At 36.3% G+C, this 72,089-nt stretch overlaps 1 long non-coding RNA gene across 1 annotated transcript; it reads left to right on the top strand.

Annotated features, from left to right (window-relative positions):
- Nucleotides 1-39,265: 39,265 nt before the first annotated feature.
- LOC125841449 (uncharacterized) lies at nt 39,266-42,009 on the top strand. Its single transcript, XR_007443806.1, has 3 exons — nt 39,266-39,398; nt 39,498-39,621; nt 41,585-42,009. It is a non-coding gene; the product is annotated as an uncharacterized LOC125841449 (long non-coding RNA).
- Nucleotides 42,010-72,089: the final 30,080 nt, after the last annotated feature.

Raw genomic sequence — 72,089 nt, 5'->3', positions numbered from 1 at the left:
TCGTGAAAGCATCAGGGTCTTTCTTCTTCTGCACAAGAGATCTTGTAGCAATAGCGCTACAATGCTACAATCTATCATCATCTTCAAAACTCACAGACCTTTTCTTTGTCACCATATCTTTTATGAACTTCGCATACCCAGGCATTTGCTCCAAGGCATCTATCAAAGGAACATTGATAGAGAGTTGTTTCAACATATTAATAAACCTGCGATATTTACCATCCTCAGTCTTCTTCACTAACCTCTGTGGAAAAGGTGGTGGAGGTCTAGGTATGGGGACCGTTTTCTGAGATATCTCCACCTCTTGCTCTGTTGCTTTCTCAGACTCCGGTCTAACCTCTATCATATCATCTTTTTTTCTAATCTCACTTTCCACCATAGACGGCCTTGGTGGATCTATGGTTTGCTTACCCCCTCGAGTAGTAACTTCCATACAATGACCATCATTCTTTGGATTCTGGATGGTGTTGCTAGGAAGAGTGCCAGGTTGACGTGGTTCACTACAGTAGACAACTGAGTCATCTGCTGCTCAAGATGCTTTATTGACACTGCATGGGCGTCAACCTCTTGTCCAATACCAGAAAATTCGTTTCTCATCTCCTTCACATTCTCATCAGTTGCATCAAACCTTCTCATCATCTTCTGCATCATATCTTCAATACGCGCCATATTGTCTCCAGTTTCCCTAGCACTTGATTCCCGATTTTGAGGGGGAACATAAGGTCCAACCCAATCGTTTCTGTTGCCATAGTTGTTCCTGTTGTAGTTTTTGTCGCGATTGAAGTTCCCATCCCGGACATAGTGACCCTCTCGATTGTAATTTGATAGTTTCGACCTTGGTTTCCTTGACCTTGGTGCCAATTTTTCGTGTTGGATCCTTGGGCATTTGGTCGGAAACCCCCCGTCTGATCATTCACATAATAAGCATCTTCTTCATAGTAACACTCTTCCTCGGGTGGTTGAGTTCTAGTTAAATAATTCACAGCATTTACCTTTTCTGGTCCTCCAATACCAACCCCAACTCGGTCCTCATCTAGGCCATCTCTTCATGAATATCATCTGCAGAGTTGTTATTTGTACTATGACCGGCAAATGTGTTTCTCCCAACCTCCGAGTGCTCCATGCTATATTGTTGCGAGAGATCCTCTCCAGTTTTTCAGAAATCACCATATGAACCTCCAGCAATAGTGTCAAGTACTGCTTTATTGTTATCATCCTGTCCTCGATAGAAATACTCCTTCAGTGACTCATCGTCAATACGGTGGTTTGGGACACTTTTTACGAAGGCAGTGAATCTGTCCCACGAGCTACTCACAGACTCTCCAAGTAATGCCACAAAATTGTTGACCCTATCATTGTGATTGAGCTTCTTAGACACTGGATAGTACGTTGCTCGAAAGACCTCTTCCAGTTGGTCCCAAGTGAATATTGAGTTATACGGAAGCTCAGTGAACCATACTGAGCATCGCCTGTCACTGACAGAGGAAACACTCGTAATCAAATGACATTCATATCCAAGTCTGGTCTACCTACACAACTTTTGCAAACCACCCTTAGCTTGGCCAAGTGAGCATGTGGATCCTCCGATGGTGATCCTGAAAATAAGCCTTTTGCTGTAAGGATCTGCATCAAACTACTAGTCACCACAAATGTGTGCCCTGGAGGTAGAGGAGGTAGGACAATGGGTCCATCAGAGTCTGCTACATCGATGTTGCCCCGATAGTTTTCATGTTGTTGTGGGCCTGGTGGACCATGCACTCTCACTGCATCTCCCAATTGATTTTCAGCTAGACCCCGATTTTCCCCACCAACTACTCTTGGTTGTTGTAAATCAACTGCTTCATCTAGATTTCCTCCGATAGGATTAACTGAAAGTCCTTGATTGTTCATTCTTCGCAAAGTTCTGTTCAACTCTGGATCGTACGGAGTAAGTGGTTCACCTTGGCTTCGTGTACTTGGCATACACTAGAGTCGGAACCTGAGAAAGACAAAAACAAAGGGAAAAAGTAAAATTAGGAAATATTTGACTAACGTTCAATAATGTAGTTAAAAATAAATCTAAAAGCCAGTATTCCCCGGCAGCGGCGCCAAAATTTGATACGCTCAAATTACACCTCCCTAAAGAAGTATAAGCGATCGTTATCAAGTAAAGAACCCAACTTGTAGGTTGGGGTCGATCCCACGAGGAAAATGGTTTAGACTTTACTTTAACCAACAATTATATTCAATTAGCCAAAATACTTCCAGAAACAAGAAATAAAACAGGGGGGGATTTGTGAAACAAATTGTAAGAATTCAGTAAGTAATCAAATAAACAAAAGTCAATTTCGGTTGTTATCAAGATGAGAAAATTAACTAGGGTAGACGTGTTCCCCACAAGCTCATAACGCAATAATCCTAGTAATCGCAATCCTTTCCTAGTGTGTTACATGCAAAGTGATAAGTTAGGTATCTCTAAATCCTTGATCCGACATCTAGAGAATTTCACCACGCACCTTGATTCGGCTGCGTGTGTATAATTTACTAACCCTTACCTTTACCTCATATTAGACATCATAATCGATGTTTGGCTTAGTTACTACTTTGCACCAATTGATACTAGCCTATTAGATAGTATCACACTAAATCTATGTTGATAATTCTTTTCTTGTTGATTACCTCCTTGATCCGACAAGTAGCAACAAGGTGAGTTCTAATGCGTGAACTCGTTAAAAAGACTTTTAAATGAAAGAATTATCAATACATGCAAAACACTATTCAAGAATTACCTATTTACTATTCATACTTTGTTAATCGCTCATGGTTCCCACAACCCTAGTTGTGGATTTAGTTACCCATATTAGCAAGAACACAATTCATAATATTAGATGAATAAATCATGAACTTACGTAACGAGAATAATAAACCCAGAATCTCAACTTGCATTGCAAAGCCAAAATCTTCAAAACGAATGTAGGAAATCAATAATTGCTAGGGTTGCAACTTAATCTCCAAAGTCATAAAGTAAAAATAGAATAATAATGTCTAACCCCCAAAAACGAGGTTTACATGCCCTATTTATAGAAAACAAATCCTAAATTAAAAGGGAAACAAATTAAGGAAATTTTGTTGAGGTACGCGTCTTCAATCCACGAGACTGACTTACGAACCATCGATGGATCTACGGTCCGTAAGTCCCTTCCATAAGCCAGGACTTAGAAAATATTTTCGCTTTCAAAAATCATCTTCTCTGAAGCAAACGATGGACTAGCAGTACGGACCGTAGATTGATCTACGGTCCGTCAATCCCCTCCGTAGCTCCAATCTTAGAATCTTCAAAACTCAGGTACTGGAACCCTCGCAGTATCACTCTACGGATCAACAGTACGGTCCGTAGATCAATCGACGGACCCTCAATGGACCCCGTGGTTCCACACTTGGTCAGATTTCGCTGATTTGTCCTCAATACCATACCTGCTAATCTACGGCCATCACTTACGGACCTTGGATGGACCTACGGTCCGTAGATCACCTCCGTGAATGCCCTGTTTCTGCATTTCTTTCAGCTGTCTCTATACTTCCGCGCCTAAACATCTTTCCTGCAAAACATGATAAAAACACATAAAAACCAATATAAAAAGGCCCTAGACACACATAACTTGTAAGTGAAATGTATTAGAAATACCGTAAACTCACGGTATATCAATGAGGATCCCCAAAACTTCATAGATAAGGTCAACAAGATCTTTGGAGTGAACCAGATGTGAGCTATATCCTTGAATGAAAATAAGGGTATAGATGCCGCTCTTGTAACTTGGGAGTGTTTTTCCGAAGCTTTTCTGAACAGGTTCTTGCCGAGAGAGTTGAGAGAGGCAAAAGCTCAGGAATTCATGAATTTGAGGCCTGGTCCGATTACAGTCCCAGAATACGGACTGAAGTTTACCCAGCTCTCCGGGTATGCTCCTCACATGGCTCTCTAGGTATGCTCCTCACATGGTTGCCGAATCCAGGGCGCAGATGAGTAAGTTTCTATTTGGGGTATCTGACTTGGCGAGAACGTAGTGTAGAAATAGTATGTTGCTGGAAGATATGAACATCTCTAGGCTCATGAATCATGCTCAGCTGGTTGAGGGAGATAAGCTTAGGGAACAGGCTAAGGAGAACAAAAAGTCTAGGGCAAGCAACTATGAGTATTCTTAACAGAAATTGGGTGGTGGAAATGGCTCACAGTTTCAACATAAATCTCTAGCTCCAGCACCTTCACTAGCTAGTGTTCCATCATACAGATTTCGATAGGATCAGAAAGGTAGGGCATCAGGCTCTAAGTTTCAGGAAAGTGTTTCAGGCACCAGAACCTACCCAACTTATCCAAAGTGTGCCTTGCAGGAAATGAAGGATGTTTTGGGTGTGGTCAGTCTGGTCACAGGTTGAGAGATTGTCCTTTTTCTAAACGGGGTCAAGGAGGCAATAATGGTAGCGCTCAGTCTACAACTTCAGCAGCACCAACATGTCGCCGAACTCAGCAGGGTAACTTATCTTATACAGGTGGCGGTCAGCGCCAAAACAAGTTGTATGCTATGAAGGTTCACCGGGATTAGGACGATTCTCCTGAAGTAGTCACTGGTACGTTACGTGTCTTTAACTTAGATGTTTATGCTTTGTTAGATTCAGGGGCTACTTGTTCCTTTGTAACTCCTAATATAGAAGTCAAATTCAATGTAAGTCTAGAAATTCTCTCAAAACCCTTCTCAGTCTATACTCTAGTTGGTGACCCAGTTATAGCTAGACGGGCATACAAAAATTTCCCTGTCACAGTCTCTCGGAAAGTCACCTCAGCTGATCTTGTAGAGTTAGAAATGGTAGACTTCAATATCATTCTAGACATGGATTGGTTACATTCGTGTTATGCCTCAATCGATTATAGAACTAGGATCGTTCATTTTCAGTTTCCAAGCGAACCAATCTTAGAATGGAAGGGTAGTAACTTAACGGCTATAGATCGATTCATTTTTTACCTTAAGGCCAGAAAGATGATCTCTAAGGGTTATCTCTATAATCTAATCCAGGTTAAGGATACAAGCTCTGAAACCCTAACTCTTAAGTCAGTTCCAGTAGTTAATGAGTTCCCAGAAGTGTTTCCAGAAGATCTTCCCGGAGTTTCTCTCGAAAGAGAAATTAACTTTCGAATTCATCTCCTTCCAGATACCCAGCCTTTTTCTATTCCTCCTTACAAAATGGCTCCATCTAAGGTTATGGAATTGAAAGAGCAGTTCAAAGACCTTCTAGATATGGGCTTCATCAGACCTAGTATTTCCCCATGATGTGCGCTAGTGTTGTTTATGAAAAAAGAAGATTGTTCACTCAGGATGTGCATTGACTATCGACAGTTGAACAAATTCACAATCAAGAATAAGTACCCTATCCCCAAGATTGATGACTTGTTTGACTAATTTCAGAGTGCTAGTCATTTCTCAAAGATAGACCTCAGATCTAGTTATCATAAGCTCAGAGTCAGAGATATTGACATCCTTAAAAAAACCTTCAGAACTCTGTATGGTCATTATGAATAGTAGTTATGTCATTTGGACTAACTAATGCTCCTGCAGCTTTCATGGATTTGATGAACAGAGTGTTCAAGCAATATTTGGACTTGTTCGTTATCGTCATTATTGATGATATCCTCATTTACCTTAGGAATGAGGAAGAGCATACGAATCATTTGATGGTTGTCCTACAAACTCTCAAATATCGCAAGTTATTCGCTAAGTTTAGAAAATGTGAGTTTTGGTTACAATCTATTGCTTCCTTGGTCATATAGTGTCTAGCGAAGGGATCCGAATGGATTCTCAGAAAATAGAAGCAGTGAAACAATGGCCCAGACCTACCTCTCCTACATATATAAGAAGTTTATTGGGTTTGGCTGGTTATTACAAAAGGTTCATAGAAGGATTTTCATCCATAGCTTCTCTATTCACTAAGTTGACTCAAAAAAAGGTTATTAGATGCATGTGAGAAGAGCTTCTTAGAGCTGAAAACTAGGTTGATGACAACGCATGTTTTGACTCTACCAAAGAGTTCAGATAGTTATTTGATCTATTGTGATGCCTACAAAGTCGGCCTAGGTCGTGTGTTCATGCAGCGAGGTAAGGTTATAGCTTATGCTTCTAGACATCTTAAGGTGCATGAGAAGAACTATCCGACTCATGACCTCGAGCTTGTGGTAGTAGTGTTTACACTTATAATTTGGAGACATTAATCGTATGGCATTCACGTAGATGTGTTCATGGACCATAAGAGCCTTCAGTACGTGTTCACCGAGAAAGAGTTGAATCTTCGCCAAAGGAGATGGCTTGAGTTCCTTAAGGACTACGATATGAATGTGCTTTACCATCCTGGAAAGGTCAATGTAGTAGCAGATGCTCTTAGAAGACTATCTATGGGTAGTGTACCATATGTTGAGGAAGAAAGAAAGGAATTAGCAAAGGATGTTCATAGGCTTGATCATTTGTGAGATCGCCTTATGAGCATGTCAGATGGTGGTGTAACAGTTTAGAATGGATCAGTATCTTCATTAGTAGTGGAGGTTAAGGAAAAGCAAGACTGTGATCCTATATTGCTTCAACTGAAGGGTGCAGTTCATCAGTAGAGAGTTGAGGTTTTCTCCTAGGAGGAGATGTTGTGCTTCGCTATCAGGGTCCTTTATGTGTTCCTAAGGTGGGTGAGTTCAGACAACAGATTCTTACAAAAGCCCATAACTCCAAGTATTATATTCATGTGGGTTCCATTAAGATGTACTGTGATCTATGAGAAGTCTTTTGGTGGAATGGTATGAAAAGGGATATAGCAGATTTTGTGGCTTAGTGCCCTAATTGTCAGCAAGTGAAAGTACAACATCAGAAACCCAGAGGTATGACTTAAGAGATTGACATTCCTATATGGAAGTAGGAAGTGATCAACATGGACTTCATTACAGGTTTAGCTCGTACTCGCAGACAACATGACTCCATTTGGGTGATAGTTGATAGAGTTACTAAGTTTGCGCACTTTTTGGATATTAAGACGATAAATTCGACAGAGGACTACGCCAAGCTACATTAATGAGATAGTCAGGTTGCATGGGGTTCCTTTATCTATCATCATAGATAGAGGTCCTCGATTTACCTCTCATTTCTGGAAGTCTTTTTAGAAAGGTCTTGGTACTCAAGTAAATCTTAGCACATCATTTCATCCACAGACGGATGGTCAGGCAAAGCGTACAATTCAGACCTTAGAAGACATGTTGAGAGCTTACGTGATAGATTTCAAGGGTAGTTGGGATAATCACCTTCCTCTTATAGAGTTTGCCAACTACAATAACTACCATTCCAGTATTCAGATAGCCCCTTATGAGGCACTATATAGGCGTAGATGTAGATCTCTAGCTGGTTGGTTTGAAGTAGGTGAAACAGCCTTGATCGGGCCATATTCGGTTCATGATGCCATGGAAAAAGTTGCTCATTACAGATAGACTTAAGACAGCCTAAAGTTTCCAGAAGTCATATGTAGATGTAAGGAGAAAGGACTTGGAGTTCCAAATTGATGATTGGGTTTTCGTGAAAGTGCCATCTATGAAGGGAGTGATGAGATTTGGCAAGAAAGGGAAGATCAGTCCTAGATATGTAGGCCCTTTAAGATCTTGAAAAGAGTTAGTAAAGGGCTAATGAGTTAGAATTCCCAGCAAAACTAGTGCATTCGGTCTTTAACATTTCGTTGTTTAAGAAGTGTGTGGGTGATCCAACATCTACAGTACCATTGGAAAGTGTGGTTATGAAGGATAGTTTCACTTATTAGGATGTGCCGGTTAGGATTCTTGATCGTCTGGTTCGAAGGTTGAGAAACAAAGAAGTCGCTTCAGTTAAGGTTTTGTAGAGGAGTCAATCCATAGATGGAGCTACTTGGGAAGCAGAAGCAGTCATGAAGGCCAAGTATCCTTATTTCTTTCCTTCTGACTCCATTCTAGCTTGAGTTAATAGTTCCTCTCCAATTTTTCAGTCATTCATGCATAGATTCAGTCTTAGTATCATGTTCCTTGAGGAGTACTTGCATTTTCAGTGTATTTTCATGTTCTTAGAACTTAGTTCAATCAGATTTCAGTTTCCAGTATTTAGTGGTAGGATAGCAGCTCTTCCCCTCCATATTCAGCTAGTTTAGTCTTCATTGGAGGACGAATGTTCCCAAGGGGGAGATAATGTAACACCCGTATCCTAGACAGACCAGATTGCAGAAATAAAAAGTTGCAGGGGCCAACGACGGGCACCACCAATGGACCATAGGGTGACCTACAGAAAAATGTTTAAGGGTCGACCCACGGCCGGACCCAAGGACTGTAGGTCAGACCACGGGCCGTGGTTCTGCTTCGTGGATCAGACCCCTTAACATCCCCCTACTGAAGCCAGTCGACGGTTGACAGGACAGTCAGTCCGTCGGTTAGCCCCGACAACTTTTAAGTCAGGGGTCGTTTGGTCATTTCCTTATGTGTTGAACACCTAAACTACGTCGTTTAACCCCTAAAAAACCATGTTTTAGTCAGTTTTAGCCTAGTAACTTAATTAGAACTTACCCTAGTCAACTCATTCTCCAAAAATTCATCAAGTTGAACTAAAAGAAGGAGAAAGAGTCAACCAACCCTCTCCAAGAATGCAACAAGTTTTTCTTCAGTTCCAGCCCCAAAATAAAAAAAAATCTCTGTGAATTTCGTCACCAGGTATGTGGGATTTCACTAGTGGGTTCCTTTCACCCATTGGGTCCCTAGAATGCAGTTAGATTCTTGATTCCCTCCATACTATCTAGCCTAGGGTTTCTAGAATATTAGCAGATTACTATGATTTAGTTATTGTAACGTTCTCAATCAAATTATCACGTCTTAATATTACTTTTGTGTAGATTCTTCAATAAACTCAAATCACTAGTTATGTCGTTCTTTTAGGTGATGAAATACACTAGGTAGGACAAATAAACAGAGATACATGCCTCAGTTTTTGAATATTTCATTATCAGAAATAAATATTACATTTTCAGATTTGCTTGTCAGATTATTGAGCTATCCATTTTACTTCAGTTATGCTATAATTTACACATATTCAGTTGGGAGTAGGCTATATACCGAGTTGGACTCGGGTCAATCACCCTAAAGTCCCAGAACTACATGCCCCCGTAGGTTTATAAGTCCCATTTGTGGGCATCAGTTTAGTGATCACGCCAGTCATGCCTCTATACCTCTGGCAGGATTACTGGGTCCTCTCTATAGGGAGTATACATCGGACTCCATGTTTAGCTCATGTGGTTTTATGTCAGTTATTAGTAGCTCCCACAGTCAGACTATAGTGCATTAGCCAAGTTACCAGTTATAGTTCAGCATTCAATTTTAGTATGTTATAAACTTGGTCATTGCATTTGGTTTAGTTCATATTCAGTATTTTTCAGTATAGTTATCATGCTTATCTTATATAATTTCTCAGTATGCTTTGTTCAGTTATGTATATTGTTCAGATTTATTTTATCCTACATGCTCAATACCTTTCAAGTATTGGTGCATACTCTGCGCTACATCTTCTCGTGATGTAGGCTCAGGTCCTAAACATTTAGATCACATATAGATCAATTCCTAATCATCTCCTTGACAGTATCAGTGGTGAGCCCTCCTTCTTCGAGGATGATAGACATGTTTCTTTTACGTTCAGTCTTTCAGCTTTAGTTTTGCTAAATTTAGCTGAGGCATGTTCGAGCATCTCTAGTTAGTTTGAAGCTTTATTTCAGACGTAGTTAGATTCAGTTGTAGCTTGCAGTTTGATCTTCTGGTTGTCATTTAACTCATAGTTTATTTATTCAGATAGTAATGGGTATTCCCCATCATTTTATATGATGTTTTAACCTTCCGCACAATATTTTCTTACTTCAGTTTATCTAGTATGCTTATGATATGCCAGCTCATGGTTAGATTGGGGTCACTCGTGATCCTAGGTCCCGTGTTAATGTCCAGGGGTGGCCTCGGGGCGTGACAATATGTACAAAAGGAGACATGCTAGTGCAGGACGTGAAGTGCTCACCCTCGTCTTTAATATCCAAAAGTTGCAAAAGATGACATGAAGGATCACCGTTGATAGCGGTACTAAGACTTGCATCACTAAAAGATGCAAAGTGTAGCATAAGTACCCAAAAGGTACTCATTTGTACAAACACTTATTCAACAAAAACTGCAATTATCAACTGATTTAATCAATCGAAAATAATTTATACAAATCAATTGATACTAACCAATTTATACAAATACAGACAAAAATTACTCAATTATACAAATACACGTGAATTATACAAATGTACCCACGAATTATACAAATTAGGTGTGAATTATAAAAATGAGGTCACGCATTGCAGCTTAAACTATAGCGACAACCCGTAAATATGCATACTATACTAAGGATCCTAATTAAGTTTATTATAATGGCTATTTGTAAAAAAAAATTAATTTACCTTTCATCTTTTATAAGTGAATCAACAGAGAGTATTAGGGACTAGTTTTTTTTAATCAATTTAAGGAACATATTCCCTTCCTTGAGTTATTCAAAAATCAAATAATTCACAACCACAATAAAAACTTGTATCTAAAAGGGTACATTTACGACAAGCTTCTCGACTCATCGCTAAATATTGGTCGTTATTAAACCTTTTTCTTGTAGTGTTGTAAATCATAAACAAGTAGCAAATATAACGTTATTTTTATCTAGGATTTTTTTCCTAGAAAATAGTTAATTTTTTGTCTACAAGTCGTCACTATTTTAATATTGCATATTTTGTGACAAAACAATGATCGTCACTAAATACCATGTTGATTAAAGACAATAAAATAATCTTCACTAATTGCTTATTTATTAGTGACAAAAACTAACGTCACAAATAAGTATAAAATTTTGTGGCTAAAGCTTACAACCTTTAACCACAAACTTTTATTTGTCGCTGTTGTAACAAGTTATTTTTTATGACGAAAATTTTTTCATATAAAAAATTATAACTATTTTAAGACAAACAATAGTTCGTCACAAATTGAATGCATTATTACCGACAATATCCTGTGTCACTAATAACTTAAAATTTGTTGTTGATGACACTTAATAAATGGCGCCAAATTATTTTTGGTGGAAAATTTTAGAGGACAAAAATTTTCTATGAAATTATATGTTTCGTCACTAAAAGTTTATTGCTCATGCATTTAAACACGAAATAAAATTTTGTCACAAAATATGAATAATTAGTAACGAATTTTGTGTCGTACCTAATAATTTTGTAGCTAAATATCACATTTGTTGTAATGCGACCGCGAGGCCAACCGCTCGTGAACGCGGCAGCAAGCAGGTGAACGTGCATGCCCAAGATGTCAATCGTTCGCGCTTAAAAGTTTTTGTTTCCAAAAGCATTTGTGGCAACGTACACGTTGTCTCCACTATATTATAATTGGTGGCAAACATGTCCCTACTATTTTTAATCTGTATAAGATTGATTAAAAATTACAAAAAAAAAACAAAAATAATATTACGGTACCGCTTAAATTTCAATGGAAAAGCTCTGCCGCATAAAAAAAACTCATACAATGTTCACTCTAACTACCATATGGAAACTCATACAATTTTTCATCCTACATACCCTAACTATTGAAGCTCATAGACATTTAACCTTAAATAACCCAACTTTTGAAGAATCCAGAATGGGAGAGGGAAAATTGAGATCTGCACCTACTGCTTTGTTATCAATCGAAGATTTGATAACTAGAGATTACCTAGAGAGAGACAAAGATAACCCAATTTTTTTCAAGTACTTGGCATGATTTGTGCAGATCATAGTGAATGAGTGATATTTGTATGAACTTCTTAGGTCTTTTCCTTTTTTAAATCAATTCATTTGAGCCTATAATTTAATAACTAGTGTAACATATAATTAGTATGTAGAAGGTCCTGCAATTCCTTTTCCATTTGAATCTGAGTGGCCATTGAAAGACTCATTTCATTGTTGCAACGAATGGAGGGATCAACAAATAAAATTATAAGAACGAGTTCAAATGATGGAGTCTATCCATCACCTTGTATGGAAAGCTGCATGAATTTATAGAGCTATCAAGAGTTCAGTTTATAGAGTCTAAAAAGATCAACATTTGATCTTTCGGTTGGTAAAAAGGTGGTGTTGTGAGACTAACATTTTTGTGTTTCTGTGGGGTGAAGCTACTGTTACTCTTGAAGATATGATGATTTTTAGAGGATTCTCTATTTTGGGTGACTCTGTTTTGTACCCCCTTCAATCCCCCTAGTGGGTAGAGATTGAAGAAAATCTTGAAAATACGCAAAGAGAGCTTATCGGACTGAAGACTAATAATCAAAGTAGATTGTTGGTTATCAAGTTTTTGCTTCCAGGTAAAATAGGTGCTCATGTTTTCCCAATAGTTATTAACCTGGCTAGAGGTATGAGACTAGCGCTAGTCACATACCTTTTGCCAGTGTAATAGCTATTGAGAAAACAAAAGAACTTATTTTACTTGGAAGCACAAATCTTAATAACCAAACAGAAAGAAAAGCGTCATGCTCAAAATCCCAACCACTGTTCATGACAAAATTCAACCATCTAGTTTGATTATTAGTCTTCAATCTGATAAGCTTGATTCGCACACTTTCAAGATTTTCTTCAATCTCTGCCAACTCAAGGGATTAAGGAGGGCACAAAACAGAGTTACTCAAAATAGAGAAGCCTCTAAGAATAGACATATCTTCAAGAGTAATAGTAGCTTCACCCCACGAAAACACAAAATTGTTAGTCTCACAACTTCACCTTTCTACCAACCCAAAAATCAAATCTTGATCCTTCTGGACTATATAAATTGAACTCTTGATAGCTCCATAAATACATGTAGCTTTTCATATATAGTGATTGATAGACTCCATCGTTTGAACCTATTCTTTCCATTTTATTTGTTGATCCCTCCATCTATTGCAACCATGAAAGGAGACTTTCAATGTCCACTCAGATTCGGATGAAAAATGAATTGAAGGATTTATACAAGCCTCACTCGTTTACTATGATCTGCACAAATCATGCCAAGTACTTGAAAAAGTTTGGGTTATTTGTGTCCTCTCTAGATGATCTCTAGTTATTAGATCTTTGATTGATAACGGAGCAGTGGGTGTAGATCTCAATTTGCCCTCTCCCATTCAGGATTCATCAATAAGTGGGTTATTTAAGGTGAAATGTCTATGGGCTTCAATAGTTAGGGTATTTAGGGTGAAAAATTGTATGAGGTTCCATATGGGTATTTAGAGTAAAAATTGTATGAGTTTTTTTTAGGCGGCAGAGCTTTTCCATGGAAATTTAAGAAGTACCATAATATTACTATTTTTTTAGTTTTATTTTTCAATTCCAATAATTTTCATTTTAAAAAAAAAACTGTAGCGACATATTTGTCACCAATTATCATATAGTTGTGGGACAATTATATACTTCATAGATCACTATAACTGATATATTGTTTGACTATCAAATCCAGAACTTAGCACCACACTATTTATGAAGGGAAAGAACAATATTTTCAGTTAATTGTGAAGGTTTTCCTTTAATCTAGCTCCTTAATGATATATCACTTGTACTGAATTCATGCCTCTTATAAAAGGAAAACATACTATGATTTGTTGTTGATCACGTATAAAATTGATAGGCCACACAGACATTTAAGAAGTTAGATGTTCATTCTACTCTTAATCCTGGAATTGAGCTTTAAGCAATAAGTTCCAATTCTTATTAAATTCCACATGTGAATGATGAGAAAGAATTATGAGGCTCGATTGATGACACCAGCCATTGGATAAGATTATAAAGTGTTTGTTAGTAAGGAATGAGACTCAATGATGAAATTGAAAGTGTAGTGAGGGGAATGTTGTTAGGAAGGAGATAACTTTAGAATTGCTTACAGAAAGACATACAAACTGTCTTATGCAGTCTTACCATACATTTCTATAGTAGGTTGTTTCCACCACTCAAACCCCCAACCTCCTTGTCACGTGGCAGAAACTTTACTAACCACACAAAGTATTCCATTACATTAATGAGGTAAGTAATTAGATAATTTACACAATAATTTTTTTTTCATTTATAGTTATGTAGAGCCTTCCTTGTACTTTGATCATATTTAATAATATCAGTATCTTCTACAGATTCAAAGAATCTATATTTAGAAAGAAAAAAGGAAATAGATATGAAGGATAGTAAATTTAAAACATATTAAAGTTAACACTTATATTATTTATCATGATCACTACTAGAAATATGGCCTACGACAACAATGATTATGTGACGGTTTAATAATTGTTTCCATAAATATTCTATAGCAACACTTTTAATCGTTCCCATAGACCCTTTGACCTAATACAACACTTACTAAAATAAATCATTGCATCAGCCTTTAACTGTTACCACAAAGATACTTTTTGCAACAATATTTTTAATTGTTGCAATACTAATACTATAGGGACGGTTTTGTGGTTTTTATTATTGATATGTATATTTTCCCCTAAAAAATTATATTCCCTCCTCTAATTTTAGAAGCCCATGAAATGTTTTTTTTGGTTGCAAAGTAACTCGTTAGTGGTCTCTTAGAAATCAAAATTGAGGAATTTGTTATATCAGTGGAGAAAAAATCAAGGGTTTCTCCAAGGTCATCTCTGAAAAGAACCAAGAAGTCGACCTTTGTGGGTTGCCTTCAAAATCATATCTTACAATAGCTCGTCTCAACAGCGTCATCTCCTGCAGCTCATCTTGGTCATCTCTGAAAAGAATCAAGAGTTTTTTTCTAATGAAAGTGTCATCTCCTACTGCTTCAACCAGTGACTTGTGGTGCTCCTCTAGAGCTTAATCTTCACCAAAAAGTGTGATATTCTATTTATTTCATTCTTTTTAAGTTTCCCTTGTCTCTACATTTTCATGGGTTGTTGAAAGAGCTTCTGCTCTTCAACTTTTTCAACACCATTGAAGGGTTTTTGAAATGCACAAATGGGTTTCTATGAAATAGATGTTGTTTGTTCTATTTTATGTCTTTGGTTTAATCTTTTTGTGTTTAAAGTTTGTACCTCAAATTTGTTAAAGGTTATTATGAAAATTATGGGTTAGGGCTTTTTTTGAGAAGTTAGATATTCACATTGGTTTCAATACTAAAATTTTCTATTTTTAGGACAATAGCTAATTTTGATTCTATAGTTGAAACAATTATTTTTTTTGTATTGAAAAGATCTGTTTTAGGTGTTGTATTGTGGATCCTTTTTTTATATCGAAAACATTTGTTGCTAGAGCGGCAGTAAAATTAGTCGAAAGCCAAAAAGGAGTGTTCTAATTTTATTTTATCATTTAATTCTAATATGTAATAGAATTTAGTGTTATGTTGTATAGCTTGGTCAGCTTCAATATTTTGTTACTATAAGTCGATATCAGTTTGGTCGTCTTTGATATTGAGTTACCGTAAATCGACGTTAGTTTGGTCAGCTTGACAGTATAAGTAATCGAACACGTCCATTATGTGTTTTGTTGGGTAAGCTAGAACCAAATCCAAAAGCCTCAAAATCTTTTGAGAAATACTTGAGTTTTCATCATAATAGGAGAAGTACTTTGTTATGTCCTTATGTGACAGAAAGATTGCAATGATTTCCTCTTGTTCATGAATACAATTACAGAATACCTGATTTGATATTTAATTTGTTGACTGACATATTTCCTCTATGTAACAAAGTGTTTCTTATTATTCTTATTACTCCCAAATCATAATCGTTCGTATTACGTGATAAATCTTCTTTCCATGATAATTTACTTGTTCCTCCCACAATGACGATAGTTGCTTGAGTTAATTGATGTTCTGAAATTCTCATTCCAGTAGGTCCATAGACATGTTTCTGGATTGTTTGTGCCATATTAGACTTTAAGAAAACATGTGCTAGTCTCTTATTGACAACAGTAGTATATAGATGCAAATTGAAATCTCCACTTTTTCAAAGTGTCATCAAATGATACTTGTTTTGCCAAAATCTGATATGTGTAATCTTCTTTTATTCTTCTTTTAGTTAAGAATGTGTATGCATACATGTATCTCTTATTTTTTTTTAGTTATATTGATACTTGCACTAGCAAAATTTATAAGTTGCGAAGATATTGAATACAATGCATATGCCGTGTTTGCTATTTATTTAAGATATCTTTGTTTATAGCTTTATTTTTAAGTATGCTTTGCTTTTATCTTGTAATTGACTTATTGATGTATGTTGATGTTTGTTACTATTATAGGTCAGTACTGTCAACTATTCTAAAACGTGTTGGATAGAATTAAATCTCTTACTTTCATCGTAGGTAAACTCTTATTTCAGAAGTTCTATTTTTTTCAATGATTGTTGTAGATGACCTCTTTTTGCTTTATACATCTTGTAAGATCGATCAGGTTAGCTTGCTGCTTGTCAAATTTTTTTCTGTTGGTTTATCTTGCCTATCTTTATTATTAGTCTTGTCATGCTATTGCTATCTATTAACATGCAACTTATTGTAGTATACTTAGGTTTTTTCGCCTTTAGCCAGACAAACATTGTCACATAGTTGGATCTGTATAAACAGGGAGGGTACATTTTATAGGATACTACTATAAGGTTCTTGTTACAAAGTAAGGTAGTATATTTCTAAGTCTTATTTGAAATTGGTTTGTTCTGATACTGTAAAATTTGAATTTTGGTTTTGGTATTGTACTTGTGTCCTATAGGGATATCCAATGGATATGAGTGATAAAAGTTGGATGAATCTCCCATGATCCACCAATGAATATGAACGTGGAGTGAATATTTCTCTTGATAAAGCATTTGAACGAGCTTCCCAAGGAAATGAAATATTATGCCCTTGTAGAAAATGCTTTAATCGTTATTGGCATTATCGAAGTGTGGTGGAGAATTACTTGATTTCTTTTGGATTTGCTCGTGGTGGATACATCAACTGGATTTTCCATGGAGAAGGATTTTCCTCAAATACTACACCACAACAAAATGTTGATGATGAAAGATCAAACATGCAAGATGACATTGATGAGCTACTTCATGCTACTTTTAGAAATGTAGAAGGTGAGCAGAGGAATGAAGGAGTGAGAGAGGGACCATCTGAAGATGAAAATAATTTTTTAAGTTAGTAGAGGAAGGAAAATAAGAGTTATATCCAGAATGCAAGACTTTTTCTAAGTTGAGTTTCACCATTCGGTTGTTCTTGTTTAAATGCATCCACAGATTGAATAATGTTGCCTTTTCAGACTTACTAGACTTGTTAAAAGAGGCATTTCCATTTGCTCAGATACCCGAGTCTTTCAACAAGGCCAAAAAGGTGATAGATGATTTGGGTCTCCATTATGAAAAAATTCATGCGTGCCCTAACAATTGTATGTTTTTTTGGAAAGATAGTGAAAAGATAGATAATTGCACTGTGTGTGGGTCTTCCAGAGGGAAGAATGTTCGTAATGAATTGACCAATAAGAACACTAAAATTCCAGCAAAGGTTTTAAGGTACTACCCTTTAAAGCCTAGGCTTCAGAGGATATTCATGTGTTCTGAAACATCTGTAGCTATGAGATGGCATGCTACTGAACTTCCCAATGATGGAAATCTTAGACATCCTGCTGATGGAGAAGCTTGGAAGCATTTTAATTCCTTACATCCACACTTCTCTAATGATCCTCGTAATGTTAGATTGGGTCTTTCAAATGGTTTCAATCCATTCCAAACCATGAGTATTTCTCATAGCACATTGAATGTTATGTTAATGAACTATAATTTATCACCATGAATTTGAATGAAGCCGGGGTAGATGATGTTGTCAATGATCATACCAGGTCCAACATCTCTGGGAAAGGATATAGATGTGTACCTTCAACCACCAATTGCCGAGTTGAATGAACTGCGGGAAGTGGGAATGGAAACATATGATGTTGTAACTAACCAAACATTTTCATTAAGTCCAGCTTTAATGTGGACAATTAGTGATTTTCCAGCACTAGCAATACTTTCAGGATAGAGCACCAAGGCGAGATAGGCATGCCCCACTTGTAATTATGGTACTTGCTCTCAATATCTCAAACACAGTAGTAAGATGTGTTACATGGGTCATCGGGCATTTTTACCTCCAGATCATCCATTTCGAAGAGATAACAAATCATTTGATGGTAAAGAGGATCATAAAACTGCACCTACTCCATTATCTGCATAGACATTCTTGAAGAGCTACGTGAATTTAATAATGTCTTTGGAAAGTGTCAAAAGAAAAGACCTAGAAATAATGATGGTCCATGGAAGAAAAGATCCATATTTTTTGAATTGCCATATTGGTGATATAACAAATTAAGGCATAATCTTGATATGATGCACATAGAGAAGAATGTTTATGATAGTCCTAATATTGATCAAACATTTTGGAGGGAACCTAATGATGACATTGGTTCATCAGATAGATTGCTTGATGTTGATGTTAGATGGTCAAGAGAAGATCTACCTGTTGATATTGTTGATGTCCCCACCTCTTCAGAATGTTCAAAAGATATGTCTATGGAAATGTCGGAAGAAGAGGATGACTTTGATGATACCGATTGGGATTGGATGGAGGTGGATGATTAATGAATGATCTTTTGAATTTGTTCAAATTTATATTGTTCATAGTGTATTGTAGTGAGTAATAAATGTCCTTCTTTGAGAAATATTTCCTTATAGTTCTATGCTAACTTGTTAATAATGATGTGAAAATGAAGTTTTTTTAGCTTTTTCACTTCATGAGCATATAGTATATTTGAGCTAGTGGGTACAACATTTGTATTGGTGATCTACTTGTTAAGTTTTTTTCGTATTTATTTTCAGTATTCAACATTTTTCTGCAATTCCTCCGAGGAACTTTAACTTCACTGCGGAGCAACAAAGTATCGGGTCCTCTTCTCACTCTCTTCTTTATATTTCAGACTTATTGATATTCTTTAATATATCTATTATGTTTCAGACACCTACTTTATGAACATTTTTCTGTACATGATCTTGAATAATTTGAAACTTGAGCAGTCCTACAATTTTTAACAGAAACACCCCATCTTTGTCAGTTGTAGGTTGCCTAGAAGTGTCAATGACATTTCCAAGCTGCGGTGTTTCTTATTTAGATTCATTACATATGTCTTTGATGAATAAATGAACAGAAGATTACCAAAAATATGAACAAATGGACAAAGGCTTGGTAGATTCATTACCAACTAACAATCTGCCATTGAAGAACAAAAAAATTGTGTAAAGATTTGGTAATATTTTCTTCCAATATTTCTAACTTGTCTACTATTAAATTTACACATATTTGATAGTCATGAGTCAGGCTGTGCGGTTAGAGAAAAAGCATCTTCTAAAGTCAATTGAGAAAGAACAACCAATCACTATACAACAACGAGTAGCACCACAGGCTGAAGCAAATGAACAATGTATAGAGGAACAAGCAATTATAGATGAGCAACCAATTGTAGAGGCGCAACTGCAAATGTATTCTACAAGTACAATTCCAACAAATGAACAATCAGAAGAACAAGGTACATATATATTAGAAACTTATTAAACTTATTTATGACTTCTAATTACTTATATTTTCTATAGCTTCAGACCGTTCCACTCAAAAAAACAAGAGAGCTACAACACTAATGCAAAGTGTACATGTGAGAAGCAAGCGTAAGCTGATCCTACTAAACAACAACAATCAACCTTTTGGTCCAACCAATGATGCGATTTTAGAGTTAAGCAGCTTCCTTGGAACATTGGCAAGAAATGTGACCCTTTGCCCTCTAGACGTATTAGATTGGAGGTATATGGACACAAAAGATTATTTATGGACATATACACAGGTTTGAAGTTACTAATATCAATTATTTATTAAAATTAATTTATATATTTTACTAACCTAATGAAACCAAATTGTAGGAAAAATATGATATCCCTAAAGATGTGAGAAAATGGGCTTTAGAAGTAATTGGATCTGCTTGGAGAAGGCATAAATTTGAATTGAAGAAATAATGCTATAAATCATGTGCTAGTGAAGAAACCAAAATAGCAAAAAGGCCACCTTATGTTCCAGAATGTCAACTTAAGGAACTCATAAAATATTGGGACTGTGATAAACACAAATTAAATGTAATTTCAGAATCGCAGTGTCTCTTTTGTAGTGCGACATGTTTGTTGGAGTTTTTCTCTCTCTCATTTCTATCGTGATACTGATGTTACTAGCACCTTATTTTTTTCAGTTGCTAATTTACTCTTTTCTGTTCACCTCTCTATTACGGACAATACTGGAACCAAATTGAAATGAGTTATCGATTACTTATTTTTTTAGTTTTTTCTCTCTGTTTAATTAATGAATATGTCATCTGCGATGGAGGTTTATATGTTTAGTTAGTTATTAGAGATGATTCATATTTTTTATTTGCAGAAAATAGGTGAAACCAAATCTAGGAATCGAAAAAATTTGATGAAACCACACACTGCTGGCAAAATAAGTTTTTCTTTAGTCCGCAATAATCTGGTGTGTTTTCTGCTTCTTTATCAAATCTTGCCTTGTTAGTTTAAATAGATTTTTAATATCACTTTTTCATGTGACAAAGGAGAAAAAAAAGGAAAGTAATGTATCACTTAAGGAGCTATTTTTGGTTACAAGAACAAGACACCCTGAACGTTCATACAAAGACTCGAATGAAGACTCCATCAGTAAAATTGTACGAATATTAAATACTTGCAATTTCTTTTTAGACCTTTGTTTGTTCGTGATTTCTGTTTACTTGAATTTGTTTTGTTAGGCTGAAATGGAGGATATTGATTAGTGCAGACATGTTAGCAGCACTGTGAGTTTCATAAAGGTTTTTCTTAAAATTTCTTTGCACTAGATCTTTGTCGCAAGTTCAATTTAAAGTATATTTTTGTGATTGCAGTAATCGTGTAGCTATAAATTTTATTATTGTTGAGAGAACAGAGAAAGTTGATGAATCCATGTCTATGTAGTAAATCTGCCCGTCTGGAAATCATACTAGTTCTACAAATGAAATATAATATGATTACTCTCTAGCAAAATGAATTATATTGTTGCTGCCAGTATTAGTCTGTACACTTCTGCTTGTACTGATTTTCTTGAAGCATGCTCTTTATCCCATGCCAATTCTTCAGACCATCTTGTGCTGCCTCTTTTGATGGATAGTTTCTGCCATATCCTTTGTGAGAACGTACAGATATAATATAGGTGTTGATATGTTTCTGGTTCTGCATATGCAGTGTATATTAAGAGATTAATAATATATTGTTATGGTTCACATGTTTAATGTTTTCCATACTATGCAGTGATCCGCGAGAATAAGATTAACAATATTCCCTTAAGGTTCACATGTTTAACGTTTCTCATAGTTCTATTTACTAGTTCTCAGTATTTATGAATTTCAAGTCTTTCATTTTTATACTTAGATCATTGAATTTCAAATTGATTCTGAATTTCTTGTTGGATATAATTCTGATGTGTAGCCTCTTGTCCTAGTGCTACCAAAATTACTTAGATTGCACTCTTTTTCTTAGATTTGTCACAACCTCCTTTGGGACATCTTATAAGTTTTTACATGGTTTACCCGTTATCAAGACTTTTCTTTGACGGGATGAATCTCACATGGAGATTGATACCACCACTGATGATTAGACCATCAAAAGTTTATTCTGACTTTGTTGCTTAACAGAAATATGTATTTGTGGGTGTGTATTACTTCAGTTTTCTCTTATGCTTTCTATTGATACTTGTCCCTCGGCTGCTGTCTTTCATGATGTGTTGCTGAATCTTGTGACAACTAATTTCTTAAGCTTGACAGCCTGTTTCATTTTTATTAGTATTAGTATATACGTAGTTAGACGTATTCTCTAATAGTTGAAATCTTGTAGAAATGTTTAGTTTCAGCTTCCTTTTTATGCCTTAGTAAGGAGTTTCTCTACTTTCGTATTTTTTGCCACTGCACATTTTTGTCATTATGCATTGTTGCATTTCAAGTATTATCATTTTCTAATTCATTTTTAATACCATTTGCAGGAAGGGAAGGTGGACAAAGGGATGAAAATAATGAAGGCACGCCTTGGGAGGATTGAGTTGATATCATTGGAATTTAACATGTGTTCTAGAAGTCTTTTATTTTTTGGACATTGAAAACTTGTGTTTAACCTCTTGAACGGTCAAAAATTATTGTGTATTTTTCTATATTGGATATTACTTGACCTTGGACGTTACATTGTATTTGAATATATATATATATATATAGTGTGTGTGTGTGCATGATATATTGCTTTATGCAGTATTATTGACTATAATTTTGGTTCAAATTACTCGTATTGTAAATTGCAATAGCCCTAGAATAACTATATATAGCAGTTGCCAAATATAATTTTGACAATAGTGAAGAAAATTGTCCCAATGGTACTATAACCATTGCAATAGACAAGAGAAAATTGTTGCAATTAATGTATAAAAAAGTGTTGCATAAGACACTATAGTAACGGTTTGTTAAATGCCACAATAGGGGTTAGAACTGATGCAATGCTAATATAAGTGTTGCATAAGATACTATAAGGACGGTTACAAAATGTCTCAATATGTCCTAAAACCGTTGCAATACTTTAAAGTAAGAACCGTTGCAATAATAAAATAAGTGTTGCAATTATTGAATAGGAACAGTCTGAAAAACCGTCCCAATAGAGAGTTAGAACTGTTGCTATACATTAGAAGTATAAACTGTTGCAATAGGAACTTCTATCGCAACAATTTTACAAACTGTCGCACTAGACCGTTGTGACAGTGCTCTAGCAATGGGATCTGTTGGGGGGGTTGCTGAAACCGTCCCAATAGGGTTATAGCAATAGAATTCCTATCTACAGTAACATAACTTGAATTGTTGTCATAGGCCATATTTCTAGTAGTGAATTAATGCAAATGAAACTTGCAATCACTTCAGATATTCACTAACACTATGATGTTCCATATTATCCTTCATTTTGTGTTGAACGCTCCTTTATTATTTTTTTGATCAGCATATTAATATCCTGAAGAAATCAAACAGTAGAGAAATACCATAAAGACTATACAAGCAAAGTACAAAGAAGAGATTAGATATGGGAGAAGCTCGAGATAAAATTCTTTCCTTAAAGCTCAACATCATTTTGTATCTTAAGTGCCATATTTTATAGAGAAAAATGAATTGTATTTTTAAATGTACCTATGCACAAAAAAGAAAGAGTACTAGAGGGTTCTTCCAAAAACATCTTTTGAGTGCAATTTTTATAATGGACATCCCAATCAACAATAGAAATTTTCTTAATCACATCCATAGTTGGTTGTATGGAACCATAGGTTTCTATTACATAACTCACATTCCTATGCATTTCCTGTCACATGTATAATTTATTGTTGTTTGCACCAGCCAATCTTACGGAGGTTGGCTGGGGTATATTTGTTGTTGTGTACCTTTCGAGCTTATCGGGTCCGATTAGGTTATTGTTTGCTTATATAATTATGTATCTTGTGTTGATTTGATAGTTAGATATATAAATAGTTTAGACTTGACTATATATTGGTCCTTTTGGTTTTAGCCAGGTTAGATTAGCCTCTTGTCCACAGTGAGGTGTTGTGGTGGTTACCTATGTTGTATCTTCGATTGGTTGGCTTCCATAATGAACCTTTGTAGTGGATAGGTTATTTGGATAGCACATCCAGTTATGTTCCTTCGTCTGTGTTCTATTCTTCTCCTTTATCTCTATTTACGTTAATTGTGCAATATCTCTTCTTTTGCTTCTTACACTATACTTGCTTTACTTTCCATAATTTATGCTTGCTTTATCTTTTGAGCTCCGTTGTCCTATGCCTATTGAGTACCTCTTATTGGTATTCATACTACACTTCTACACCCTGCATATCATAGTACAACTTCTATCCATTAAGATATGCCTTGTGTGGAACAACTTTTGGATTCAAAGACTACGGTGAATTCCTGAAATTTGAATTTGCTAATCTCCCTCTATTTTTACTAGTACTAATCTATTTTTTGCATTCACATATGGTTTGGTATATATTTTTATTTGTCCTTGTACTCCTATTTTGATTAGAAGCTCGACTAGCGAATGAAACCATATCTTTTGTCATATATATTCTTCATCATTCCTTCTATTCCATCTATCATATTCTTGTAATGACCCTCATGGTAAAATATATTTTCTTGCATGTGTTTAATGTTTTGCCCCTAACCATAGCTTTCTTGAAGCTTTTGTGTCTTGCTGGATTGAGTGGGATGCTTCCTGCGGTAGTCGGGAGAGTTTTGAGCAAGTTTTTCCCTTTGAAAGGCTTTTTAAGTGAAAAAGTTGACTTTAGTCAACATCCGGAGAATCTAATGTCGTATAAAAAAATTTGAAATCTCCGGAAGGTCCATATTGGTCTAGCGGAATGGTTGGTTCTGGTTATGAGGCCCTCGGATTGAGTTTGTGTCATTAGGAATTTAATTTTTAAAGTTTTGGCCCATGCTTGACTTCGGTCAATATTCTTGGTAAAAGCGCTCATATGAGAATTTCATTAGTGTGGTTAGCTCTAAAATACCGAGTTTGTTCTAGAGTGACCTTTTGTTTGGATCTCGAGGTGTTCGGAATGAGTTTGTTTTCATACCCTATTTTAACTTATGTCAAATAGTGTACAACCGATGATTCCTAAATTATTTGACTTAGGGAGTCACCACCTAATTATTGTTTAGGTAAATTAGGACACTTAAATATTTAGTTAAGTAATGCTAAAATTAACTTCAATTAATGATCTGCTTAACTTATGTGATTCTAAATAAGGGTTCAAGTTATCCTGAAGGAACGAGATTAAGCATCATTTAAGATCTATTAAAAATTGTTACCAACAAAACTTAGGTTGACAATATATGATTTGATTAAAAATATGACATAAGTGAAAATGAAAATATAACTTAAGAAGACATTACTAGTATTTTAAGAGAAGTACCATATAAAGAAATTATTTAGGCTTCAAAAATTCACTAAGTAGATAAATAGTATATATATGAATACTTCTAATATAAGTTAATGAAAGCCCACATTCGGACAGTTAAATGCAGAAACTAATTTTCAAGTAGTTAAGTTCATAAAATAACGAAATAATAAGTCAAACCATCCTTTATTAGCATTGAACTAAAATTGATTGAAGCCATCTCTATTGAAGTACCAAAACATTTACTAAAAAGATGAATTGTTTACACGTCTTGACCAAAAATACAATAATGTGTAATAAGATAAAAATTTAGTCTTAGAAAGATGAGAAAACTGCAATAAGCTTACTCTAGACTTAAAAATATTATACACTTGAAGATTGAAACCCAAACATAATAAAGTAATAATCTTTCCAAATTTTAAGAACGGACCTAATTAATTTTAAAAACCTATATTATACAGGAAATATTTTTAAAAAATAGTTGCAGCCATTTGTTTTCAATTGAAAGAAATCACCAAATGTTTTAAAAAATGACTTTGGTCTGGTCTGAAAGCTTTTCATGAAGGTAAGCATGTAATAACTTTGTTTTGAAACGGAACGTTGATTCCTTTTATATTTAAAAAAAATGAAAACCTACCCGACTACAATGATTTATTCTTGATATCAGGTGAGTACCGTTTGTTTTACTTGCTATTTCGTATTGTCTAAAATGTCATGGTGACTCCATGTGCGGGTTTGATTATAGTGTCCAATCTATGAGACTCGACTTTTTTGCAAAATTCTTGAATCAAGACTTTATTTTTGTCCCAAAGTGTACATGTAGAAATAAAATAAAGAAAAAAATTAGACAAACTCGGTTTTGTAAAAAAGTGAATGCAAACCAAAGCAAAATATAAAAATATGATATACTCAAATCAAACAATATGAATTAACATGGAGCAACAACACCAAACCATATCAAAATGAAGTGAAGTATAGTTTTGATTTTTTAAAATAAATGGGCAGTAGCTTTGAGCTATATATAATTGACATCGTACATGAAACTATAAATTAAAGGAAATTGAACACGGTGAGTCATGCTTTTTTTTTTCTGATTAAAGGATCATTCATGCTAGTTCAAACATACATCTTCATTTTAAAGAAGATTTAAAAAAATCACGCTTTATTATATTTAAAGAAATTTTTGTTTCTAGTTAATATAAAATTCTTATTGAGAGAGTAATCTTAACTAAGCCCTAAAACCATTCAAGTTAGATACACAGATGACATTAAACCAAAGAAATACATAAAAATTTTATATACAAAAATGATTAGCTGCAGATAGAATGTAAATTCTGATAAAGAAAAAGATTTATAATATGGTATAAGTTTAAATGCATAATTCATCAACTTGCATTACATGAGTATATTTAATAAACCACACAAATACGTAAAAAAGACTACGTATTGAAAAAAGAACAGAATATTGACATTGACCTTTTGTATGGCAGTGAACCATGGCGAGGTTTCAGATCTATAGAAATCTGACTTTACTCACAAACAAAACAACACGATTAATCAAAAGAAAAGCTCTGCCAATGTTTTTGAGATTTGAAGAGGAGTTGTTATTCAAAAACTCGGTATGAACAAAGGCTGAGTGGCAGCCAAATTTGTAAGTGTAAAAGAGTAGCTCAAAAACCTCTGAAAACGAACTTGGAAGTAAGAATTTATAGTTGAAATAAGAGTTCTTGAATTATTGAGCAGGAATTTTAATTTCCTATTTTGAAATTGGTCAAAGATAACCATTAAAGCTCAAACGTTAGAATTTTTGGATGTACTCGACAGTCTTCACGTGATTGACATAGCCATTTAACGAATAAAGAGTGAAAACCTCTATACATAGCTAAAGAACAATGGAGATTTTTTGAAAATGGAAGGAATGGAGGGANGGGGGGGGGGGGGGGGGGGGGGGGGCGGGCGGGCTCCGGCGGCTTATGACTTATATGGGACTTTGGGGAGGGGGGGGGGGGGAGGGTGATAAAACCCTAAACAATCTAAAAGAAAAATGGTATTTTAGATAGTTAAATAATAACCCAAATCTGCAAAAGAACCGCTAAAAACAAGGGCCCAAATGCAGCAGCCCAAACATCAACCCATCAGCCCTCTTCACAATCCCTACTACCCACTTTATCCTCATTGGTAGCCAAATAGTTGAAGTACTTCTTGGGTCTTTTCGTTGTTTAAACCAATTTATTTGAGCTTGTAATTTAATAACTAGTCTCACAAGTGGACTACATGTTACGACCCGAGAGCACCCCCTAGTTGTAGCACGGCATACTCGACCCCGAAGGGGTCTAATACAAGCCTCATAGCATTCTTGAGATTAAGAACATAGGGAAAATAAAGAATAATTAAAAACTTTCTTTACAATCGAAAACATCTTTCATTAAAAGCAAGCGGAAGACTTCTAGACTTTATATATTATGTCTCAAACCACTAATACTTTGAATACAACATTGGGAACTTAGCCCATACAAAAGCTTTAACATAAACTACAAGACAAAAAAGGAATACAATGGGTTTTGTCCTCGAAACTATGAGGACTCACCAAGTCTTCATCTTCAAGCACCTTAGAAACCTAACCTTCAAGCATAGAACACCAACATCTCCAAACCCTACACTTTAGTAAGAAAAGGGGAAGAATGGGGTTAGCACATTAGATGTACTAAGTATGATGACCATGCAAAAACATGCTTGAAAAGGACATTTGAATTGAAAGCTATGCTTTTATGCCATTTTTGTAAAACTTCATGAACATTGATACAAGAGGCATAATAGAAGTCACGACCAACATATAAAGTCACATAATTCACATATAGACACAATAGCATATAACCCTTTACCTTCACCTTGACCATCCACCTCAAGTAACCCTCAAGCTATACCTTGTACAATGTATGGGTAGCGTCCCATACCACCACACACACTAAGGCACCAACTTAAAGTCATCAAAAGTGAACTTACCATTCATCATTTCCACCTTTACACAATAAAGCATTTAAGAGACATAAACAATACATCAATAATATCATCACATTCAGACCAACATCTAAGACAACTCTAAGTAATACTTGTGCAATGTGCAAGTAGCATCCCATACTACTACTCACACTAAGTACTCCTTTAAAGTCACCCTAGACAAGGTACATTCATATACAATAGACATGACAAGGAAGTAACTCATAATACAATCCAAGTATAGCATGCATCTTCACATTTAAGCATTTAAACCAACATTCTTCATTAGGTTCATTTAGGAAACATTCATGCATTTAGAGGACTTTCATACATTTTGTCATTAAGACTTAGAGAACTCACTATGATCCTATCAAACCCTACTAGTGCAATGCATAGATGGCATCCTATACTACCACCTATGTCACACCCCGAGCCTACACCCTGGACGTGGCCGGCACTCGAAGACTATTGTTGGCCCCTAAGCGAACCCTTGGCCTGACTTTCTTAACTCAGCGAAAACTTAACTCGACAACATAACTCAATGAAATGAAAGGTTATAAAATAACCAACTGATAAAAATTTGCCAAAAAGGCAACTCGAGTCCCAAAATAGAATATTTACATATATACATAGATGAGAGACTCAAAAGAAACTGATTGACTGTCTATGAAGCCTCTATATCACTGAGATGGATATTGGGACAGACCCCGCAATATCCTAATAAAACAAAACTAAGAAAAACAACATAATCGAGTCCTCCGGAACACAAAGAGGCTCACCACTGACTCTGGAGTGCTCAGCTGGATCAACGGCGAATCGAATGCTAGCCTGTGTACCTGTGTCTGCATCGTCATAAGATGCAGTCCAACTTGCATCAGTACATTGAATGTACGAGTATGCGAACTGGAAAGCTAAACCACAACTTAAGCTTGAAAAGAGTATAAAGGAACTCTTACCTTGCCTCTTTCAACTCATGAATAACTGAACGCAATATATAAAGCAATAAAACACATGCAATATATAAAGCTTGTAAAACAGTGTAAGCAACTTAGCTTGTTAAAGATAAAACAATAACAACTCAACTTTACTTATATAAAGTAATATAACGTTTGTGGGAGATTCTTTAACCGACAATCACCACCATGAGCTCTAGTGGTGATACAACGTTTTACCTCACGTTGCCCAAGGACAATCCTATACCTTGCCGTGATATAGGAAGCTAACTTTACCAAGTGGATCCACTAGCTTAACCTTACGTGATCTTCTAAAAAGTATGACTCGTTAAATCCCATGTTGGCTACATGGTTCTTATGGAGAGTTGAGTTAATATGAACTCGTGTCCCCAATTCGGTGCTCAAGACTACTCCCAAAAATACTTTAGCTCATAAGTGTTGTAAACACATCTTTCTTTATTTGAGATAATTACTCAAAACTTAGCCCAAAGGGTCACTTGGAAACGATGTTCCTTTTTCTTGAAAACTAGCCCAAAGGCTCTTTTGGAATCATAGTTCCTTTCTTACTCAAATGTAAAAACATTTAGAAACTTCTTCGGGAATACATAGTTCCCTAATAATTCTTGAGAAATGAACTCAACTTTAAACTCTTGACTTAACTTGAAACTTGAGACTCTTTACTCTTTAGTTGACTTCAAACTTTAGCCTTAAAATGAAGTTAAAACGTTCAACAAAAACTCTTGAAAAACTTTAGAGACTTGCTTTGACTCCCTTCTTGAACTTCTAGACTCAACTCTTAACTTCACTTGACTTGGAAACTAACTCTCCTTGAATTAGAATTATGAATTCAAGGTGTTTGATCACATGTTATGGACGAGTTCTTGACGTTTAGACGTACCTTCGGGTGTTGGAAACAACTATGAAACGTAGGTACAATACCTAGGAACATGTATGAAAAAGTGGGGAAGGAATGGGAAAACTTGGCGCTCTGAGAGGCGGGGAGCGCCAGACCAAAAACTTCAGAAGGGTCTGGTTGGGGCTCTGCTAGGGGCTCTGCCCCAAGGGCTGGACCTCAGAGTTCCTTTTTGGGGCGCGCTGGCTGGCGCGACGCCCCAGCCCTTTTCCTCGAAAACTTGACTTTTCTCCTTCATTTTTCCAACTCTAAACCTCCCTTACCTTCAATGGTTTCAACCCCAAACACTAAGGATCATAAAATCCCTCAACATACTAGAGATTCCACTTAAAAACACAACCAAATCATGTCTCAAATCAACAAGAACTTTAACAACATAATCAACAACATCAACACCACCACCAACAACTTCAACAACACAACCAATATTTTTCTCATAAATAAAACGAGCTTGGCGTGTGGGGGAAAGAACCAACCCCAACACTATGAACTCACATACCTAATAGGGATCACCCCCGACGATATCCACGATGATCCTTGACGAAACATTGCTTGATCTTCTCTTTCTCCTCTTTTTCTTCTCTTCACTCGCAAACCCTTACTCTCACTCTTTAAAATGAGGAAAACTGATCAAAATCAGTCTAACACACTAATATATATCCAAAAGAAAAGGGACCAAAATACCCTTACAAATTTCTGGAAAGACTTCCCTGCCAACTGCCCAACTTCCAAAGCTCACTCATACAAACTCGGAAACTAGTAAACTTGGCGGCGTTGGAAAGACCAATCCACGAACTTTGCAAACATAATTGGAACTACACCTAGATCATCCTGATCTAGGAGTTATAACTGTTCAAAGTTGGCCAAAAATTCATTATTTTCCATACTTAGCCAAATTTTCCAGATTTTTTGAATTCCTTCCAAAAATGACTATTTCCAATTTGAAGCCTCTTCGTAGTTATTTCAAATTGTTGGATGTTACAATATCTCCCCCTTGGGAACATTTGTCCTCGAATGAGATTACTCTAACAAGGCTAAGAGTGTAACATCAAACCCAAACATCTATTTCAAACTCTAGCGCCCCTTTCCTAACATCAGTGCAGGATTTCTGGCGACTCTGTGCCGTTTTCAACCTCTCTTTAATCACTTTCACCTTCTCCATAGCTTGGTGAACTAAATCTGGCCCTATCAACCCTGCTTCACCAACTTCAAACCATCCAATAGGAGATATACATCTTCTCCCATAAAGAGCTTCGTATGGAGCCATCTGGATGCTATAGTGATAACTGTTATTGTAGGCGAACTCAATGAGAGGTAGGTGATCATCCCAATTCCCTTTGAAATCGATCACACAAGCCCTAAATATATCTTTTAAAGTCTGAATAGTATGCTCGACTTACCCATCAATCTAAGGATGAAAGGCATTACTTAAGTGCACCTTTGAACCCAAACCTTTCTGAAAAGATTTCCAAAACTGTGCAGTAAACTGTGCATCTCTATCTGAAATAATGGAGATTGGGACTCCATGAAGTCTCACTATATCTTGAATATACAATTTGGAATAATCTTCTGCTGAATTGGTAGTCTTTACTCGTTGAAAATGAGATGACTTTGTCATTCTGTCGACAATTACCTAAATAGAATCATGATGCCTTCGAGACCTTGGCAACCCTGTGATGAAATCCATATTGATCATCTCCCACTTCCATTCTGTAAGTGCTATCCTCTGGGCCAAACCACCGGGCCTTTGGTGCTCGACTTTCACTTGTTGGCAATTTGGACACTTCGCAACAAACTCTGTAATGTCCTTCTTCATGCCATTCCACCAATAAACTTCTCTCAAGTCACGATATATCTTTGTGGAACTCGAATGAATGGAATATCTGGAGCTATGAGCTTCCTCTATAATCCTCTATTGGAGTCCATCTACCATGGGTACACATAATCTACCCTGAAATCTCAAAACACCAGCTCCCCCTTGTTCAAAAGCTAATACTCTTTGTTTTTGAACATTTGCCTTTAACTCAAGCAAAATGGGATCTTAATCTTGTTTCTATTTCACTTCTGACATTAATGATGACTCGTCCCTGCTCGTCATTTCTATTCCTCCTTCTGCGGAGTCCATAAGTCTGACTCCCAGACATGCCAGTCTGTGCACATCTTTTGCTAACTCCCTTTTTCCTTCTTTAATATGGGCGGTACTACCCATAGACAACCTACTTAAAGAATCGCAACAACATTAGCCTTACCTGGGAGGTAAAGAATACTCAGGTCATAATCCTTGAGTAACTCTAACCACCTCCTCTGTCTAAGATTAAACTCTTTCTAAGTAAGCACATATTGAAGACTTTTGTGATCAGTGAATATGTCAAGATGCATACCATACAAGTAATGACGTCATATCTTCAAAGCGAACACTACAGCAACCAACTCTAAGTCATGGGTTGGGTAGTTCTTCTCATGAACCTTCAACTGTCTGGAGGCATAAGCTATAATTTTGCCATTCTGCATCAAGACACAACCCAAACAAACTCTAGATGCATCACAATACACCATAAAACCTTGAGACCTTCTGGTAACGTCAAAACTGGAGCTGTAATTAACCTCTTTTTCAATGCCTGAAAGCTTTTCTCACAAGCTTCAGACCATTGAAATTTCACTGTCTTCTGAGTCAACTTTTTCAAAGGAGATGCAATAGACAAGAACCCCTCAACAAACCTTCTATAATAGCCAGCTAATCCTAAGAAACTCCTAATTTCAGTTGGAGATGTGGGTCTAGGCCAATTCTCCATTGCCTCAATCTTTTGAGTATCAACTTTAATTCCATCACCGGACACAATGTGGCCTAGGAACGCCATAGACTTAAGCCAAAACTCACATTTAGAGAACTTGGCATACAAGTCCTTATCTTTCAAAGTCTGAAGAACTATTTTGAGATGACTAGCATGATCTTCTTCATTCCTTGAATAAATTAGTATGTCATCAATGAAGAAGATAACAAACATATCTAAATAAGGTTTAAAGACTCTATTTATAAGATCCATGAAAGCTGTCGGTGCATTGGTCAACCCAAAGGACATGACCAAAAACTCGTAATGACCATATCTGGTTCTGAAAGCTGTCTTTGGAATATCACATTCCCTTACTCTTAACTGGTGATAGCCTGATCTGAGGTCAATCTTTGAAAAATAAGTGACACCCTGAAGCTGATCGAAAAAATCATCAATTCTTGGAAGAGGGTACTTATTCTTGATGGTAACCTTATTCAACTGGCGGTAATCTATACACATCCTAAAGGAACCATCTTTTTTTCTCACAAAAAAGACCGGAGCACCCCAAGGTGAGAAACTCGGTCTAATGAAACCATTATCTAGGAGATCTTTCAACTGCTCTTTCAACTCTTTCAACTCTGCCGAGTATCTGAAATGAGATCTATGCCGAACTCTATTTCTCTCTCAGGAGGAATTCCGGGTAGATCATCATGAAACACTTCTGGAAACTCTCTTACTATAGAAACTGACTGCAAAGGAGGTATCTTAACACTAGAGTCAAAAATTTGGACTAAGTGATAGATACAACCCTTTGAAACTAACTTTCTCGCTTTAAGGTACGAAATAAAATGACCCTTAGGCACTGTTGAACTGCTACTCCACTCTATGACTATCTCATTCGGAAACTGAAACTTGACTGCTCGAGTTCTACAATCTATTGATGCATAGCAGGCATGAAGGCAATCCATGTACGAGTATGCGAGCTGGAAAGCTAAACCACAACTTAAGGTTGAAAAGAGTATAAAGGAACTTTTACCTTTGCTCTATTCAACTCAAGAATAACTGAACGCAATATATAAAGCAATAAGACACATGGAATAAATAAAGCTTGTAAAGCAGTGTAAGCAACTTAGGTTTTTAAAGATAAAACAATAATAACTCAACTTTACTTATATAAAATTAATATAACTCTTGTGGGAGATTCTTTAACCGAAAATCACCACCATGAGCCCTAGTGGTGATACAATGTTTTACCTCACGTTGCCCAAGGACCATCATATACCTTGACGTGATATAAGAAGCTAACTTTACCAAGTGGATCCACTAGCTTAACCTTACATGATCATCTAAAAAGTATGACCCATTAAATCCCATGTTGGCTACATGGTTCTTAAGGATAGTTGAGTTAATATGAACTCGTGTCCCTAATTCGGTGCTCAAGACTACTCCCAAAAATACTTTAGCTCATTAGTGTTGTAAACACATCTTTTTTTATTTGAGATAATTACTCAAATCTTAGCCCAAAGGCTTAGTTGGAAATGATGTTCCTTTTTCTTGAAAACTAGCCCAAAGGCTCTTTTGGAATCATAGTTCCTTTCTTACTCAAATGTAAAAACATTTAAAAACCTCTTTTGGAATACATAGTTCCCTAATAACTCTTGAGAAATGAACTCAACTTTAAACTCTTGACTTAACTTGAAACTTGAGAGTCTTTACTCTTTACTTGACTTGAAACTTGAGCCTTAAAATGAAGTTAAAACGTTCAACAAAGACTCTTGAAAAGCTTTAGAGACTTGCTTTGACTCCCCTCTTGAACTTCTAGACTCAACTCTTAACTTCACTTGACTTGGAAATTAACTCTCCCTGAATAAGAGTTATGAATTCAAGGTGTTTGATCACATGTTATGGATGAGTTCTTCACGTTTAGACGTACCTTGGGGTGTCGGAAACAACTATGAAACATAGGTACAATACCTAGGAACATGTATGAAAAAGTGGGGAAGGAATTGAAACGACCCCAAAAATGCCCGAAAATGTGCTTCGAAAACACCTAAAAATTGTAATTTCCATATATCTCAAAATCCGTGCATCATTTCGGAAATTCGACTTCATATTCTTATTCAGGGGGTCAAATTGAGTGGGAAATGAGTCTAACCCGAATTTTAGAACAACCGTATCAAAATTCGAAAATCGCAAAAAAATGCGATTTTGAGGGTCAACTTTAAAGGGGCATATCTCTCAGCACACAAGGAACTGGAAGGAGCTCAAACTATCAAAATTAAATTTCTGTGAGTTAGCTTTCCAACGCAATTTGTTTCACCTCATTCCGAGTTAGGATGAAGGAGTTATGACCATTTTCGTAAAACCTGTCCGGCAGAAAATGCAAATTCCAGTAGCCGAAAACACTGTTCACCCGCCTCAATTTTTTTTCTAAGTGTTGGGACGTTTTTTTATAAAAAGGGGACATATCCATACTTAGTCATTTAACTTCAAAACATCCAAAAACTCTCTCTAAACCCTCTCCAAAAATTCCACCAAGATCATCAACCAAATTCAAGGATCCCAAGCTTTAATTCCGGATTCAAGATTCAATCTCAAGCAATTCTCCATTCCAATCTTCATCAAGAATTCTCCAAAGTTGAGGTATGTGGGTTGATTGTGGAAACCTTCCTTTCCACAAGTCCAACCATTTATCCTCTATTTTACTTCAAGTTTATGGGTCCTTATGATCATTTATGAACTCTTGAATTATGGAATTATTACTACACATCCTATTATGGTCTATTTTTGTATATTATCATGAAATGGAATGATTATATGATGTTTATGGTTTTCATGCCTCCATGATCAAATTATGAAGGTTGTTATATATGTATATATATATGTATGTTGTTGGTGGGCTGTTTTATATGGATTTTGAAATTGGTTGGACTTAGTACTCTTGAAACACATGATTTTATTTACATGAACAAGTAGCCCACCATATGTTTGATAAAATGCCATTTATAGAATTCTTATGAAATGGAAGGTCCAATGTACGTCCTATGAGTCGGATGATTATATAAGTATTGAAATGATGATGAAATGGATACATGTATATGATTTTCTCTATATAGTGTGTGAGTCGACCAAGCCTAGCTCGGGGGGTTGTAGGCCCGGGTAACCGTATCAAGGGGTTGGTACCTTGGTTGCCTAGTACGGGGGGTAGTAGGCCCGTATAACCGTATCGAGGGGTTTGTACCTTGGTTGCCTAGTACGGGGGGTAGTAGGCCCGTATAACCATATCGAGGGGTTTGTACCTTGGTCCCTAGCTCGGGGGGTGGTAGGCCCGGGTAACCACATTGAGGGGTTTGTACCTCTTTCGCCTCTCCAAGGGGGTGGTAGGCCTTGGAAATACTATATTGATGGTCACTCACTACACATATACTATGCCCTACTAAATATGATTTTTATATAAGCATCATTATACATATCATCTCATTAATATGCTATCTATCGGGTACGATTATGCATTTTGCCTATGATGTCCATCCCTTGTTGCATTGCATTGCATCCCATATACTTAGTACATTCAAACGTACTAACGCATACTCTATGCCTACATGATGTCACCATGTAGGGACCGGAGCACCGCTTGACCCTCGTCCTCCGCGTGGCTAATACGATTTTCTATCAAGGTTATTGGTGAGTCCTCCATTCCGAGGACGTTGCTTATGATCTTTTGCTATGTATAAGACTTTTCCTTTTAGTTATGTTTTGACTATGAGGGTGAGCCCAGTTGTTTGTCTTGGCCCCCGCTAAAGTACCTATGTTTAGAGGTGGTGTTGGACAAGTTGTGTATTATGCTTGAGCTTGACTCATCTATGGTATTTATGTATCATTTCTTCTTCTTTTTTTCTTGCTCCCTTAGTCCCGATTTCCCCCTTTGATTATGCTTATCGCTTATAGTCATTTTAATTGCTTCCGCGACCAAGGATGTGTAATGATATGCTATGAGGCTTGTTTGGGGTTCCTTCGGGTTCCCCATTCGCCGGTCACGTCTAGGCCCTAGGCTTGGGTCGTGAAAGGAATAGGAAGACTTGGCACTCTGAGAGGCGCGGAGCGCCAGACCAAAAACTTCAGAAGGGTCTGGTTGGGGCTCTGCTAAGGGCGCCGCCCCAAGGGCTGGACCTCAGAGTCCCTTTTGGGGCGCGATGGCTGGCGCGACGCCCCAGCCCTTTTCCCCGAAAACTTGACTTTTCTCCTTCATTTTTCCAACTCTAAACCTCCCTTACCTTCAATGGTTTCAACCCCAAACACTAAGGATCATAAAATCGCTCAACATACTAGAGATTCAACTCAAAAACACAACCAAATCATGTCTCAAATCAACAAGAACTTCAACAACACAATCCACAACATCAACACCACCACCAACAACTTCAATAACACAACCAATCATTTTCTCATAAATAAAACGAGCTTGGCGTGTGGGGGAAAGAACCAACCCCAACACTATGAACTCACATACCTAATAGGGATCACCCCCGACGATATCCACGATGATCTTTGACGAAACCTTTCTTGATCTTCTCTTTCTCCTCTTCTTCTTCTCTTCACTCGCAAACCCTTACTCTCACTCTTTAAAATGAGGAAAACTGATCAAAATCAGTCTAACACACTAATATATATCCAAAAGAAAAGGCTAGGGAAAAGACCAAAATACCCTTACAAATTTCCGAACAGACTTTCCTGCCAACTGCCCAACTTCCAAAGGGCATAACTCACGCATACGAACTCGGAAACAAGCAAACTCGGCGGCGTTAGAAAGACCAATCCACGAACTTTGTAAACATAACTCAAACTACACCTAGATCATCCTGATCTAGGAGTTATAACTATTCAAAGTTGGCCTAAAATTCATTATTTTCTATAATTAGCCAAATTTTCCAGATTTTTTTAATTCCTTCCAATAATGACTATTTCCAATTCTAAGCCTCTTCATAGTTATTTCAAATTGTCGGATGTTACAACCTACACTTCATAGAACCTCTCAAGAAACCATAGTGCACATCTCACATGATGGGAATAAGTGTTTAACTGACATAGACCATGTAAGCTAGACATGGAATCCGGTGTCATAAAGCCCCACACCGTAAAGAGGTGTTCCACTTGCCTAAGGTAGAACGGTAACATAAGCTCGGATGAATTCTTAGCTTGGATGAAATCCGCTGGCTAATATCCTATGTGGGCATATAGTTATGGGATAGGAAGATGTTCCTTGGAACTCTAACCTAACATTGGGAGAGTTTCCATCTAACCATATCCTCTCGGTGCTTAGCCTACATTTCCATAGATTAATTCATTCACATTATATTAGTTTATTAGGGAGGAATGCCATAGGCCTATCGACCCATGATACATCATTTCCAAGGAAGGAATGATATAGGCCTATTGATCCATGGTACATTCAAGGATAGCTCTAGGGTCCTCATGAAAAAAATGTCACTAGCCTATCGATTCATGGCCCCTCATTTCATTCTTATACTCATGAAAGGAATGTCACTAGCCTATCGATTCATGGTACATTGACTCATTAAGAAAGGAATACCACTAGCCTATCGACTCTAGAGTCTTCATTACATTAGATCATTTATGAAAAGAATGCCTAAAGCCTATCAATTCATAGCCATCAAGTCAAGACACATTCGTCACTCATCTATGAAAGGAATGCCATAGCCTATCGATTCATATTCATTCAAGCCAACATACATTCAATACACAAGAGAGGGTGCCTAGTCCTACCAACTCAAGGTTCAACAATCAATTATAGTATTCCTTCATTTAAGAAAAGGATGCATAAAACCTAACAATTCAAGACATACATCAATCACCTTACTTTCATTTATACAAGAAAAGGATGCTTAAAGCCTACCAATTCAAGATATACATCATATAGAAGAAATCCCTACACATTCAATAACTAACATACATGAGTGTCAAATTGAGGATTAGCCTTTCAATAACAACACAAATAGCTTCAAGACATGACCACCTTAACTTCATTGAATTCACATGCATATACTTCACATCACATTCATATATACAATATCATGATAATACTTCAATTTCTCACACTATGCCTTAAAGACCATGACCACAATGTATATAGTAAGTAAACACCCACTACTAGAAATTAGGCCTATGGCAACAGATTTTTTAGCAACGCTTAAGAAACCGTTACTATAGAGTGTCTATTGCAACAGTATGCACTGTTGCCAAAAGATTTGGGTGTTTTTTATACAACTAAGTAATAAATCTGTTGCCACTATGTGAAAACCGTTGCAATAGACTTACATATTGCAACAATTAGTAGAACCGTTACCATAAAGGCATCTATGGCAACATTTAACACGAAATATTTTCTATTGGAACGGTTATTAAATCCATCCATAGTTTCCCTCTCTTATTTTGGCTAAATCCACCGAACAAATTTCATTCTACTTTATTTTTAATTAATTTCTTAAATATAATTTATTTTTCTCTCTATTAGATATCGATACAAACAAGGCAAACATTTTCTCAAGGCACACATTTTCTTAATCCATTTCTCATCTCTTCAACAAGTAGAACAAAAACCGTTGTCACTCTTCTCCTCTTTGACCTAATTTTTCATCCATTTAGGGCAAGCTTGTGGAGTTTTGCAGTGGTATGAATCTTATGGTAAGTCCTTCATGTCTGTCATTTTAGGGCAAAGTTAAACCCATTTTTTTCTTTAAATCTAAACACATTTCTCTCTCCAAACCTCTTGTGAAATCCAAGGAAATGGAGGGCTGAAGGGTTTCTTGTGAAATCTGAAAAAAAAACTTGATGTTTTCGAACTACTGGAGGTTCTCTTCTTTAACCGAGGTTATAGCTGAAGAAACTTCAAGTTTGAGCTTTTGAGGTTTTCTTGTTGAATCTCTTCTTTTGTCTTTAATCTTTGAGGTATTATTAGTGTATTTGATGTATTTTTTCAGATTGTGGGTTTTTCCCATTAAATTTTAGCTACTGTGGGTTTAAAATTTTGTTGGTAGTTATGGTGAAATTGATTACTCTAGACCATATTTCTCTTGACATTGATGCTGGATTTCTTGTTCCATGAGTTTTTCAATCGGGTTTGAATAACCTTGCATTGATGATGTCTTCCTTTATTTCACCTCTCGCTGGAGTAGGATGTGAATAATTTATGTTTCATTATTTTTGAAGAGTTACGTTAAAGCAACAGGAAACAAGAGATACATTAGCATGAAAATGGAAAAAACTAAAATTTGCTACTGGTTGGTATTAGAACTTTTGACGTGAAAATCTAAAACTTGATATCATTCTAGATCAGATAACCATAACCAATTGAACTCGTAATAATACTTTATTAGCTCAACTAAAACAAATACAAGCATGATATCACTGATGCAAATAAAATAGCTTCCATGGACATTATGTTAAAATGTAAAATAAATCACAAATCTATGAATTCCTTAAATTTTTATGTTTGTTGTAGCATTAGTTGAAAGAAAAAAATTAAAATTGTTCAAGGAAATCTACTTGAAGATTCAATGCCCATGAGTGTTCTGGGGAGCCCCTCAATTTCTTATTGTTGGTATACGAGATGAATTCGCACTAGTAGGATCACACAACTACTTCCATGATTAAGTACCTGATTCAATAAGAGTTTAGGTATTTATTTTACCTAAGTGTGATTGGTGCTGCAAATTTCTTAAGCAGCATATTGACGACAATTGTGGATCATCTAAAAGAAAAAGGTGGCAAGACTTGGTTTGGATGGAATCTAAATAGCAACAGATTCGATTATTTCTACAGTGAACTTGTACATCTGTAATTTCTCTTATAATTTTGTTTAAAATAATGAGTATCAATATGATTAGTTAACTAGTTGAATACTTGTGTATCAATATTATTTGCCTTAAAAATATGTTTTATCACTTTGAAAGAGTGTTCTGCCTTGATTTCTTATCAAAAAGAAAATCAGTAGGGATTCTTTTTGGAAATGAATTGAATCCTCAAGGCGACTTATTGGTGTGTTAGAATATGATCTGTACTTCATCTGAATTTAATGACTATTTTTCATTTCTTGAATGTCCAATGCCCACATAAATTCGAAAGCATGATCAGCATTTTATGATTTTTCTATTTTTCCATTTAGTAGTTAAAAGTATCTTTGAAATTATTTCCTAGTCGTAAATCTTGTAGTTCTTTAGGATAATATAAAGTAAATTGCTATTGAGTATGAGCTATTTTTTAAAGTATTTCTAATTGGTATGACATCTGATTTTCTAAATCTGTCTTATGAACATATAGCTTGGTAAATAATCTATCTTCTTGTAGGTAAAGAAGTGGTGATTACTTGTTCAACAGAATAAAATGTAGAATTGTTTCATGGTGTGTAGGAGGATTAGAGCAGTTTGGTATTATTACCCAAGGAAATATTGATTTTCAAACATCACTGAAGCAGGTAGTAATTGAACTCCCAAACAAAAAATTAAGATTACTTCCAAATACATATAGAGATAACCAGTCAAAGTTGGCTTCAATTTTCATTTTAATACTACAACTAAGGCCAGCACATATCTAACACTCCAACCTTATCAATCATGTGACGTTCTAAGGTTGGAGCATTTAATAGTACTTGCCTTTATTGAAGTGTAGAAATGAAAAAGAAGCCAACTTTGACTATTAAGGAAAACAGTGAAATGCTTTTTGTAGATGACATTGTGATTGCTATAGGTTTTAAACTACATATTCTCCATGTACTTTTTGAGATATGTTTGTTCATTTGTAAAACATTGTTGTCTTTTTTATTGCATAGTTTATCAAAAATTTGATTATTTTTATCTTTTCATGCCAGATAGATATCAATGAATAATTTAGATAGAAGTTGGATGAGTCTCAAATGAAGTGAATGCAGTGAAGTTTCCTGAAACATATCAGATCGTGTGGATGTGGAAGTGATGACAATATCAGAGTACAAAAGCTATATGCAGTAAGGTTATAAGGCGAGCAGTTCTCGAGGCAATGCAGACTGAAATCAAAGAAATTGAATACGAGCTTGAATTATTTTTTCTTCTAGCTTTTTTTTATATAATGGAAAATATGCCAATCCATTTTGTAAACGATATTAGATTGGGTGGTCCAAAGCATCTTCGTTGAATGTATTCTACTGAGTGAAAATTTTGTAAATTCAAGGGTCTTATTTGTAATCGACGTTATCCAGAAGCTTGTATAGCAGAGGGGTTCAATGTTGACAAGTTCTTGATCTTTAGTTTGATATACCTACCTGATGGACTGAAGACACCATTCAATCGCCCATCTTCCAGCAAAAACAATCAAGGTATGTCTTTTATTCTTCTCCTTCTTTTTCTTCTTCTTCAACGCTGGCCTGATATGAAAGTGATGCCGAATTTTCTTGCTAAAAGGCAGACTACAATTCAATTTCATATTTTAGTTGTGGCGTTGTACATCTAGCTATCGGTATATATGTGAATTTAGAGAGACTCTAGTTTTAAAGAGCCTTTATCAATGTGTAATTGAGTCAATGGGACATTTGGAAGATTAATTATGTTACCATGTTATCTTATCTTTATTTTTTAAAAGTACGATATTTTATTTCGCAAGCATATGATAAGATGATGTTGTTGGTGAGATTTTCAAAAAAGGAATACGTAGGAAAATCACATAATCAAATACTTCATTCCTTCATCCATCTTCAATTACAGCTTTTTCCAGTTGAATGTTGAGTTTTCTACAAACTTTTTGTGTCTATATTTATCTGGATCAGCCCCTGTTTTTAGTTTTTAGGATAATTTAGGAAGAGAAGCTTGGACTCTTCGTTTCCTTTTCCAAATGATTTTGTTGTGAAAAATTTAGTCTTTGAATCATTGTTCTCTCATAGTGTGTCATCTTAAATTGTGAAATTATTATGGCTCTTATTTGTTAGTGAAATTGTTGAACGGTTGGAAACGATAAATCTTTAGCACTAAAGGGCGAATCCATTGCTGACACAGATGAACCGTTGTTGTAAGTGCTAGTTTGTAGATAATTTGTGTGTATCTCAGCTCCTTGTACATGTACTCATTTGAAAAAAAATCAGTCTAGGCTCTCCAACTATGGTAGATCATTGCCCTCAGGTCGCAGCAACTATGTGTACTTGAATTCTCTTCTTTTTTAAAATAAAATTGCATTATAGGCTAAGATGAAAAATATTGAAATGCAACAAAATGAAGATGATAATGAGACAATTGATGCATTTGCTTCTGGAGTATTAAACTAAACTACTTTGAAAGGGAAAGTGGAACATAGTTTACTGTTGTTTGCATAGTTTAGGAGTATTGAACTAAACTTAAAACATTAATTTCTTTATTAAGAGGTATTAAATAAGATATACATATATTCATTTTGCTGGACTTGGAAACCTTTTTTTTTTTTTTTGCAAAATGATCTATGTTTCTTGCACCTGAGGACCATTAAAAGAATCAATTTCTTTCAGGTTTCGAAATGGGATGTCCGATGCTAATGTGGAATCGATCACAAGTGAAATTTCCACGATCTACCAGGTATGCACCTTGTTTTCATCCAATATTCTGATTGATTTCTTATCTGAAAATTCTACCACCGAATGCACTGTCAACAATAATGTTTCTTTTGATTGTTTCTACAATTCAAACTAATAATTTATATTGAAATATCTTTTGTTGGTTTATTTATTGAGGTTTCAGATTATGATTCTTATTCTTTTGCTCCTACTAGTTTATGGACTCAGTAGGTATGATACAATTGTTAGTGACTTGTCTAAGCGCATTTAGCAATTTGAAAGTTGGATCTTAAGAATGTTAATTTGTGTGATTCAGCATTAAGAATACCAAGATCATTTACATTGCTTTCTGTATTTTTTACTGTTATCACTTATGGCCGTTATGTTTAGATATCTTTAAAAAGTTATACTTGCTTCTTAGGAATACTTGTCTCGTACTGACATTTTGAGATTTGTTTATTAGTTTCTTAATCACACAACATACCTTTTCTGACCAATGAGACTATACCTCAATAATAATTGTTTTCTTGTTCCATTGTTGTAATTATAAATTAACTTACTTGGATTAACGCCTAAAATTATCGTTTCCCCCTTGCTGATTATTGGTTGCACGTTTGGTTCTTAGATTATCAATGAAGAGATTCTGGCATCATGTTCTAGAGATCCACGTGGCAATGTGCAGTAAGAATTTACCTCGTATTTTATCTGAAGACAACTTTTTCAGTCTAATTTTCTACAGAAAAGTTTTTTTTGAATAATTTCTCTAGAGACAATAGTAAATTTGAATATGGAACTGGTGTTAGCTTAATTTTCTTGCACCATCTGTTGTGTTACCTGCAAAAATGCCAAGTTCAAAAAAGTCTTCTGTCTAACCCGCTAACGTTACTTCAAGATGCTTGTTTCCTAACAAGGGTTTAACAAAAGCTAAAAGGACCAATTTGAGTCTTTGATAATAGTGCGAATCAAAAAAAAAAAATTCTCAAAGCATTTCATTGAAGATGGACCTCAATAATAATTGTTTTCTTATTCCTTGAGTTAATGTTCTATTATCTTTTTTTTATTGGAAGGTAGAGAATCTTATTAATAAGTACCAAGAAGGTACTCCAAAAAGTACATCAGAAAGGGGAACATCATTCTAAATATTGGAAGAGCACAAAAGAACTAATAGCTTTAGAAAATCAGATATAGGAGCCTTGCTATACCATATGTACATATTATTTAAGCACATGAATTTGACCTGTTGAATACCTATTGTCCTCTCCATTCAAGTGAACCAGAAAAACAAGCATGGATAGCAATCCAGTAATGCCTATTATCCTTTGATTTAGATTGTTTGTACCAGCTGCATTGGGAAGTTTTATGAATCCTGCCATGACCCAGTGAACACTAAAAATGGTAGGTAACATGGTCCAGATCTGTCTAGTAAAAGCACAATGGAGAAGTAGATGATTCAAAGATTTAACTGCTTCTTCACAAAGGGGTCAGCCAATTTCTTTGTTAAACTTTTCATGTGGAAAAATTATGGCCCATGTATGAGAGAAATAACCCTTTGTATTTTCTTTTTTTTAAAAGAAGTTATGTGGTAGTATAGGTTATGTCCAGAAAGAGTAAAAATTAGGAGTTGTATGACTTCTTTTCCTTTTTCATTTTTGAACTTCCTCTTTCTTTAATTGTTGATCCTTTTGAAATTGTAGGTGAATAAAATGAGCAAAGCGGGGATGAAAGCAGTGAAGACCTTACTTAAAGAGAATTGGTTTATCTTTATCTACAAACATTCTAAGACTATTTTTACTTTTGGCCTAATTTTTGTGAACTTAAATGAATGCTAACACTGGAACATTTTAGGACTATTTTTATGTTTAGGCTTAATTTTTGTGAACATCAATGTATGTTAACTCTTGAATTGTCAATCAATATCATGTGTTTTGATCTTTAATATATGGATGCTACTGGTTGAAGTACATATTTATTTATTATTTTCTATCATTGTATTATAGTTTATTTCAAAAATACATAATATATACAGTGACTACACTAGCCTGCAATAAGAATTAAAAAAACCTATTGAAATAACTTAATAATATTGTTGCAATAGTTTAGAAGAACCGTTGTAATAGCTTAGACCGAGTTGTATAATAAAGTTGTTTTGAAAGATCGATTGCAACGGTTTCAAATTGTTGGAATAAATCTGTCATAATGGTTCGCAACTGTGGCATTAACCGTAGAAAAGTGTCGTCATAGACTACAGAATAATTGTTGCTATAGACAGGTGTGTTGAACTATTGCATAAAACCGATACTATCGACATATCGGAACTGGCTTGTATGCAACACACACTTTTCCGTTGCCATAATGCAATTGCAATTCTCTTTGAGTCTATGGCAATGAATTTTCTGGTGTTGCAACAAACCTATTTTCTAGTAGTGACCTCCACCTTTCAAGTGGATCAATAATTCACGCACAATTCTACTTTAACATGAAATTAGCCATAACTTGCCCTCTCAAGGCCATGTTCACAAATCCTCAGTTCACCAACAATTCACCATAATTAGGCATAGATGATGATACAATTCAATAATCTATATTAATCTAGGCATAAATCCATCAACATTTATTCATAATCAACAAACTCACTTCATAAGACACAATTTAGGAATTGAGAGAAATCATGGGTTCATAGAGTATTTTCATCTTAAATCATCAATTAAACATCAATATAATCATAACTTATCATTTGAAAACGTTTGATGCAAGAACCCATGAGACTGAGTAAAACCCTTGGTTTTTGTGAAACTTGAAAAAACTTCTTCGAAATTGACTCTAGGGTGAAAGCTAATCCTATATGAAGGATCACCATACCTTTTCTAAGATTCCCAAAGAAATTTGTTGAAGAAAACGCCTAGAATCCAAACCCTAGCTCCCACTTCTTCTTCATTGGGAACTTCTAGAGAGTGAATTTTTGGAAGGAAGAACTCTTGTTTTGATTTGGGGAAATAATGAGTGAATGACTTGTATTAGGACTTAAAACTAGATATACTAGTGATATAAAACAATTAAAATCAACCCCACACAATAAACAATTATAACGAAATTACTAAAAACTCCCTAAATAAGGCAGCCCTGTCAGGGATAACCCCCACTTTGACGGGTCGTGAGGGGCACCACGGCTCCTGGTGGTGCCCGTGGTCCCCTAGGTAGTGTGCCTCCCAACTTTGCCAAGCCCTCCAAGGCCAAGGAAAGTCCATGGAATCTCCCACGATCTGTGGTCAACTCCACGAGTCGTGGTGATGCTCGTGAACAGGGAGGCAGCATCTAGGCAAAGTTGCCTTGCCTCCTTTGAGGCTAAGTGAGCTCCACACCCACTTTGACGGACCGTCTAGAGCACCACGGCTCGTGGTGGTGCCCGTGGTCTTGGGGCAGTGGCTCCCTCAACTTTCAACATCTCCCACCAAAATCCCGTGGTCTAGGACCTAAATCATGAAAAGAAGCATGGTGTAACATAAGTACCAAAACAACGTAGTCAATAGGCATCATAGGCCGACCAATCAATAAAGGTAAAAACAATCTGAAAAAATAGAGTCTAGACACAAACAGAGGTCGAGGCAAATATGAAAATAAAGCACACGAGCATACCAAAAGTAAATCTAAGTACTTCTACCCTAAACATAATTGGACCCCCATAATGCAGAAGGTACACTCATGCGCAAGTTTAATAAAATCCGAACAGACCCCCATAAGCCTAACAGGTACAAAGAATAACTAAGTCCATAAGAAAGAAGAATAACCCATATCAGAATCCATAAACATTACCCAGGTTCCAAGCCAAAGTAACCAAGAACCAGTAAACTCCCAGCCTAGCTAGAAAGAGTGACAATCAACCCAACTAGTCAACCCCCAGCCCCGCTAGCAAAAGTGACAATGAATTGAGGCCTCCCAATCATACAGTCCACTCCTAGGGACGTATACCACCGAGTTAACTCGGAGGCGTGTCAACTGTGTAGAGGATCTCAGATATCTAGGTCACCCAGCTAGTATACTCCCAGGGGCATTAGCTGTCCAGCTAGAAAAAGTGTCTGGAGGCTTATTGAGTCCAAAGAGAATCTCACGTAGGTTCCAAGAAATCGTGGATCGACGTCCACTCTCAATGATATCACAAAAGGCTCCAAGCCAGAAGCACTCTAATACTAAGAAGGTACATAACCTCTAGTAACGCCTCAAAGTTGAAAAAGTAGGGAGATATAACAGAAGGGCTAACAAGTAACGCAACAGCCTAAACTAAGGCTTTTTCTATCATACCCAAGTTTGCTATTCCAGTCAACAAGGACCTAGTCCATCCAAACTACATCAGAGACCTACAAAATTCACAAGTTGTTAGGTCTAAGCCAACACTAGTCTATCCTAGAATAGGCCCATAACATGGTGATAATGCTCAAATATCCTCTTTAAAACCAATTAAAATGGACAACGGTCCTGGTCAATAAAACCCCAACGACGAGGTAGAGTCGAATCCCAAAGAAAATGGTATACTATAGAATTATTATCAGGAAATTCGAATGTAAAATTGCTCATTTGTAAAAGAGTAAGAACAGTTGGGTGGATGATTCCACCAATTTAATAAACAGATTTGGTTATCAATTGTCATAGTTAAACTAAAACTTCGGAGAATTCAAGAGTTAACAAGCAATCTAGAGGTGCGGGAATGAGAAATAGATTTCACATATGGGTAATTGTGCTACTCTATAGTGATGGACATTCATGAATAGGCTAGGTCATCTTCAATGATTCTAATCATCTTTCGATCTCCAAGCATCTATGCATACAATCTTAATCCGGTCTCATCTAAATGACAATCTAAACAATCTGATATCTTACTATATTCTCTCTATTAATCCATAAATAGAGAAACTAGATCCGATCCACAACCTCTATTTTCAATCAAGTTACAGACAACAAACCTAAATTTCTAGTATTGGACTAATTACTCACTCTAATAAATCTCTTTCGAGCATAGACTAGAGATCGAAAGTAGGAATTAAGTTAGCAACACCTTAACCTATAAATTTACCTCATGCTAATTAGCCCAAATTCATGTATGAAAATCAACAATACGAAGCATAACACAATACACACTACATTAAATCAACACCCAATCCCCATAATTGCACCCCTAGATCTTAGGATTGACCTCATGCTAATTAGCCCAAATTCATGTATGAACATCCAACCTCATAATTGCACCCCTAGGTCTTGGGGTTCACCTAATGCTAATTAGCCAAAATTCATGTGTGAACATCAGCAATACGAAGCATAACACAATACATACTACATTAAATCAACACCCAATCTCATAATTGCACCCCTAGATCTTGGGATTTTAGCCACCTATCACAAAAGGCAAAGAAAATATACCTTCCATGAAATAACCAATGGGTAACTTGAAATTAAGAAATTACAACTAAACCCACTTTGGATTAAACTTCAATTTATCAAATTCAAGAGCAAAGTTGAAAAACTCCAAAAGCTAGAAAGTGTTCTTCACAAATGTCAAGTGTTCTCTCAAAATATTTCTCACTCTTTCTAATTTTCAGAATTATCTCATTTCTCTCTCCTTCGAACTATTTATAGTTTTCTAAAATTTAGCTCAAATCACAATGTGTGTTTCATTTGGCGATATTAGTCGGGCTACCCGAGCTCGTTCTGCGAATCTTCTCTTGTTCTTCAGCTCACTTTTTCATGCTCTATGGGTTATGTATTTGAACCTTAATCAGCAAACTCGTTTGAGTCTGCTTTTCACATTTACTAAATCGTTGATTACAACATTGGTTCGCCTCTCAAACAATCATTTCTTCTTTTTGCATTGTCATTTTTGGCGACGTTCAGCAAGGTCATCTTTCTTCTTTGGTGCATCCCCTTCTCTATTGGACTTAGACAACCTTTTTCGATAGACACAAGTGTTGTGCACTGTCATTTTGGGTGAGGCCATGCTCACTGGGCATTCTCCTTTCACGTTTGGCGATCAACAATGTATACTTCGCAATTTTTTTGCATTTTTGGCCATTTTTTAAAACATCAATGCTTGCCTTGTCCATTTTCCTTCATAGCTGTAAATAATAAACATATCATCATAATAACAAAATTAGACATTGAGTACACTCATTAATAAGCTAAATAGAACTCAAATGAGGCAAATCTACAACTCATCAATACCCCCAACTTAAACTTTTACTTTTCCACAGGTAAATCAAGAATACAATTAGCTCAATAAGGGTGTCTACAATAGTATTCAATGAGAGCTAACATGGAAGTGTTATAACAACATTACTCTCAACAATATGCTTCACTCAATATTGATAAAAAAACTTCAAATGACGACTAGCATGTCTCAACACAAGCTCAAGCTCACTTTATCTTCTAATCTAATGCAAGACCATGTTTCTATAAATGCATTCAACTGCCCTCACATCAAGAATGATTCCATGCTCTCACAAAGTAAATCAAAAAATATATAAGGAATCAATGAAACTCTCGCTCTCTCAAAAGAGAAACACATGCAAGCTTTGTCCTAAAGGTTTGCCCATATTTTCAATAATCACACAACCTAGTTCATGTACGATCTCAGGGGTCTTTTAGGCTTGTAAAGGGGTTGACGGTTAAAGTATGGTCAATTTGGCTCAGCGACTTTATCTTTTTAAAGCATTGTTGCAATCATATTCTCCTCTTCTCAAGTTCTTTTCATTCTTTTTCATTTGAGAACTGAAACTCTGACTTTTCACTCAATTTATTTGGAATCCCCTTTATTTCATCACGTCTCTTTTTCATTTTCATTTTTGAAGATGCTTTCTATATATATATATATATATATATATATGGGGAGGGGTTCCTTCTTTTTGTAACAAACTCCAAAGTTGAGTCTCATTTCATCTTTCTTTGCTCTTCACTTGGCTTTCATTCCTCCTTCCTTTCCACACCACCAACTTATGCTTTTGGCTTAAGTTGGTTATCCAAACATAATTTTCACTCCCTGAGCCTACACTCAGGACGTGACCGGCACTAGAGAACCGTTGTTGGCCCCCAAGCGAGCCCTTGGTTTGGTTGACTACTTAGCGGAAGACTTACTCAAGTAAAATGGGGACTCCAAATACCAAAATTAACTCATAATGTCTCAAAACAACTTAGTTCAATGTATGTTTGAAAATACTTAAATAAACATAGGTAATCACCTCAAAGTCTCAAAACATCAACAAGGGAAAAGTTTCATTTTTCACAATTTCAATGAAACTTTCGGTAACTAACGTAGTTGTATCATATTTCAGCAATTGCTATGAAAGTTTTAGCAAGAAACTTACTTATTATAGCAGATTCAATTAACATCACAATCAAATATAGCTTATATTCTTAAATTAGACTAACAACACTCTATTTATCATTAAATATGATTGATACAATTAATAAATGATCAATTTACTCAATTTAAATTGATTACATGTGAAATTCAGTGTAGAAGTAAAGAAACTGAAGAGGTCTCAATTATGTAAATGACTTTTTAAAATAAAATTAAAGATAATAATTGAAAAAAATAAAATAAAAGGGAGAAAAAAATAAATATGACCCTTAATCAAAAGGGCATGTCATATCACATTTTCTATATCTTGACTAGCCTAACAACATCCTATTTATTATCAAATATAATTGATCGAATCAAGTAATGATCAATTTATTTATCAATTGATATGAAAGGAATAACACATGACACCACTAACGACATTACCATACCTACGGTTATTGGGTGTAGTACTCTGGGGAGGGGGGGGGGGGATGGAGCTTTCTTATTTGTTAAAAATCTTACTATTGTAATCTATAAATAGTTTACGCTACTCATTTTTATAGATACAAACCACTAATAATCGGATAAAGTAATATACGAATTCTTAACTTCATATAAATTTTAGTATACCATTTAAACATGGCGAAATGATCTAATGGACCCTTGTACTTATATGTGTTTGTATTTTGGATCCTTTTACTTAACTTTTTACCAACTAAACCCTTAAACTCAATTAAAAGATGATTTTTAAACCCCTTCTATCATGTTTGTAGCCCACTCTCCCTTAAATAGATGACATGTCAAATCCATGTCATATAAATTAATAACACATCATAGTTATCTTCATTAACAATTTTTAAAAATTATTAACCCAAATATTAAATAAAAGGTAAATAATTCTTTAAAGTTAATTTTTATTTCTCTCACCTTCCTCCAACTTCCGTCCACCTCTCCCGACCAACAACCACCATCACCACCACCACCACCACCTACACCCTCATATTCTCTTTTTCTTCCATTTAAACTTGTCTTCATACAAAACAAAAAGAGGGTTTCTTCCATTTAAACTTGTCTTCGTAAAAAAAAGAGGGACATTGAAAATGAAAATCTTGAATCTTAAATTAGAATTAAATTAATCTTCCTTTATTTCCTTTTCTTTTTCTTCCTTTGTAAGCCTTTCGTATTTGAACATTTTACTCTTTAATGGTAGTATTTGGTGAAACTAAAATGGAAATTTAAAAAATGAAAAAAAAAGAATTGGGTCTACTAATGGAGTGGGGTGGCTGAAAAAGGGAGTTGAGGCAAAGATGGGGTGGGGAATAGTTGAAGCCTGAAAGAGGAGGTTGGGAATGGCTGAAAAAGGAGGTTAGGGCGGAAATGGGGGGTGAGGGATGGCTGAAAAGGGGGGTTGGGGTAGTGGGTGGGCTGAAAAGGAAAGGGAGGGGATAGGGGTGGGGGTGGGAGATGACTGAAGATGTTCAGGTGAGGGAAGAAGAAGACTTTTTAAAAAAATAATATTATTTTATATTTTTAAAATTTAAATATGTTCTTCACTTGCCTTTACACGCATGTAGTTACACTCTCTCGCCAACTCATTCATTTTAATGTCACATAAGTATGGTCAATGGTAAGAAGGGTTTGATATAGAACAACTTTCTCATATAATAAACATAAAAATCATATTTGTTTGTTCTAACTATAGTTTGCATAATTGCGCTCCATAGCAAATTTTATGTTTGCTATGGAGCTTTTGATTTGTATAATTCGCTAGATACATCCAATTTTATACAAATTGTTTAGTTTTGTATAAATTCATTTATACATTGTAATTTGTATAATAAGATATGTATTTGTATAGTTATAAGTGTATAAGGCGAAACTATATATATTTGTATTTGTATATACACTTTTCTCTGTTTTATACAAACGCAAACGCATTTTATACATTTTATATCGAAATGTATAAAATGTCTAATTGTATACCGAAAATGGCTAATTATATACCGAATCAGATGACAAGAATATGAGATGTTTGCTGCGAATTACAAATAACATAAAATATGGCTATAACATTTAATTTGAATTAATAGTTTGTTATTTTATACTATTTTCCCTTATATTGTGTTTTAATGAGTTTAAGAGCTCAATTGATGAATGGTTAAGTAGAAGGGTCCATAATACAAACGCATACAAGTATAGGGGTTCATCAGATTTATACTCCCTCAGTCCCATATTAGTTGATCACTTTTCTTTTTACGCGCATATTAAGAAATCATAAATGAAAAGATAGTTTTACTAATTTACCCCTTAAAAAAACTCTTGGGAATTTTACAAACAAATGTGAAAACTTTCAAAAAGAATTAATTGCAATGGTAATGTAGATAAAATTTTAATCAATATCTTTTTAAATTAGTATGGTGATCAACTAATATGGTACAACTATTTTAGCAAGATGGTCCCTTAATATGAGATGGAGAGTAATATTGGAATTTCAATTAAACATAACTTTGAAAATAGATATAAATCATGCTTTTACAACAAAAAAAAATATTCTCTGTCCCAATTTATATAACTTATTCTTTTTTTTAGTCAGTCTCAAAAATAATAACGTATTTCTATATTAAGTAACAATTTAACTTTAAATTTTTTATTTTACCCTTAATGAAATAATTTATAGTCTTACAAATTTCTATCATTCATTTTAGACCACGAATTTTAAACATATTTCTTTCTTTCTTAAACTCTATGATGAATCAAACTATCTCACAAAAAATGAGACCGAGGGAATAGTATGCCTTAAATGAGCAACCAAGGTTATTCATAGGACACACATTATTTTTGTCACTATGCCCTCAAATGATTAGGCAGTGTCTGTTCCGTACAAATGAACCAATCATTCACCTCCACTTCTGTACGATAACGTTGTTGCCTGCCCCTATTGTGGAATGTTTTTCTTTTCCTAAATGTATAAACAGACAAAATTTGTTGTACTATTATTATTCTGAAATCACAAATTTACCCCTACCCTTTTGGTGTTTAAAATATTATCCACTCCATAACAATTCAAAAACTATAAAAACTCTGTCACTACGTCTCTATTGTGATAAAAAAAAAAAAAACAGAGGACTTAATTTCTTTTGTTAAAAGTGATAAAAATGGTGTCTCTAAGAACTTTTACTGTGACTCTGTTGATTTTCTTGGTGGTTTTTGCACCGTTTGTTCTTAGCTTTCATCAATGTAAGGCCTCTCTCCTCCTCTTTCTTAAATGTTGTTAAAGTTCATGTTAGAATATTCGGAGCAACATATATGTCTCATGTGTAAACAAGAATGTTACATGTTGTTTTTCAGTTTCTCAACAAGAAAAGGGGGGTTTTCCAGATGAAGAGAATCAGGTATTAATTTATTAATTTATTACATTCAAAAAAGGGTTTTATTTGAAAAGAAAAGTTAATTTTTTTGTGTTTTTGTTGTATTTTTTTAAACAGGGAGAAAGGAAGAAAATGGGAACAGAGGAAGATTGTGCAAGACAAATTCCAACAGGACCTGACCCTCTTCATCATAACCGTCACCATCCATCAAAACCATGACGATGATAGTCATTATAACACAACTCATGAGTGCTCACTCTCACATTCTGTCAAATCTTTTTAATTAATTACTAAGATAGTACTAAGTTTATGTTTATGTTTATGTTCACAAATGTTGTCTAATTATCTTACTTAGAGCTGGCTAAAGCTTTTGCTCCTAATTTCAGTAGTTCTTTAATTCAGTTAGTTAACCACTTTCTTGTTCTATCTGTTGTTGATTTGCGATTGTCTATAAGTGTTAAAGCTGGAAAAAAGATGTATTTTGGCATAGCCTTCATTATGTTTACATCAAATTTGAAGAATAATTAGTTATTCGTTTTTATAGCAACTCAATAAATACATGACATATATCTTTCTATAACTGTTATTATTGAACCATAGTAAGTTAATTAACACTCATTGTTATGTCAACTTTATCACTAATCATAGTAAATAAATTATAGTTTTGGAATAATTGGATTTTTTCTATTCAAAAGGCTGCATTTGGAACACTGATAAAATAAAATATGGATAACTGGCAGAAGGTGTGCTTTGGCAGGAAATTTTGCTTTTTTCACACTTCTCTAATTATGAAAACTCATATTTTGATCGGTCATCCATGACTTAAAAATGTGAATTTGGAATCAAATCAACATTGCCCTTTTTTGTTTATATTACAAATAAAAGTTGATTAAAATGCATCCCAAAAGTGTGTGGAAAGCTGACAGAAGATATTCTTTGGGGCTGCAAGCCTGAGGCCAAAGTATCCTTCTTCACCCTGCCATTTCATATACCAAAAGGGATAGGAAATAATCCACACAAGACAGGGGGAGGGGGAAACATAAACAACAAAATTTCACTAATTTTCGACTTGCGCGCACCTCAAATAATTTTATTGGGTTATACGTTACCTCCAACCAGCACAAGTACAAACATAACTCTATCCATCAAGACTTGAACAAAACAAAAGAAATCACCTAAATATTATTACTTCTGTTGGAAATTGAACATGTTACCTCATGTACGTTGAACTTGAGTTTTATCTCTCAAACCAATTTAATTCAAAACAAGTTGAGTCAAATATTCCTAATTAAGGTTGATCAAAGCTCAGACTAAACCAAGATCATACACACACAAATCGAGTCAAATCAAGTAGCCAAGATCATACACACACAAATCGAGTCAAATCAAATAACCAAGCTCATACACACACAAATAGAGTCAAATCAAGTATTATATACACACAAGAATTTTCACAGTATCGTGTGTGTCTATATATGTGTGTGTGAGAGAAAGAAGGGGGTTTTCAAAGCAACCTTTGATGACTTGACAATACTCCGAAAAAACATTTGATGATGACATCACTAACCAGGTTCACAAGCATGTACCAGACATATAATAAGAAGGTGTCACCTCCACTACACCAACTAACCAATCCCCTCCTCCCCAACCGTCATCTCCGACCCGGCCATCCTCTCCCCTCCCGCCCTACACCTCTTGTGATCCCTTTACCCCTTTACCTTCTCCACCCCCTTATGAAAACCCTAACCTAAGTCTCCTTTTACCAATGTCAAGCCCCGTCCAACCATTGTCTCCACCACGTTCCATCGAGGTCGCTCTCTCCACACCCACCAATACTCCAATACTCCCACCATCTACTCTCCCCTCTAGTCCAAACCCCACAGCCTCACCAAATCTTGACATTGATGAAATTCCCCTAAGTCAACTTCCACAAAATGTCCCCAGAAGACCCTGCAAGCATGTTACTGTAAAATAGACCAACTTTAGAGTCCCTCTCACTTGAAGCGCCAATCAAGACCAACTCAATTAGGCTGCCAAGTCAAGAAGAAACGTTGTTGTACCGGTAAGTATCTGGTTCACTCTCCTGTTGTTCTTGACACTAACCCTGAGGAGACTCCTGATTGTGTACCATCTGATTCCTCACCCCCTCCTAAAAATAATTAGGGAAAATATGGCCAAGTTCTTGGAAATGGGGAAGGAAAGATATTTTGGGTCTAAAGCGGTTCTGAGAGGTAAGACGCTTGATCCTAAGGTTAGGTCTTTACCTATAGTCCAAAAGGTCCTTAGGTTGTTGCAATTTTGAGGATGGGCTAATCTGTTTCTTGACAATTCGTTGGAAGTCTTTGAAAATGAGGTATTTGAATTTTATGTTAATCTCACTATTTTGAAGGACAATGTTGCCACATCTTATGTAAACGGGTGGAAATTGTGTTTGATTATGTTCGTTTGGGGGACGTCTTTCATGTTCCAATTGTTGGGGTGGCTGAGTATGTATGGAAGAAAGATAATAATGGTATGCTCATCTCCAAAAACAATCAATGGAGGGTCACTACAAGGCCCAAGAATGTGCTTAAAGGTAAAATGCACCCTTTCATATATTGATGTATGAGTTAGTGCACAAGGGAATACTCCCTTAGGGGAACAACGTCATGAGGCCTCTTTCGGGGATATGGGTATAGCCAATGCACTTGAAAAGGAGAAACCCATTGATTACCCCTCTCTATTGATCAAGCACATGGCAAGGGTGGCTGATCCTCAACCTAGTGCACATAAGTTTGTTTTTGGCAATCTCCTTACCACAGTGTTTAAGGACTTTGAGGTTCCATTTGAGGAAGGGAGGGCTCTCAACAAAAAGAACATGATTACCGGGTCTACTCTTGCAAATTGCTCGTGTTTTCCTATTGAAAACTAGGTTCCCATCGTTGTTCCTAGGGCTACTAGTGAAGTTGCTATTTTGCTCAATGATCTTTGTGCTGCCAGGTGATGAGTCTAAGATTTTGACTCATTCAGGGCTTTGTTTTGATTGTTTTATTGTCCTCAAATGCCTAATTTATGCTCTAAATTGATGTTAAAGTGTTGATTTGCAGCATTTAAGGCTAAGGAGCAAGACAAGGACACTACCGGGCAAAAAGAAGCAAACAAGATGAAAAAGTGAAGAAAAACGATCTTAGACATCGCCAAGATCACTCGGCGAACTGCTGAGTGGCTCTTTTAGCTCGCCTAAAGTTCCAGCGTGCCAACCCTAGGAAAAATCTAAGTTAGAGACAGAAGAGGGCAGTCGGAAAATCACCGATCCACTCCGCGACAACAAGTTGGATCGCTCAAAGTTACAGAACCTGGGAGGCTTATAACCAATCCAGAATGGCGATGAAAGGGAGCAAAGGGCGGATCGCCAAATCACTCGGCAAGGTGCGACTTATTCCTCCTAAAGGCCTTTCAGGCTAAATTTTGGGCAACTATAAATTGGAATTTTAAATTAAATTTGAGGAGTTCTCTCCCAGTTATTCTTTTTCCCATTCTAGAGTTAGAGTTTTCTCTTTGTTTTTCAGTTCTTATTGTAGACTTTGAGGATTTCTAAGCTTAATTTTGAGGATTTGCAAGTGAGTTTTTGAACTTAAGCAATTTGGACCATTGTAAAGACTTGAGTACATTTACCCAGATCATGGCTAATATATTTGGTAATCGTTTCTCTATTTTTATGATGTGTAGCTACAACCCCAATTCTTGGGGTGTGATCATGTGATTATTTGCTTAATTTGCTTGTGTGTATTGTTGTTTAATGATTATTTTGTTGTTTTAATGTGGGTCTAATCAATAGATGTATTTTAATCTATGAATTGTAGTTGCAAATGCAATTCTAGCATTTAGTTCTTGGCTTGCTTGATAGAGGGATTTTAGAACCAAAGCTTTTGATTAATGATTGTAGGTACTGGGTTGATGTGAGTTCAGCTTGAGAGAGTGAATCCTAAACCCAATTCTACCTATCTAGCTCGAGAGAGTGGATATATTAAGGTTGTGGGTTGTTATCTTGTTAAGCTTATCGATGTTCGAGAGAAATTGCTTGAATCGTAATAGTTGTTCGAGAGAAAACTATTGCACTAAAAGTCTAAACTACCCACAATGGTTCAGCAAATTATTGTTAAATGTCAATTACCCATATAACATAATTAGCTTATAATTTATCACATCCCAAATATTCCTCTTAATCTTGTTAAAACCCCTGTTTTCGTACTTGTTTTAGCTCTTTATTCACAAACCAATCCCCCCATCTGACATTTGTTGTCATCCTCTTAGACTTGTTTATATGTTTTCGATAATTTTTATTCCTATAACCGATTAAACCACGCTTGCACTTCATAATTTAATTCGAACAAGTACATCTCTCTGTGGGTTCAACCCCAACTATTTGTTGGATTTTATACTAGATAACGATCATTTACACCTAGAATCGGATGAGGTGTACTTGAAACGTTAATCAAAATGGCGCCGCTACCGGGGAGTGGTGTTGCTTAGAATTCTATTATTGAAGTTGAATTGTGATCTTTTTGCGTCATAGTTGAATCGAATTACTTTGGTTTGTGTTTGTGTTGGTTTGTGCTGAACATAGGAATAGATGACCGTGAACGGGAGTAATGGTATCCAAGTGGGTCACCTAGACGATATTGGAAATCATAATGATGTAAATGACCCAATTCAATTGGGTGGTGTTGGTGCAATACATCTACCTCAAATTGAGGGGAATGTTGTCTTCCATGTTACTAGTACGATGTTACAGCTCCTCCAAATGAAAGGATTATTTGGAGGGTTGGCTCAGAAAGACCCCATGAGCATATTCAGGACTTTTTGGATGTTTGTGGTCCGTTCTCATTCAAGAACATATCACAAGAATCAGTCCGTCTCAGGTTGTTTCCATTCTCTTTGATGGGTGAAGCTACCAAATGGTTAGCTGAGTTACCAACGAACTCCATCACCTCTTGGGATGAACTTACCACAATATTCTCTGTGAGGTTTTTTTCCCCAACGAAGATGATGACGCTCAGGGATAACATCCATGGTTTCAAATGCTTTGAAGGTGAACCAATCCATGAGAGGTGGATGAGAGTGACGAAGCTGGTACTTCAATGTGCGACTCACTGACTGCCAAACCATAAAATGCAGTAATACTTCTATAGGAGTCGAGACTCGGTGAACAAAGGAGTTGCTAATCAACTTGTTCCCGGAGGTATAACGCAACAACCCTATGAAGTTGTAACGTCAAGCAATTTGAAATAACTATGAAGAAGCTTGAAATTTGGAAATAGTCTTTTTAAAAAAAAAATTCAGAATCTGGAAATTTGGTTAAGTATGGGAAAAAATGAGTTTCTGGTCAACTTTTAACAGTTATAACTCCTAGCTCAGGATGATTTAGGTGTATTTACAGTTATATTTGGAAATCCCTTGGAATGATCTTTCCAACGCCACCAAGTTTGCTCGATTCCGAGTTCGTATGAGTGAGTTATGCCCTTTGGAAGTTGGGTTGTTGGCAGGGCAGTTAGCCCGAATTTTGTAAGTTTATTTTGGTCTTTTCCCTAGCCATTTCTTTTGGTCATATTAAGGTGTTAGACTGATTTTAAATCATTTTTTCCCTTTTCAAAAGAGTGAGAGTTAGGGCTTTTGAGAGAAGAGAGAAAGAAGAAGGGGCAAGGAGTTCGTCAAGATCGTTGTGGAGATCGTCGGGGGTGATCCCTATTATGTGAGATCATAGTGTTGGGTTGGTTCATTCCCCCACACACCAAACTCGTTTTAATTCCGAGAAAAGATTGATTGTATTGTTGAAGTTTGTGGTTGTGGTTGTTGAAGTTGTGGTTTTGTTGTTGAAGTTTCTTGTTGATTTGGGACATGTTTCCGGTTGTGTTTGTGAGTTGAAATCTATTGTATGTTGAGGGGTTTTATGATTCTAAGTGTTTGGGGGTGGAACCATTGAAGTTAAGGAGGTTTAGAGTTGGAAAAATGAAGGAGAAAAGTTAAGTTTTCTGGGGAAAGGGGTGGCGCGTCGCGCATGCCAGCGTGCCCCAAAATGGACTCTGATGTCCAGCCCTTGGGGGGCGCGCCTAGAAGAGCACCCAGCAGGCCCCTCTGAAGCTTGAGGGTTGGCGCTCCGTGCCTTTCAGAGAGCCAAGGACGCTAAGTTTTCCCTTTCATCCCCTACTTTTTCATACATGTTCATTAGTAATGTACCTATGTTTTATAGTTGTTTTCAACACTCTAAAGTACATCTAAACATCACGAATTCATCCATAATCATGAGATCATTACCCTCGAATCCGTACTCCAATTCGAGGAAAGTTAGGATCAAAGTCAAGTGAAGTTAGAAGTCAAGTTTAGGAGTTAAGAAGCAAGTCAAAGCAAGTCTTTAAAGTTTTTCAAGTCTTTATTAAACGTTTTAACTTCGTTTTAAGGCTCAAGTTTCAAGTTAAGCCAAGAGTATAGAGTTGAGTTCATTTCTCAAAAGTTATTAGGGAACTATGTATTCCCAAAGAAGTTTCTAAATATTTTTACATTTGAGTAAGAAAGGAACTATGATTCCAAAAGAGTCTTTGGGCTAGTTTTCAAGAAAAAGGAACATCGATTCCAAGTGAGTCTTTGGGCTAGATTTTGAGCAATTATCTCAAACTAAAGAAAGATGTGTTTAAAACACTTATGAGCTAAAGTATTTTGGGAGTAGTATTGCGCACCAAATTGGGGACGCAAGTTCATATTTACTCAACTCTCCATAAGAACCATGTAGCCAAACATGGGAATTAACGGGTCATTCTTTTTAGATGATCACGTAAGATTAAGCTAGTGGATCCACTAAGTTAAGTAAGGTCCTATATCACGGAAAGGTATAGGATGGTCCTTGGGCAACGTGAGGTAAAATATTGTATCATCACTAGGGCTCATAATGGTGATTGTCGGTTAAAGAATCTCCCACTAAAGTTATATTACTTTTATATAAGTAAAGTTGAGTTTGTTATTGCTTTAATCATTAATAAACTAAGTTGTTTAAATTGTTTTAAAATCTTATATATATTGCATATGTCTTATTGCTTTATATTGAGTTCGGTTATTCATGAGTCGAGCAGAGCCAAGGTAAGAGTTCCTTTGTGTTCCTTCCAAGCTTAAGTTGTTGTTTAGTTTTCCAGCTCGCATACTCGTACATTCAATATATTGATGTCAGTTGGCCAGCATCTTATGACGATGCAGACACAGGTACCTCGGATCAGCATCTAGCACGCCGTTAATCTAGCTAAGCATTCTAGAGTCAGTGGTGAGCCTCCTTGCCTTCCGGAGGACTCTGTTATTTTGTGTTCCTAGTTTTGTTTTATTAGGGTGTTGCGGGGTATGTCCTAACATCCATCTCAGTGTTATAGAGGCTTCATAGACAGTCAGGCAGTTAAGTATTGAGTCTCTCATCTATGTATATATGTAAATATTCTATTTTGAGACATGAGTTGCCTTTTTGGCCAGAGTTTATCAGTTAGGTTATTTTTATGACCTTGCATTGCACTGAGTTATTCTGTTGAGTTAGGTTTCCGCTAAGTTAAGAAAGCCAGGCCAAGGGTTCGCTTGGGTGTCAGCAACGGTCTTTGAGTGCCGGCCAAGCCTAGGGTGTAGGCTCGGGGCGTGAGAGAAGTAGCGTCTCAACTACTTGATGGCATGACTAAGATTAATAGAGCATGGTACACTCGTGAAGACCAAGTCTCTCCTCTCACTTTTAGGATGACAAAAGAGTAGATCAAGAAGGATCAAGATAGAGACAAAATTATGGCCAAAATGATGACCCAGCTGGATATCTTGGCGAAAAATGTGATGGGTAGTGGTTTGAAGAGTGTAAATGTTGTAGGTGTTAGTGAAGTAAACCCTGAAGAAGCACAATTCGAAGCACCGTACAATGAGGAACTGAACTTCCTAGCTAATCAAGGAGGAGGATTTCGTCCGAACTATCCAAGGCCAGGTGGAAATCCGGGTTGGAATAGAGATGATGGATGGAGAGATCGTGATAGGGAATGGCGTGTTCGTAATACTACTTTGAAGGAAAGGGATGATGAGAAGGAAAGATACGTCCCATCTCATGAACGCCAAAAGCCTAAGGATCAAAGAGCTGACCCGGAGAACTTCCGTACGGAAGACATGCTTGCACCATTCTCAACAAAGTTGAAGGGTCAGACAAAGTGTTAAAAGAGATGAAAGAGGATGTGTCAACACTTAATCAGACGGTCACCTCATACTCGGTGTCCATCAAACAGCTAGAGACACAAATGGGTCAAATCTCGACTCATTGAATCCAAGGCCAAAAGGAGGGTTGCCTAGTGACACAATGGAAAACCCCAAATATGAAGCTTGAATGGGTATTTCTGTCGTGCCACAACGTTAAATAAGGCTCTACTTGGGAGGCAACCCATGTTTTCGATGATTTAATTTTGCTTTTGAATAACAGGTGTTGATTTTGCAAGTTGAAAAGTGAAAAGTGTTGGAAAAGAGGAAATTAGGCGAGCCAAAAGTCAACTCGGTGAATCACCGAAGAGGTCGGCGAGCCCCGACTTGGACCGTCATTGGAACCACCTACCTTGATGGGGAACTCTGTAAAAACTCGATGTGCTAAAAGCTCAGTAGTTTACTCACCGAACAGCTCAGCAAGCCCAACTTTGTCCACCATTTGAACCCCCAAATTGTTGGGAGTTCTGCAAAACTTGACGAGCAAAAATACCACTCGACGCATCGCTGAGTGGTTCGGCGGACGTGACTTACTCCGTCGAATGAAGCGCGAACTGAAGGTTTTAAAGGCCAAACAACTTTAAATTCAAAAATCCTTCATTTTCTCTAATTTTCAACTCTCGTACTCTCACCCCACTATTATATTGTTCACATTTTCGCACTTTTACTCTCATTTCGCCTGGGATCTTTACTCGGGATTGTGGAATTCTTTGTTCCCTAGCATTTCAACTATTTTTTTCGGCATAAATGTTGGTTTTCTGAACCCCAAACTCCATATGTTGTTGAACTCGAATGAAGTTGGTATTTTGTTATCGAATATTTTTTGGTAATCATCGTATGAGTGTTTGTTTGCCTAATTTTAATTGAAATAAGTATGAATCGCCCTTTAATCATGATTCATGTGTCGTTGCTTGTTTAAATCAAGTCTAAATTATTGGGTTATGTTGAATATGTGTTGGGTCTAGTGGGGTGAAGTCTGAGTAACCCCGGATTGTGCTAAATGTCATATTTTGCCTAATAATGGAGTGGTTGAAGTCATTCTTAAGGGCAAAAGACGTCAAATGACCAATTTTGGCCAAGTCGGGGGAAATCTGAGTACCTCTAGGGCATGGGTAGTATGGGTCATGCTTTAATTTCATAGTTTAGGTGCTTAATTTTGATTTTGGGGGCTGCGGGCTTGATTTTCAAGTAAGGGGTGAAAACTGGCACATTGGGCCATTTGGGGAGCTGAGTCAGCTCGCCGACCGGTTTGGCAAAACACCCCCTAGATCGCCCTTATTTCTCTAAATATTGAGTTTATGTTCTATAACTCTCTGCGATATGCCTGAGCTCACCCAGTTCACTCGGCGACTCCCCGAAAGTTCTGCGCCATCACTTCCTTAAAATACACTGTAACTTTCGGCGAGCTACTTTTAGTTTGCCAATTGGTGTCGGCAATCTACCAAATGGCCCTGGACATCGCTGACCAGCTTTGAATTTTTGAATTTTTTGTCCTGGAACTTTTGGCAAGCCCGACTTGGCTCGCCAAAGATGTTCGGAGACTTGCCGACCTGTTTGGCGAGTCATTCTGCAACTTATTTTCTGCAGTTTTTCTAGAACTCAACGTTTTTCTATGTTGTTTGCAGGAATGGCTAGACCCAAAGTTTCTGGAAGCGATATGCTGCCTTGAAAGCGGGCATGGGGAACAACTATAAATGAGGAGGCAATTGCTTCCCGATAAAATGCAACAAAACTCCCTATCAAGGGAGGACAAGGAAAAGGCAAAGGCAAAACGCCCATGGTTGAGACACCAGAGGCCAGTTCCGACAGTGAGGGAGTCGATGAGACACACCTCACCTCATCAGACACTGAGGGGGATTCACAAGATTCTCAGGCTTCTATCTCTTAGCATGAGGATAACCAATTATTACAAGCTCGGAGAGCAGAGCTACGCTCCAAGTCAATGAACGATCCGTCTAGGATCCCAGTGCCTCAAACCCCTTCTGTCACGATCCAGGGGTACTCCCTAGACATAAAACGCCTTACTTGACCCCAAAGGGGTCTCATACAAACCCTTAGCATATCATGACATAAGAACATAGGGAAAAATGCGGAAAATTAAAACTTTTCTTTACAATCGAAGTTTTTCATATAATAAGAGAGAGTCTATGACACTATGTCTCAAACCATCTGTAACATTTGACTTAAAACTCTTGAATACAATATTAGGGACACTACCCTTACAAAAAGTCTAAAACATAAAGGAAAGACATAGAGGACATATGGTCAAGCCCTCGAATACTATGAGGACTCACCAATCTTCTTCTTCTTGATATACTATAGTCCTAGCCACGAGGGTAGAATCTAATATCACCAAACCCTACACTTATAGAAAATGTAGAAATATGGGTTAGCACAAAATCTACTAAATATGGAAGCCATGCATAAAAATACCTAAAACATGCATAAAAGGGACATTTTATTTAAAACCATGCTATAAGCCACTTTTGACCACCATCTTAGAAATAGTTGGAGAATGTAGTTCATAAGACAAACCATGCACAATTCATCATAACATAAAGGATATCATCATAATCACAAGAATAGTCTCCAATACAGTACAACATAATGCATACTCCAATCTTCACAAGACATAGTTCACTTGCATAGTTACATACCAAGATCATACCATCATCATAGAGCTATCACATAAGAAACCTTAAGCTCTATTTGTGCAATGCATAGATAGGATACACTAAGTATCACTTCTAGGCCACCATGATCATGCATAACATACCGTGACCTTATCCATAGCCAACACTCATAGACAATGAGACATTCATATTCATATCTTATAATAAGTAAAGTCACTCATAGCAACAATCCATATCATGCATACATAATGTCATAGATCTTCATAACATAAGGAGACCACATCATAACCCCTTTATAAGTCTACTTATGCAATTTATAAGTGAGGTCCCATACCCACACTCACACTAAGTAAAGTTCATTGAGAATTCATAAGTATAGTCCATGTTCGTAATTCATACAAAGCATACATTTAACTCATAATCATCATATTATAATAGAGACATACCAAGCCCACTCTCAAAGTCTACTTGTGCAATGCATAAATGAAATCTCATACCCAACTCATACTAAGTAGAACCTCTTGATGAACCATAATACATAACTCATGTTCTTATCGTTATTCATATTCTTATCATATAGGGAAATAGCCTTAATCGACATAGACAATGTGAGCTACATGGAATTCGGTGTTCTACGCCTACACCGAACAAAGGTGTCCTACTTCCCTAAGGTAGAACGTTCATTTTAGCTTTTAGCTGGATCCACTAGCTAAAGACCTATGTGGGCACGTAATTATGGGATATGGAGATTTCTACTAGAAACCCTAACTACAAACGTAGAGGTTTCCATCTCATGAGATAATCATATTGGGAACCCAACTACTAGCGTGAAGGAACCCATCTCATACTCATATCCACTCGATGCTAAGCATAATTCCCTTTAAATTCATATTAAGTATTTGCTTAAGTTCATATTCATAAAAGAATGCACTAGGCACTCAACCAATATAATTTTATAATAGCTCGTAGATTCATCAGGTGAGAATATGTCCTTCAAACCTTACAGTCATCAACATGTGAGTAAACCTTTCGCATCATATTCATACTTTGTTCATGAGAATAGCCTTTCAATCATTACATAAACTTATCATAAACATACATAGTTCATGCATAGTCATGTGTGAGGGTGCATATGAGAATTAGCCTTTCAACAAAACCTTAGTCACATCATTGTCATGTTTATGTATGGGGTGTACACGATTGTCCTTCCAATGACACAACAACAACATTATCATAATAGACACTTTATTCTGAAAGTATTCATAAACATGCACATTATATCATAATTATGCATAAGCATAATATCTTGCATTCAAGGGTCACATTGAGTCAACACATCTAACATTCAACACATGAAACATAGATACAACCATGACTCAAGTAATCCATTCATTTCATACATAAAATCATGTGATCATATTAAAGGTCATGTGGGTGAAGTCTTTTCACAATAGGGCCATATACAATATAACATACATAATGGCTTCCTTCTTGAAGCCTTAACACCCTTAGCTTATTCATTTTAGTTGTTTACCTTTAAGGCCCCAGAAGTCATCTTCATATTATGAGCATTAATCTCAAGGAACACCTCACATGGTCATCATGTAAACCTAACTCTCAAGGTAAGCTAACCACATGCTTCATTCTTACTCAATTATAGACATAAAGCATCAAGTAAACTAAATCTCAATACTACTTCAATTATGATTCATCATGTAAGACCTATTCAATCTAGTTCATGTCTACAAGCTTTGATCATAAGCAATTTATGTCTAGGTGATCTAATCTAATGCAATTCATCAAGAAGTTCATCAATCTTAGAAGGTCACATCTAAACCCTCAATTTGCCTCTTTCATGACATAACCCTGGGTCACATCAATTTCACTCTAGAATATTAGGTTAATCAAGTATTCATGTAGAATCATACTAAATTCATGCAATCACATCATAATATACTCACATCTAATCAATTGAACCAACTTGCAACAACATTCTTAATGTAAAGAAGAACCATAAATAAGATTTGGGAACTCATAGATTCTTGAGGAATTCGATTTAAAATCATATAAAATCAATTATACATTCATAAACAAACATAATTCAACCTTTAAAAGTAACCTTGAATGGAATCCATGGGGTTGAGTTGAAACCCTAGCTATTTGGGGATTTCTAGATTTGAGATAAAAGATTTTGAAGGGACTCCTTGGGTGATAGCTACCCAAGGATGAAAACTTACATACCTCATGAAGATTTCCACACGAAATTGAAGAAGAAAGGCTGGTTTTTGAACCCTAAACTTGACCTTGTTCTTGCCCTTCAATGGAGTTTCTAGAGAGAAGATTTTTGGAGATGAGGGGTGGTTATGATTTGGGGTCTTGAGATATAATGAGTTAATAGGGTGTTAAATGACTTAAAATACTTTTTATATATGTGTAAATACTATATTAAACCACCCCTACTTAAAACAACTTTAAAATGAATTACCTAAGTTAACCCACATGTTGGCTGCGACTTGGCAAAATTGCAGACCTTGACTCACGCCCACCACTCACGGATCGTGAGTGGACCTACGGGTTGTCCTGCTGGTCCGTAGGTCAGGGATGAGGATTTTTTTGAGGGCCTGACCCACAACCACAACCTATGGGGCGTGGGTCCACCTATTGGCCGTAGGTGCCATCCGTTGGTGGCCCTCTTTTGGGCAGTTTTTGAGTTCTTTGGGGTCTTGGGGGTTAGGCTTTAGGGTCCTCCTCAAGGACCCTTGGTTGGTTCTTGGGGGGTCGTACCTTGACGTGTAACCCCTAGACACCTCAACCTAAGCTCGGGAACTTGTTTTAAAATTTCATAACCCATATCAAACTCAATCACACAGTCGTTAGGCTCTAGTTCCACCTACTAGTTTTACGGGTCGTTACATTATCTCCCCTTTAGGAACATTCGTCCTCGAATGACACTTTAAACACTTTTATGGAACTAAAGACTCAAGACTAGCAGCCCATCATGCATGAAACATCAAGATGCACATAAACAAGGAGGAAACAACAACTCCATCTCAAACTTAATCCATGCAGCACAAGAAAGTAGGAACTACATTTACAAACTCATTATGCATGAAAACTTCAACATTTCTCATTTCAGTGGAGGAATTATCTTCTCCAACTCATAATATGCTCAATATACTCTCATGGAGCTCATATGCAAATACCTCTCAAAACAAAGCATTTTATTCAAGCAGGAATTTCTCAACTCCAACTAAAACATGCTCATATATCCTTCTCATGAAATACAATAGGGAACTCTTACTCAAAGCACTACATCATGAGGGAAACAATTCACATAAACTCATTTTTTTTCAAAACACAAGTTTTCATTAAAATGCATTCTACAAAGAAGTCATGGCAACACATAAGCATATAACAACATTGGTAGCTAGGCACACCATCTCCCCCCCGCCCCCTCGGGAGTGAGCCTATACCAACTCTTTTAAATATCTTCAATCACATAATCATAGGAGGAATAACACTTTCCCACCAAAACCAAGCTTAACACAACAATATGGAGACAATGCGCCATTTCATCAAAAGCATAACAAAGCATGTTCATCATATCATTTCATGAAGTCAAATATGTCATCATTATACTAAAATGCACAACAACATGAGGAACGTGTAAATCATGCAAAAACCCATTTTATACAAAATAAGAATCTTTTAAAAACATGGATATCATGAGGAGATCATGAAACTTCTAAAACACTCATGACTCCTAGACATAAAACAAACCCAAAAGGGGACTCTTGGTCTTAAGCTAGAATAGGAATTGAAGAAAAGGATGAGGATATCGGGACTCGCAATCAATTTTGCTATCTAAGAACATCATCTCCCCCTTATGAGTAATCCCCTTACTAAGACCTCAAATACTACTCCTTTCAAACAAACCCAAAGCATCACCAAGACTCATTATAACCTTACTGGGTTCTAAAACAAATAGAGGTCTAATGACCATGCATCCAAACCCTACCAAGGTTAACAAGTGTAACTCTATGGGACAAGGAAAATTTTGGCCACATATAACATCCAAGACTCCACAATCATGAAATGAGTCAAGGAGGAATTATCATCTTAAGCTAGAGGAGAAATAGAAGGGAACATAAGGATATTGGGGCAACTCATTGGCCCTTGGCCTCCAAAATAGCACCATCAACATTCTCTAGGCATCACTTAAACACTATTTTATTCATCAAATCCTCCATCTCATCCTAAAACTCATTATGGCTAAGTTGGGTTCCACCAACATACACATAAAACCACAATCAAACACATACATATTAAGGACAGCATAAAAGTTCATTATGTCCAATTCATAAAGTCACAAAAGGCAAGTACTACCGAAATAGAGGTAAGCATGAAACACATACCGGGAGCAACCTTAGGAGGACACTCTTGTTCACCTCAAGCTTGAAGAGAATCAGACCTAATTTTCTTCCTCTCTCTTCCCCTAACCTTAAGTATAGGGCAATCTCCTATTTTGTGATCACTTCCACCATAACCATAACAACTCTTTGTGTCGGCTAGACACTTATCATCATGCCTTTTCCCACACCTACCACAAGTAGGCCTAATCACATAAGATCCACTACCACTCATTCCTTGAGACTGTGGGGTAGACACTCTCTTTTAGCTAAACTTTGGGGGAACCTTAGAAGAGCTTGGCCCATAAAATCTCTCTTGAGAGGAATTATCATCACCAAACCTATACCTCTTTGTTCCTCTAGACCTTTTTTCAAGTTTCTCCCTTCCAAACCATTGAGAATAGATCACAAGACAATCAATATTCATATCATTCTTAAGCATAACCATACTACATTATTTTGCTATCAAGTCGGATACACCTGACATAAACTTACTCATCTTCATCCTAGGGTTGGCCACTATGGATGGAGCATATCTTGACAACTTAATGAATACCCGAGCGTACTTCTTGACACTCATCCTACTTTGGCTAAGGTTAATAAACTCAAGTATCTTAGCCTCTCTCATTTCTAAAGGGCAAAACCTATCAATGAATCCATTCTTAAATTTTTCCTATTCTATAGGGCCCGCTTCTACCGGCCTCGCTCCTTTCCATTAACTCAACCACCTTAGATCTACATCCTTCAATTGGTAAGCGACCCATTCTGCCTTTTCTACCGGAGTTACTCCTACAAAGTCCAACACCCTAGAGACCTCATCTATAAACTCTAGAGGATCTTCATCCATCTTTGACCCATAGAATTCTGGAATTTCTCTCCCGACTTGGGGCATCAATAGAAAACTATACCTAACCTTCTCAGTAGACATATCTTCCCCTATAGGGACATTTGGATCTTGGAGAGGAGCTTGGAGGGGAACCTTTTGATCCACATTGTCTTCCTCATTCGTTTCAACATAAGCCCTTGAAGTAGTCATATCCTGAAAACCATAAGGCATACATTAGGAGAAAGACCTAATCAAGCTAAACTCTAGGGCACGACTTAGAGAATGAAAAAGTGAAGTTTTTCTAACATCTGATAGCCTCCTATTCATAAATGTGGCGCACTTCACATTTAAGAACAAGACTTTACTAGATTTGGTTTGAGACATCCTAAAACCGTCCCAAAACCTTATGCTTTGATACCAAGTTTTTCACGACCCAGAGGTACCCCCTAGACGTACCACGACATACTTAACACCAAAGGGGTCTCATACAAGCCCTTAGCACATCATGACATAAGAACATAGGGAAAAAATGCGGAAAATTTAAATTTTTCTTTACAGTCGAAGTCTTTCATATAATAAGGGAGTCTATGACATTGTGTCTCAAACCATCTATAACATTTGAATTAAAACTCTTGAATATAATCTTAGGGACACGACCCTTACAAAAAGTCTAAAACATAAAGGACATATGGTCAAGACCTCGATTACTATGAGGACTCAGGAATCTTCATCTCCTTGATCTACTATAGTCCTAACCACGAAACATGTATAAAAGGGACATTTTATTTGAAACCATGCTATATGCCACTTTTGAACATCATCTTTGAAATAGTGGGAGAATGTAGCTCATAAGAGAAACCACACACAATTCATCATAACATAAATGATATCATCACAATTACAAACATAGTCTCCAACATAACATAATGCATACTCCAATCTTCACAAGACATAGTCCACATGCATAATTACATACCAAGATCATATCATCATAATAGAGCTATCACATAAGAAACCTTAAGCTCTACTTGTGAAATGCATAGATAGGATCCCATAATCCTATCTACACTAAGTATCACTTCTAGGCCACCATGATAATGAATAACTTACCTTGACCTTATCCATAGCCAATACTCATAGACAAGGAGACATTCATATTTATATCTTATTATAAGTAAAGTCACTCATAGCAACAATCCATATCATGCATACATAATGTCATATATCTTCATAACATAAGGAGACCACATCATAACCCCATTATAAGTCTACTTATGCAATGTATAACTGAAGTCCCATACCCCCACTCACACTAGTAAAGATCATTAAGAAGTCATAAGTATAGTCCATGTTCATAATTCATAGAAAGCATACATTTTAAATCATAATCATCATGTCATAAGAGAGACATACCATGCCCACTCTCAAAGTCTACTTGTGCAATGCATGAATGAAGTCCCATAACCCCACTCATACTAAGTAGAACCTCTTGAGGAACCACAATACATAACTCATGTTCTTATCATAATTCATATTTTTATCATATAGGGAAATAGCCTTAACTGACGCAGACCATGTGAGCTACATGGAATCCGGTGTTCTACCCCCACACCGAAAAGAGGTGTCCTACTTGCCTAAGGTAGAACATTCATTTTAGCTTTTAGATGGATCCACTAGCTAAAGACCTATGTGGGCACATAGTTATAGGATATGAAGATCTCTACTACAAGCCCTAACTTCTAATATGGAGGTTTCCATCTCATAAGATAACCGTATTTGGAACCCAACAACTAGCATGAAGGAATCCATCTCATACTCATAAATACTTGGTGCTAAGCACAATTCCCTTTAAATTCATATTAAGTCTTTGCTTAAGTTCATGATCATGAAAAAATGCACTAGGCACTCAACCAACACAATATCATAATAGCTCATAGATTCATTAGGTTATAATGTCCTTTCAACCTTAGAATTATCAACATGTGTAAACCTTTCACATCATATTCATAGTGTGTTCATAAGAATAGCCTT

Source organism: Solanum stenotomum, chromosome 1, assembly GCF_019186545.1.
Source record: "Solanum stenotomum isolate F172 chromosome 1, ASM1918654v1, whole genome shotgun sequence".
Classification (NCBI taxonomy): domain Eukaryota; kingdom Viridiplantae; phylum Streptophyta; class Magnoliopsida; order Solanales; family Solanaceae; genus Solanum; species Solanum stenotomum.
The sequence above is the reverse complement of the archived record's forward strand: the minus strand, read 5'-3'. Positions and strand labels throughout refer to the sequence as shown.